The sequence below is a fragment of the Ranitomeya imitator genome, chromosome 7 (genome assembly GCF_032444005.1).
Source record: "Ranitomeya imitator isolate aRanImi1 chromosome 7, aRanImi1.pri, whole genome shotgun sequence".
NCBI lineage: Eukaryota > Metazoa > Chordata > Amphibia > Anura > Dendrobatidae > Ranitomeya > Ranitomeya imitator.
This window is the reverse complement of record NC_091288.1, coordinates 153,724,965-153,797,053: the sequence shown is the minus strand read 5'-3', so window position 1 is coordinate 153,797,053 and position 72,089 is coordinate 153,724,965. Positions and strand designations below refer to the sequence as shown.

Sequence of the window (72,089 nt, the reverse complement as noted above, 5' to 3'; positions counted from 1 at the left end):
CACTTCCAGAGGTCTTCCACTTTTCCCTCATTTCGTAATAATTGTTTTCCATCTTCACCACCGTATTCATGGCTACTGTGGCTTTAATTTATGTTATCTCATTCCATATTTTTGTATGGATTCCTTTTGATATGTACACACTGATTAAATGGACTGTGTTCATCCCATCACTTTTGTCTTGGTATATTATTATTATTATCTGCTGCTTGGTGGCACAATTTCTGTGTTTATATTAAAAGCTGATCATAATAGTAATTTCACTTACACCTTTTTTCCTATTACTTTCTTTAGTATTATCACAATTTACTTAGACTATATGGTCCTCAGTTCTCACGTTTTTGGTTTTTTTTTTACACTCACCTTCATATCACTTCTTTCTACTCTATCTTCCACCTTTTGATGGTGCTCCATTCTGACCCATTACCTCCCTGTAGCCTCTTGTTGCTGGGTTACCAGAATGCTTGCATTGGCAAAATCACGTAATTTTTATCCAATCATGTGGTATGTGTACCACATGACTGGACTCCTTTGAAGCTATGAGACGAAGTTCTGCTGTTTCTATTGCGGTGTCCCGAGTGTTGTTACCTTGTCTTCTTTAGCCCGGCCCCCTCCATGGTCACATGACCGCTATTTAGGCAGTGATGTTGCGGATGACACGCCCTGTATTGATGACTTCCTGATACTGGACTCCCTCCTCTATGACCACAAGACCATCACCTAGACCAGTATTCCCCAACTCCATTCCTCAAGAGCCACCAACAGGTTGTGTTTTCAGGATTTCCTTAGTATGGCCCAGGTGATGGAATTGTTGCTTGTCCAGATGATGGAATTCTCACTTGGGCAATCCTGAAAACATGACCCATTGGTGGCTCTTGAGGACCGAACTTGGGGAAGACTGACCTAGACAATGGCGTCAACACTGACTTGCGGCGAGCATGTGTCTCCTGGATTATACACCTCTTTTCTATTATTGGCCATTGGCACTATAAAAAGTACCTTAACAGCATCTAACCACCCCTGGATGAAGCATTTCATTGCGAAACGTGCGTCGGTGTGGTGGACGCCTGGACTTCCGCTCACTTTACCGGTAATGAATGTTATACCTTTTTTGTAATATGCAGGGCTTACCTACTAGCTATACTTTACTATGAGCACTTTTTACCATTTAATGTGCAATATATGATTAAACGTTTTGTGGCTGTAAGACTTTGACTATATTCAGATGCTCTGCACTTTACCTGGTTTATTTACATGCACCATGAACAGCCCCGTGCTTAGCATGTCTTTATACAGTCTGCTTTGGTAATTGTCTCGCTAATAGTAAAAACATATTACTATCTTATAGTTCTTTAAACCCACGTGGGATATATACAGTGGGGCAAAAAAGTATTTAGTCAGTCAGCAATAGTGCAAGTTCCACCACTTAAAAAGATGAGAGGCGTCTGTAATTTACATCATAGGTAGACCTCAACTATGGGAGACAAACTGAGAAAAAAAAATCCAGAAAATCACATTGTCTGTTTTTTTAACATTTTATTTGCATATTATGGTGGAAAATAAGTATTTGGTCAGAAACAAAATTTCATCTCAATACTTTGTAATATATCCTTTGTTGGCAATGACAGAGGTCAAACGTTTTCTGTAAGTCTTCACAAGGTTGCCACACACTGTTGTTGGTATGTTGGCCCATTCCTCCATGCAGATCTCCTCTAGAGCAGTGATGTTTTTGGCTTTTCGCTTGGCAACACGGACTTTCAACTCCCTCCAAAGGTTTTCTATAGGGTTGAGATCTGGAGACTGGCTAGGCCACTCCAGGACCTTGAAATGCTTCTTACGAAGCCACTCCTTCGTTGCCCTGGCGGTGTGCTTTGGATCATTGTCATTTTGAAAGACCCAGCCACGTTTCATATTCAATGCCCTTGCTGATGGAAGGAGGTTTGCACTCAAAATCTCACGATACATGGCCCCATTCATTCTTTCATGTACCCGGATCAGTCGTCCTGGCCCCTTTGCAGAGAAACAGCCCCAAAGCATGATGTTTCCACCACCATGCTTTACAGTAGGTATGGTGTTTGATGGATGCAACTCAGTATTCTTTTTCCTCCAAACACGACAAGTTGTGTTTCTACCAAACAGTTCCAGTTTGGTTTCATCAGACCATAGGACATTCTCCCAAAACTCCTCTGGATCATCCAAATGCTCTCTAGCAAACTTCAGACGGGCCCGGACATTTACTGGCTTAAGCAGTGGGACATGTCTGGCACTGCAGGATCTGAGTCCATGGTGGCATAGTGTGTTACTTATGGTAAGCCTTGTTACATTGGTCCCAGCTCTCTGCAGTTCATTCACTAGGTCCCCCCGCGTGGTTCTGGGATTTTTGCTCACCGTTCTTGTGATCATTCTGACCCCACGGGGTGGGATTTTGCGTGGAGCCCCAGATCGAGGGAGATTATCAGTGGTCTTGTATGTCTTCCATTTTCTAATTATTGCTCCCACTGTTGATTTCTTCACTCCAAGCTGGTTGGCTATTGCAGATTCAGTCTTCCCAGCCTGGTGCAGGCCTACAATTTTGTTTCTGGTGTCCTTTGACAGCTTTTTGGTCTTCACCATAGTGGAGTTTGGAGTCAGACTGTTTGAGGGTGTGCACAGGTGTCTTTTTATACTGATAACAAGTTTAAACAGGTGCCATTACTACAGGTAATGAGTGGAGGAAAGAGGAGACTCTTAAAGAAGAAGTTACAGGTCTGTGAGAGCCAGAAATCTTGATTGTTTGTTTCTGACCAAATACTTATTTTCCACCATAAAATGCAAAAAAAATGATAAAAAAACAGACAATGTGATTTTCTGGATTTTTTTTTCTCAGTTTGTTCCCCATAGTTGAGGTCTACCTATGATGTAAATTACAGACGCCTCTCATCTTTTTAAGTGGTGGAACTTGCACTATTGCTGACTGACTAAATACTTTTTTGCCCCACTGTATGTTACTTGGACTATTCTATGTATACTAGATGGTGGCCCGATTCTAACGCATCGGGTATTCTACAATATGCATGTCGATGTAGTATATTGCCCAGTCACGTAGTATATTGCCCAGCGACGTAGTATATTGGCCAGTCAAGTAGTATATTGCCCAGCTACGTAGTATATTGCCAAGCCACATAGTATATTGCCCAGTTACGTAGTATATTGCCCAGCCACATAGCATATTGCCCAGTTACGTAGTATATTGCCCAACTACGTAGTATATTGCCCAGCCACATAGTATATTGCCCAGTTACGTAGTATATTGCCCAGTTACGTAATATATTGCCCAGCCACGTAGTATATTGCCCAGCCACGTAGTATATTGCACAGCCACGTAGTATGTAGTATATTGGTCAGCCACGTAGTATATTGCCCAGTAATGTAGTATAATTGCCAGTGACATAAAATAAAAAATAAACATATACTCACCTTAGTCCTGGCTCCTGTGTACGGTGCACGCGGCAGCTTCCGATGCCAGGGTTGGTATGACTATGAGCGCAGGACCTGTGATGACGTCGCGGTCACATGACCGTGACGTCATGGCAGGTCCTTCTCGTGCAGGCTCTGTGATGATGTCGCGGTCACATGACCGTGACGTCATGGCAGGTCCTTCTCCCATAGCATCCTTAGCACCGGAACCTGCCGGTGGACAGGACGCGACGTCAGAGGGTGAGAATAACGTTTATTTTATTATTATTTGTAAGATTAGATCGTTTTACTATTGATGCTGCATAGGCAGCATCAATAGTAAAAACTTGATCACACAGGGTTAATAGCTGCGTTACCGGAGTGCGTTACACTGCGCTTCGGTAATGCTGGCATTAACCCTGTGTGAGGGCTGACTGGATGACTGGAGGAGAGTATGGAGCGGGCACTGACTGCAGGGAGGAAAGAGCGGCCATATTGCTGCCGGACTGTGTCCGTCGCTGATTGGTCATGGTAATGGTCGTGGGCGTTTTGCCATGACCAATCAGCGACTTGGATTTCATGACAGACAGAGGCCACGACCAATGAATATCCGTGACAGGAAGACAGGCGGAAGTGACCCTTAGACAATTATATAGTAGGATGTCAATGTTTATTGCCTGAATACACTGGAAGATCTTGCATCGCTTTACTCTGTTAGTTATAACTTTATTTTTCTGCGGATGGAGCTGTGTGGCAGCTTGTTTTTTGAAGGACAGGATGATGCTTTCAGTGGTACCATTTTTATCTACATTTGTCTTTTTGATCACGTTTTATTACACTTTTTGTTCGGTGATATGATAAAGCATTGTTTTTTGCCATTTTTTTTAATTTTTTTACGGTGTTCACTGAAGGGGTTAACTAATGGGACAGTTTTATACAGCAGGTCATTACTGATGCAGCGATACTAAATATGTGTACTTTTATTGTTTATTTTCAGAAATAAATGTATTTATTGGAAACCATATTTGTTTGGTTTGTACACTGCATGCAGAATTTTTAGGCAAGTTGTTTTTTGGATCACATGATACTTTTTATACATGTCCTACTCCAAGCTGTTCAGCCTTGAGAGCCAACTACCAATTAAGTAAATCAGGTGATGTGCATCTCTGCAATGAGGAGGGGTGCTGTCTAATGATGTCAAAACCCTATATAAGGTGTGCTTAATTATTAGGCAACTTCCTTTCCTTTGGCAAAATGGGTCAGAAGAGAGATTTGACGGGCTCTGAAAAGTCCAAAATTGTGAGATGTCTTGCAGAGGGATGCAGCAGTCTTGAAATTGCCAAACTTTTGAAGCGTGATCACCGAACAATCAAGCGTTTCATTGCAAATAGCCAACAGGGTCGCAAGAAGCGTGTTGGGCAAAAAAGGTACAAAATAACTGCCCATGAATTGAGGAAAATCAAGCGTGAAGCTGCCAAGATGCCATTTGCCACCAGTTGTGCCATATTTCAGAGCTGCAACGTTACTGGAGTAACAAAAAGCCCAAGGTGTGCGATACTCAGGGACATGGCCAAGGTTATGAAGGCTGAAAAACGACCACCTTTCAACAAGAAACATAAGATAAAATGTCAAGCCTGGCCAAGAAATATCTTAAGACTGACTTTTCGAAGGTTTTATGGACTGATTAAATGAGAGTGACTCTTGATGGGCCAGAGGCTGGATCAGTAAAGGGCAGAGAGCTCCACTCCAACTCAGAGGCCAGCAAGGTGGAGGTGGGGTACTGGCATGGGCTGGTATCATCAAAGATGAACTTGTGGGACCTTTTTGGGTTGAGGATAGAGTGAAGCTCAACTCCCAGACCCACTGCCAGTTTCTGGAAAACTTCTTCAAGCAGCGGTACAGGAAGAAGTCGGTATCGTTAAATAAAAACCATGATTTTCATGCAAGACAATGCTCCATCAGATGCCTCCAACTACTCCACAGCGTGGCTGGCCAGTAAAGGTCTCAAAGAAGAAAAAATAATGACATGGCCCCCTTGTTCACCTGATCTGAACCCCATATAAAATCTGTGGTTCCTCATAAAATGTGAGATCTACAGGGAGGGAAAACAGTACACCTCTCGGAACAGTGTCTGGGAGGCTGTGGTGGCTGCTGCACGCAATGTTGGTCGTAAACAGATCAAGCAACTGACAGAATCTACGGATGGAAGGCTGTTGAGTGTCATTATAAAGAAAGGTGGCTATATTGGTCACAAATTTTTTGGGGTTTTGTTTTTGTATGTCAGAAATGTTTATTTCTAATTTTTGTGCTGAGATTTTGGTTTACCTGGTGAAAATAAATAAGTGAGATGGAAATATATTTGGTTTTTATTAATTGCCTAATAATTCTGCACAGTAATAGTTACCCGCACATAGATATCCTCCTAAGATAGCCAAATCTAAAATAAAACCCACTCCAACTTCCAAAAATATTAAGCTTTGATATTTACGAGTCTTTTGGGTTGATTGAGAACATAGTTGTTGATCAATAATAAAAATAATCCTCTAAAATACAACTTGCCTAATAATTCTGCACACTGTGTATTTGGGGATTTGTTTAAAAAATATATCTTTACACAATGTGGGTGTGGTTACAGGCTACCTAAAGGAGGTGTGTTAGCACATGGTAGTGAGTGTTTGGGAGTCTGCAAGTCTGAGCAGACTTCCATGTGTCCTGGCTGGACACTGCAGAGGGACCCTGTGTATGAGTGACCTGTGGAAGCCTGTGTTGCTTCCTGGAAAGCACATGCTAGCGTGGGAGGTCCTGGGAGTAGGACTGGATCCCTGAGCAGCGCAGCGGAACTTGGGGAAGCTACAGTCCTCGGTGGGTCTGGACTGACTGAGATATGCCGCAAAGGCAAGTTGGTGATCCCCGTTTGGCAGCTTCTCCAGAAGAGTGGAACTTGGGGAAGCTACAGTCCTCGGTGGGTCTGGACTGACTGAGATATGCCGCAAAGGCAAGTTGGTGATCCCCGTTTGGCAGCTTCTCCAGAAGAGTGAGGACTGACAAGGAGTCAGCTGGTGGAGCAAGAGCTCCCGTAAGGTACCTTCATAGACTGTTGGTCCTTATTGTGTTATGAACTGTGTGGTAACCCACGGCAACTGGTCAGGAGGACCATCGTGTTTAGTTGCTGCAACCTGTGTTCTATGAACTGTGTGGTAACCCACGGCAACTGGTCAGAGGAGGACCAGCGTGATTAGTTGCTGCAACCTGTGTGATATGAACTGTGTGGTAACCCACAGCAACTGGTCAGGAGGACCAGCGTGTTTAGTTGCCACAGACTAAGGTTCTGAGATAATGTGTTAACGAATGGACTACATGTAAGACAGTGATATGCAACTTGGCTTACAATGCGGTTTATGCTGTACAAAATAAACCGTATGGACTGTTTTGTTTAAAAAAATCGTGCCCGAGTACGTCAATCCCGTGCCAAGCGAGTAATCCCCTACCCGTTAGTAAGAGCAATCTTACTATATATATATATATATATATATATATATATATATATATATATATATATATATATATATATATATATATATATATATATATAGTTAGGTCCATATATATTTGGAAAGAGACAAAATTTTTCTAATTTTGGTTATAGACATTACCACAATGAATTTTAAACAAAACAATTCAGATGCAGTTGAAGTTCAGACTTTGAGCTTTCATTTGAGGGTATCCACATTAAAACTGGATGAAGGATTTAGGAGTTTCAGCTCCTTAACATGTGCCACCCTGTTTTTAAAGGGAACAAAAGTAATTGGACAATTGACTCTAAGGCTATTTCATGGACAGGTGTGGGCAATCCCTTCGTTATGTCATTCTCAATTAAGCAGATAAAAGGCCTGGAGTTGATTTGATGTGTGGTGCTTGCATTTGGAAGGTTTTGCTGTGAAGTAAACATGCGGTCAAAGGAGCTCTCCATGCAGGTGAAACAAGCCATCCTTAAGCTGCGAAAACAGAAAAAACCCATCTGAGAAATTGCTACAATATTAGGAGTGGCAAAATCTACAGTTTGGTACATCTTGAGAAAGAAAGAAAGCACTGGTGAACTCATCAATGCAAAAAGACCTGGGCGCCGACGGAAGACAACAGTGGTGGATGATCGCAGAATAATCTCCATGGTGAAGAGAAACCCCTTCACAACAGCCAACCAAGTGAACAACACTCTCCAGGAGGTCGGCGTATCAATATCCAAATCTACCATAAAGAGAAGACTGCATGAAAGTATATACAGAGGGTTCACTGCACGGTGCAAGCCACTCATAAGCATCAAGAATAAAAAGGCTAGACTGGACTTTGCTAAAAAACTCTAAAAAAGCCAGCACAATTCTGGAAGAACATTCTTTGGACAGATGAAACCAAGATCAACCTCTACCAGAATGATGGAAAGAGAAAATTATGGCGAAGACGTGGTACAGCTCATGATCCAAAGCATACCACATCATCTGTAAAACACGGCGGAGGCATTGTGATGGCTTGAGCATGCATGGCTGCCAGTGGCACTGGGTCACTAGTGTTTATTGATGATGTGACACAGGACAGAAGCAGCCGAATGAATTCTGAGGTATTCAGAGACATACTGTGTGCTCAGATCCAGCCAAATGCAGACAAACTGATTGGTCGTCGTTTCATACTACAGATGGACAATGACCCAAAACATAAAGCCAAAGCAACCCAGGAGTTTATTAAAGCAATGAAGTGGAATATTCTTGAATGGCCTAGTCAGTCACCTGATCTCAACCATATTGAGCATGCATTTAACTTTTTAAATACAAAACTTCAGACAGAAAGGCCCACAAACAAACAGCAACTGAAAACCACCGTAGTGAAGGCCTGGCAGAGCATCAAAAAGGAGGAAACACAGCGTCTGGTGATGTCCATGAGTTCAAGACTTCAGGCCGTCATTGCCAACAAAGGGTTTTCAACCAAGTACTATAAATGAACATTTGATTTAAAATTATTGAATCTGTCCAATTACTTTTGGTCTCTTTAAAAACAGGGTGGCACATGTTAAGGAGCTGAAACCCCTAAACCGTTCATCCAATTTTAATGTGGATAACCTCAAATGAAAGCTGAAAGTCTGAACTTTAACTGCATCTGAATTGTTTTGTTTAAAAATCATTGTGGTAATATCTATAACCAAAATTAGAAAAATGTTGTCTCTGTCCAAATATATATGGACCTAACTGTATATATATACATACATGTACACACATATATATGTGTATATAACTTTAGGGTGAACCCCAGTGATAACAGAAAGATTGAGTGGTAACCACTCACATAGATAGCAGAATGCCAACCACCAGAGTCATAGACCGCCTACCAAGAAATTAGTGGCACGGATATACGTTATGTAGAATATTACTTTATTTAATTGAAAATGGTAACAACATAATAATTTTCATGTGCACATGTTGGAAAGTAAAAACAATAATATAATAGGTGACATTATATATATATATATATATATATACAAAATGATCACCCTATATAAAAACCGAAATTGGCAAGGGGTGTACCATATAAGGGAGAATGAATCTCAGGGCTCCTAAAAAACTTTATATACATAAAGTACTGAGTAACACAAGTGAAAAAATATAATAAGAGTGGAAAGGTATAAAATATGGGGTTAAAATATATTACCCAAAAGATAAGCCATAGGCTATTTGCTAGTGCAAAATGTGCAATGTGCAATATGCAAAAAGAACCAAAAAGTGCTATGTGCTAATGAAACAAAGTACCGTAGTAGAGGGTTAAATAGGAGGAATGCCTTAATGGTGCCACCGATCCAAACTATGCGCACCCCGACGCGTGTTTTCGGATTTCCAAATCCTTCGGATTTCCACAGGCGTACAAAATTGTGGTGGAACAAGGCGTTTTTAGAAAACTATATTAAAAAAAAAGCTTGTTCCACATGGGTTGCGTATCCAGATATTCCCTTCCTTCCCGGCCTCAGATGATCACTTTACATGTAGTTGGGAGGATGTGTGTAATAAAGCATCCATGCAATTTATGGAGCTTCTTTTTGACTATGATAAAAAAGCCTTGGTCTCAATTGACAACAAAATTGATGAATTATATACTAAATTCAAAAAAGTGGCTAGTGTTGATGTACTTTCAGTGTTCAACACATCTATGGATAAAAGCTCTACTGAGTGGGAGGCTCAGATCAAGACCACACAGGCTAAAAAACTAACCCGCGATATGACGGATTTCCAGAAAAATACTGCTTATAGATGGAGACGTATGGGATATCCATCAAGGAAACGCAGATCCTTCTCTGTTTCTTCAGCATCATCCTCTGGGGTGGTATCTGATACCTCACAACACTCCATGCAAACCCGTTTTGGTAATACGGGAAAGAGGAAGTGGAAACGTAAAATATCCCAGAATAAACGGGGTGCTAACTACTCTACAAACAAGGAAACTCCCAAGGTAATAAATCTGTCTGAACACTCCTTTAATGCTGATGAGATTTCTCTTCTCACTAAGGGTTTTACGTTTTCACCTAGCATACAGTTTGATCCATTTTTGGCCTTGAAAGACCTACATTTTTTTGCACGGTCCCTCCTTTTTAAAAAATGGCACTATAATGAAGATATTCAACGGGCATTTCCTTTATCTGAGGAACAATTAGCTCTTCAAACGCTAGAAGAACTGGCACGGGAACATGTGAACCCTTCGCTGGGTAAGGTACCCCCCTCATTGTACCCTAAGTCCCAAAAATTCCCCCCCTTGTCGCTGTGCTCTAATGTAGACATTTTTGTGAAACTTGTGTCTAATGATTTCAATTCGATCCCTAACACTATTAAGCGTAACAATTTATCATTGGCAGAACAAAAGAGTTTAAAAAAACTCAAACAATTTAAAGATGTGGATTTTAAGCCTGCTGACAAGGGGGGAATATTGTTATTTGGCCTAATAAACTTTATTTGGCTGAAGCTTACCGTCAACTGCGTGATACCTCGTGCTATAAAAGGTTAACGTATAACCCTAAAGGTACCGTCACACTAAGCGACGCTGCAGCAATACCGACAACGATATCGATCGCTGCAGCGTCGCTGGAGAGCTGTCGCACAGACAGCTCTCCAGCGACCAACGATCCTGAAGTCCCCGGGTAACCAGGGAAAACATCGGGTTACTAAGCGCAGGGCCGCGCTTAGTAACCCGATGTTTACCCAGGTTACCAGCGTAAAAGTAAAAAAAAACAAACAGTACATACTTACCTACCGCTGTCACCGCTCTACTTTCCGGCCGCTGTGCTCACAGCGAGACCAGAGAAGCAGAGCACCGAGGACAGACAGCGGTAGGTAAGTATGTACTGTTTTTGTTTTTTTTTTTTACTTTTACGCTGGTAACCAGGGTAAACATCGGGTTACTAAGCGCGGCCCTGCGCTTAGTTACCCGATGTTTACCCTGGTTACCAGTGAAGACATCGCTGGATCGGTGTCACACACGCCGATCCAGCGATGTCAGCGGGAGATCCAGCGACGAAATAAAGTTCTGGACTTTCTTCAGCGACCAACGATCTCCCAGCAGGGGCCTGATCGTTGGTCGCTGTCACACATAACGATTTCCTTAACGATATCGTTGCTACGTCACAAAAAGCAACGATATCGTTAACGAAATCGTTATGTGTGACGGTACCTTAACTTGTCCTTTAGAGAGGAATTATCTAAGATCTTACAACAAGCACTATCTAATGGAATCACTACCACTCAAGTTCGGGATATCCTGTTGGGCAAGGATCACTGTGTTCCTACGCTGTACTTATTACCCAAAGTGCACAAGAATTTGGTTACACCTCCAGGTAGGCCTATTGTCTCTGGGGTGGGGGGACTTACGGAAAACATTGGCAAACATATTGACTCCTTTCTCAGGCCCCTAGTAGAGACGATCCCTTCATATCTCAAAGATACATCAGATTTTCTCAAAAAGATTGATTCTGTGCACATTGAAGAGGACTCTCTGCTGGTAACCTGTGATGTGGAGTCGCTCTACACTGGCATCCGACACCAGGATGGCTTAAGAGCTGTTTCACAGTTTCTGTCTATGACCTCTCTCTCCCCTAGTGACACCACCTTCATTACTGTTTTGCTTGAATTTCTTTTGACTCATAATTTTTTCTGTTTAACGGATCCTTTTTCCTACAGCTCCAGGGGACAGCAATGGGGGCGGCCTGTGCGCCTTCATATGCAAATCTGTTCCTGGGGCTGTGGGAGAGGGATCTGTTCTCGTCGGATCGGGGTTCGTCGATGGAGCGGGTCCTTTTTTGGGCCCGCTACATCGACGACATTTTCCTGATCTGGCAGGGTACCCCATCTGAGTTACAGTTATTTTTTCACGAGTTGAATACTAACAATTTGAATATACGTCTGACATACAAATTTGATTTCCATCATATAGATCTTTTGGATGTCCTAGTGGAGAGGGAGGCGGACGGCCTTTTGGGTGCCAGTGTTTTCCGTAAGGATACAGCAGTGAACTCTTTACTTCACGCTTCATCGTCTCATCCACCCCATATGATCAATGCGGTCCCGATCGGACAGTTTCTTCGTTTAAAAAGAATTTGCACATCAGTTGAAACCTTTGAAGCACAAGCTGAGGACCCTAGACAGCGCTTTTTATCTCGTGGATACAGTAAAAGGAGTGTGAAAAAGGCATATAACAGGGCCAGGAATACCAGTCGACACCAACTTCTGTTTTCCAACCCACGAGCTAAAACAAATCAGCAGGTAAGGATGATTACTCAATATCATTCTCGGTGGAAGGAAATGTCGCAGATTTTGGCCAGACATTGGCCCATACTCCTTGCTGATCCGGTGCTCAAGCAGTACTTACCCTCTTATCCCTCAGTAGTGGCCCATAGATCTCTGAATTTGGGTGACCATTTGGTACGTAGTTACTTTACACCTTGCAGCCCACCACCCATCTTTCCAACTATATCGGGTCACCAACGTCCTCGTTGGGGCTGTAAACCATGTGGGAAATGTATTGCTTGTCCTAACGTTCTTAGTGCTACCCATTTTGTGTCCTCAGACGGTCGCGAATTCACAATTACGCATTCCATTAACTGTTCTACAACTATGGTGGTGTATCATGGCACATGCCCTTGTGGCAAAATTTATGTCGGTCTTACAACGCGTGCCCTCAAGATACGTGTACGTGAACACGTCCGTGACATTTTGGCTGCCAAAAAGGAGGATAACGTTGAATGTTTAAAAACAGTCCCCCGACATTTTAAACGTTGTCACAGCTGTGACCCCTCTGGCTTTAAGATCATTGGCATAGACCATTTAATAACCACATTACGTGGTGGTAATCTTAGTCGTCATCTCGCACAGAAAGAGGCGCGATGGATTTGGAGACTTAAAACTTTGCAACCCCAAGGCCTGAATGAAACTCTTAGTTTCTCCTCTTTTCTCTGAATCATCAGTCCCTGCTTTTTAATTGGCATGTTTTACTTGTTTTTAATTTTTTGTGTTGTTTATTTTCTTTTAGCTTGTCTGGATGCCGTTATCTAACAGCTTCTAATGAAAGTATTTTTGTGACCTTTTCAGCAATATGAACATTTTCGACATTTTCTGCTCCGCATACCCATCTGATGCCGTTATGGGAGTCCTTTTTGTTTATGTCATACTTTTGCACATTTTTTGCACAACATTAATGTAATTGGCTTTTAATATTTAATATGTATATGTGATGTATTGTATATGGATATTTATGTATTTGCGTCTGATTGTTGTATATTGTGCATTTGTATTTTTATACAATATATATATATTATTGCTATATATTTGTTCTGTGTCACTTGCACTTTTGTGCATTAATCCATATTTGTCCCTCTTGTCTCATTGTTTGGCACTGTTGCACTTTTGTACTCATGCTTTATACTTGTACTGTACTCATTTCGCAAGTGTATCACTTTATATACATCATTGTGTATATTTGGCTATTGCCACTGTGCACTTGGTGCGTTTATATATTTGTTCTTGTCCTGTTGCATTAGCACTTTGTATCTACCTCTCTATGCGGTTTCCATTTTCCCTGGTTCTCCCATCTTTGGCGTGTTTTGTTGTTGCCAGGCAGCGGTGGGGGCGTCTCTTTGAGTTGTACGCTGGGATCCTTTCTATCCGTCTCGCGCCTTACCAGTGGGCGTGACATGGATGATCCTCACGTCCCTCTCCTCTGACGTCTCTAGCCGTTTCCTTGGCAACGTCCGGACCCACTACGCAGGCGCCGTTTCATTATTCATTTGGTAGCGGTTATATGATTGGTCTGTTCTGTTGCTCGCGCTCTGAGTGTGCCATTGTGTGTGCATGCGCGTTTAATATTCACTTACACGGCATTCCAGTAGGGGCTTTTTGATTGGTCCACATTCTTCTTAAATATTTCTTACATTTGGAGTACGCCACACCCCCGGAAGAAGGCATCGCACCGAAACGCGCGTAGGAGCTTGTCGGCAGTGTGTTTTCCTAGCAGGTACTATTACGTTCTTATTTTTACATGGGCTCACTCCTCCTGTCTCTCATATGAAGCACAGCTTTACCTTGCATGCCTAGTTGGTACTTGGCACTTGCCTCTTTCTATTTACTTTTATACACATGCTATTGGGTCTAGCTCATTTATATTGGATTTGTATGGGAGTTAGTGTTACCCATTATGTACTGTGTATTACTGCCTGCTGGTCTCCACACTGTCTGTTTGGTGACCATTTGTCATCTCCTGGACTCCCTTGCTGTTACTTATATGCTATTTTTAGTGTGCATTTAATAAAGATTGTTTTCTTTTACTGGTTCGTTGTAGTGCTATCTTTTCTAGGTTCTCTATTTACTTTCGGTTGCACTGAACCTTCTGTATGTCTGAGCACCCGTGGTACTATACATAAGGGGTGCGTATATGGTCTGGTGTTTTTGGTTTTGTTTTTAGCTTTATGTAATAGTACACTCCTGGGTCAGCTCCTTCCCTGGAGTCCATACTTTATGCTTTCAATCGGTAGCACCAAACTGCTTCATCCCACTTTTAATCTTTTTTTTTTAATCCCAAGTCTTTGTAGCTATTCCACTAAGCATCACACAAAATGCAACTTTATTTTGGCCGGGACTGCATAGAGAAAGGCCAGGAACAGATGTCTGACTCAAACAGAAATAGTTTTGGAAACCTACTGTCGATGTAGAACAACCGGACATCCATCCGTGTCCGGGGTGAGCCGAGAAGAATCCAAGACACTGAAACTACCCTACCTATTCTCAGGCTATCACTTGGAATCTACAGGTTTTCTCATCCAAGGACAAAGGAGTTGTCCACTACTAGAACCTTCTTGATCTCGGTCACTGTCCCCACCTTCATACGAGCTGAACATGAAGAAGAAGTCAGATCAACTGCAGCCCTGAGTCCTCTTCATGTTCAATCTGTACGAAGGCGGAGGCAGTGACGCCGTCGTTTGTGCGTCAGGCTCACGTGTCATAACCACACGAGAGCCCCGGGACCGCGAGTGCAGACACCGACAGAACTGGAGGGGAGTATAAGCTTTATTATTTATTGGGGCCAAACATGTACATCAAGAAGGGGTTGTTCTAGTAGTGGACAACCCCTGTAAAGACACTGGGAAAAGGTGGGAGAGACGAGGTCTTTTAATTCCTTTAAGTGTGTACTGGTAGGAGAATGTCCCTGTCTGCTGGTGCCGTCAAAAGTGACGGTAAAAATAGGCGAAAAAGATACCATAACTGCACGTCTACTACTTGTTTCCAGAGACTCAAGCTAAAATAATGTGATAACTATTTATTAGGCCACAGAGACTCAAAAAAAGAGGCAGCACTCCATTTCTTCAGTGAAAATGTGAAAGATTTAATCAACCCACTTTGCTGGGCGACGTTTGAGCTCCATCTGAGCCTTTATAAAGCCTTGATAAAGGCTCAGATGGAGCTGAAACGTCGCCTAGCAAAGTGGGTTGCCTTGCGCAGGCGTGTACTATGGAGGACAGAGAATGAACTTCAATCCAATATTGCAGCCAGCATGCAGCCAGCGGGTAAGGAAAGGGTGAATCAAACACCCGAAAACCCCGCCTCCATGGCTGAAGATTGTTCCCTCCAAATTCAGGTGACAGAGTCCCTTTAAAAAACGTAGACCTAAAATAACATTTTACTTTAGTGCGTAAGAGAACAATTTATATTCATATAGAAGCAGCCACCATTCTGTAAAGGTAAAAATGTTTATTAAGGCTTCCCTTTGTGATCAGGTCTCCGGGCTTCGTTACGGAGCCAGGCTAGATCTATTACGCCTTCTAGCGGAATAGTACATTTGGTCTTGAAAAAGGAATAAGTGTCCAAATTATGCATCCTTAAACTTCCTTTCCTTTTTAGCTCTTGCTGCCATGATAGAAAAAAATATTTTTGGAGCAAGCGCCCTCAGGTATACAGCCAATGTTGGCACCAGACCAGCTACAAGGACATCTTTACTTCTTTCCCCAACAGCTCGAAAAACAATGCGTGCTACCTCTTCTGGTGTTCTTCCTTCTGCTGTATTCTTGTCCATCACTACCGAAAAATAGAAATAATTCAACAAGTAGAAAGAACATATAGGTTTATAATAAAATGAAAGAAGCACTGTGGAAAATTCTCACTGTCGTGTGCCAGTGGCCACAAATGCTGACAACGGAACCACACTAAGTATTCCCAGCAGATGATGGCTGATTTAATCAACCATCATGTGCCTATAACAGTTGAGGATGGAATGGAGCTCCACCTAAGGCGGTTAACCTGTTAAATCCTGCTATTAATTTCCGACAGCTGCTTTTACCATGTGCCGGCAGGGAGTGCATCATTGTTCACTTCCATCGGCGTGCCCATGATCGCGGGGCACTGATGAGTTGTCATTACAGCCGTGGGTTGATTTCATATTAAGACCCTCCTGTGAAAGCCAGTCCATGGCTGGCGTTCATAGGAAATTGTGATTGTAGCTATACGTACCAGGGCTGATGCACTGCAATTTAGAGAACAAGTGATCAGATGAATGCAGCTTTTAGTCCCAAGGGGACTATTAAATGTTTTTTTTTGTTATTTTTAAAAATTAACAAAAAAAACAAAAACACAAGTTAAAAACACCCCCCTTTTGAACCATAAAAGAAAAAAAAAACATGCAAAATATAAAATAAATTAGTCCAATAGGTAAACGACATAAAGAGGGAAAAAAATCAAAATGCCATATTTTTTTTTGGTCGCCACAACATAGCAATAAAATGAAATAACAGGTGATCAAAACATCACATCTTCACAAAATGTAAATCAGTAAAATGTCAGCTCAGGGCACAAAAAAATAAGCCCTATTACTGCCTCATATTCTGAAAAATTAAAATGTTATGGGTCCCAGAATATGTCGACAAAAGCAAAAAACACTTTCTTCTTTACAAATTTCAGATTTTTTTTTTCACCACTTAAAAAAGTTATGGCTCTTGGAAGAAGGGGAAGAAAAAAATCAAAACAGAAAAATGGCCATGTCATGAAGGGGTTTAAAATCCAAATGGGACCATAAGCAGAGCCGAGAGTAGTTCAGGATTGCCCTGGCCGGCTTCTCCCCACACAGCTCTAGTTGACTGACTGGTGTCCCCCTGTGTACATAGGGAGAAACCCGTACACCACCAGACGTAATCCCTTTAAAACAGCCTTGTTACAAGCCTAATTTAAGGTTCAGTGGTCAAAATGAAAGCGGCAAAATTTCAAGATCTTTTTCTTCAATACAGATGGCAATAAAAAAAAAAAGAAAATTAGGTAATTTGACGGATTGCATATTCCCTTTACAGACAAGCAGATTTTGCTTAAAAATGACCACTTACCTCCATATCTGGACCCATCGTCAGTCACAGCATTGAGCGACAAGTTGGTTTGAATATACCCAGGGCTTACAACAGTGACTGCAATGTCATGTGGCACCATCTCCGCTCTCAGGCAATCACAGAAAGCCTGCGTGGCATGTTTAGATGCCGAATCTGCGGAGAAAAAGTGCATTTTACTCAGACATTGGTTGCACCAGCATCAGTGCAGTGGTGTCTACTGGCGTACAATGACCCATAGCATATAAATATCTCTGTCCCCCTCCCCTGCACAACCGATCTACCACATAGTTGCATGTAAATGTTTTGGCGCCCCTTGTCAAAAATTACTGTTATTGTGAACAGTTAAGCAAGCTGAAGTTGAAAAAAATCTCTAAAAGGGCTATAGTTAAAGATGACACATTTCCTTTGTATTTTAAGCAAAAAAAAATGGACGGTAAATAAAAAGGAATATGGTTCAATGCAAAAGTCTGGGCATCCTCTATGGTTAGTACATTTTAGCAGCCACTGTTGAAAGTATCACAGCTTGTAAACGCTTTTTGCATCCAGCAAAGAGTTTTTCAATTCTTATTTGAGGCATTTTCATCCATTCTTCCAGTTCTGTGAGATTCCCAGATCATCTTGCATGCTAAATATGTCAATTTTGAAGTCTAGCCACAGATTTTCAATGATGTTCAGGTCAGGGGACAGTGAGGGCCATTGTTTCTCTGTGACATTTTTTCTCCACACATACCTTTGATCATTGTGGCCAAAGAGTTCTATTTTAACCTCATCGGTCCACAGGACTTGTTTCTAAAATGCATTAGGCTTGTTTAGATGTTCTTTTGCATACTTCTGATGCTGAGTTTTATTGTGAGGATGCAAGAGAGGCTTTCTTCTGATGACTCTTCCATGAAGGCCATATTTGTGCATGAGTCTCTGAACAGTAGAACAATGTACCACAACTTCAGAGTCTGATAAAAATTTCTAAAGGTCTATTGCAGTCAAGCAGGGATTCTGACTACCCTCTCTAACAATATTACAAGCAGCCCTCACTAAAATTTTGCTTGGTCTTCCAGACCTTATCTTGACCTCCACTGTTCCTGTTAAAGGGAACCTGTCACCCCCTCAGACGTTTGTAACTAAAAGAGCCACCTTGTGTTGCACTAATGTTGCATTCTGACAAGGTGGCTCTTTTAGTTATGCTCCCTGCACATGCTGAAATAAACGCTTATAAAATGTGCCCACTCATACCATGAAATCGTCCCGGGGGCGGGTCTTTCCCCCCTAATCAGACGCAGCACAGCCGTCACACAGGGCCTGGGCGCACCGGGTGCTGCCTCCTCTTGCTTCATTAACGTCCCCGGCGCCTGTGCTGTATTTTTTTCCGGGCATGCGCAGTTGCGCTGCCCTTCAAACTTACAGCGCAGGCGCCGGGGACGTTAATGAAGCAAGAGGAGGCGGCACCCGGTGCACCTAGGCCCTGTGTGACGGCTGTGCTGCGTCTGATTAGGGGGGGGGAAAGACCTGCCCCCGGGACGATTTCACGGTATGAGGAGTCACATTTTATAAGCGTTTATTTCAGCGTGTGCAGGGAGCATAACTAAAAGAGCCACCTTGTCAGAATGCAGCATTAGTGCAACACAAGGTGGCTCTTTTAGTTACAAACACCTGAGGGGGGGTGACAGGTTCTCCTTAAGTGCCATTTCATAATTCCATTTTGAAATGAGGAAAGGACAACTTGAAAAAGCTTTGCCATCTTATATAGCCTTCTCCTGCTTTGTGGGCCTCCACCATTTTCAGAGTGTTACGCAGCGGCTTAAAAGAACCCATGGCTGGGTTCTTATAAAGGAGGCTGGATTTTTATATAGCTGGGAAATGAACATCACCTGACCTCTCCTAACGATGATAGTGAACAAGCCATAACCCTAACAGGATAATTAAGGTCTGAAACCTTGGTCAAAGTTATCTGAGAACACAAATCTCCAAGGGTTCCTAAACTTTTGTATTGGCCCATTTTCTTTTTTGTAATTTTTTTTATAAATGATATAGAATATATATTTTATATATACACACATACATTTTTCCCCTAAAATACCAAAGAAATATGTAATCTTTAACTTTAGGCCTTTTAGAGATCATTTCACATCTTCAACTTGCTTAACTGTTCACGATAACAGTAATTTTGACCAGAAGTGCCCAAACTTTTACATGCTACTGTAAGTGGGCATGGTAAAGTGATGACAAACTGTTTCTAAAATTGATGGTCACATTAAGATCTTTAGCTTTCCTACTTTCCCATAAAGTAAAATATCCACCTTCTTTACTTCTAGATGCTCAGTATGTAGATTTTTTTGCCTTCGTACTTACATGCTGATCTGAAAGGAATGCTAATTTTCCCCTGAACACTACTGATTGCAACAATATGTCCTCTCTTGTTCTTGATCATTGATGGCAGAAGAGCTTTATGTAAAAAATAAAAAATTTGTAAAACAACAAATAAAAGCATAAAAAAATTACAGTTACACAGTATGCAGCTATTTTGGGGACACAGGAATACATATAACTTGTTTAAAAAAGTTACACAGTGCTGTATAAGTGACAAGTTAACTTTATTCTACAGGTCAGTACAATTATGCGAAAAGTAAATTGTAAGTATTTTTTTTTTAATTTTTAGCCTCTATTATGTAGCCATAATGTCAGAGGCATTTTTATTTTTTATTGTTTTTCGAGGGGAGAAAAATCACAGCATAGAAACTCAATTGTGAGGTGTCATCATGCCTCAATCATGCCTTGATTTATAGTAATGAGATGCGGTGTTAAGTTTCTCCTTTGGAGAGGATCACGTTGTCCTACAGAGACTTATAAGGCCATATAATGCTCCCCTCAAAACTTAAATATACAAGTAATGTCTTCAAAGAGATAGATGTCAGGGACTCTTGTGTTAACTATTGGATGTAGCAATTCTAAAAGTCAATATTGGCCCTTTTGCCATGTGACGTAGGAAAAGCCTCATCAGAAACTCCATTTGCAGACACGTGTGTCAGGGTGCATGGCCTATAAGTTTCCTTACATCAACTTGACATTCTTCACCAGAAGAAACTTTACCCCATAGACCACATCAGAAGCCCCTCACCCAGCTATCCAGTTCTGCACTGATGAGGCGCAAACATCCCAAACACATGTCTGCAAATGGGGTTCGGCATCTTGTACGAATTCATGTTGCGAAGTCCAACACTGACTTTTAGGAGTTCCTATTATCTTCATTAATGAAAATGCTATTTGCATGCAAATGAGACACGTTTGTGATCCCCTACACCCAATTCCTACATAAAGATACATACACACTAGGGTACTTTTTGGGAAAGAATAACTAGCACAGTCATCAGTCACAGATTTTTTCAGATATTAGTAGACTGTTCCTTTCACCCCAGTATTGGAATTAAATATGTTCTATTAGTAACTTTGTACATGTATCTACTGATCTCAGAGTCTCCTTGTTGTGATTTTTTTTTTTTTATATCTCTTTGTACCCATCTATAATTTATTTTTTCATATAGAGAGAGAACAATAAAATACATATGCGTGGATCACATACATATTTGGGTGATCCATGTCCTTTATTATTAATGGAGCTCGCATTTTGGTCGTTTCCAAGTAATGAGCTGACATTTTCATTAGCACATTTTGGGATTACATTGATTTGTTTTTATTCAATTCTTTTGGGAGGTGGATCTTTATTGCTCATATAATACATTTCAATATGAAGACAGGCATTTTGTGAAACCCTGCCCTGAATCTAAGCAGTTAGTATTGGGATCAGTGTTCTTGCCGATTCCAGCAGTTTCTGTGCCATCTGGTCTCCTGCGGGTTGTACTCATGTGATCAGTATGATGTATATATCCATCATGGAGCAATAATGAATCAGGCCCAATGATGCGTATATACTGTACATCATGGAGCATAAACTGGTTGGGAGGCGCATACAGGGTTCTATGAATTTTTCAGACTAGGCATGGTTAGTTCTATTATCCGAGGGTGCCAATTTTAAGAAAGTATAAACATCTACTGTAGCAGTCCTTTACATAGAGAAATTTCCTTATGTCTATTTACAAAAAATTACAGCGCTGAAAAAATACAAATATAATACTAATTACATTGTGTGGGTCAAATCAGCTCACTCACCTTTAGTCAAAGCAACTGGTCCAAAATAGTTTGTGTCCATGATCATTCTGTCCACACTAACCTTGGTGTTCAGAATAGTGCCACGATAACTGATCCCTGCATTGTTAATTAGGATGTCCACCTTCCCCACAAGCTGAAGAATCTCTTTTGCTGCATTTGCAACAGCCTCTACGTCCGAGAGGTCAAATATTACTATATGTGGCTTATGGAACTGTAGTAGAAAGAATAATGATTTACAATTGTTAGCTAGGCAACAGTACAGTATTACTTCCAATATTAACTTGCATGCACATTGTATAATGAGGTTCTGCGCATGGTCGCCTGGCAGCTCTGAAGAGGGCTTCAATTGACAGGGTTGTGCTGGCTACTCCGAATATCAGGTCCCAGGGAAGCCCGAGCCTTCAAACGTTAATCCACTGTAGCAAATCCATATAGGCTAGGGTTAAATTGTATCTCTGCAGGGTTTGATTAGTACAACTTGGCTAGCTCTGCATATAAAACAGGATAGGTGTTCACCTAAGTCAGTCTGCTGGGAAAGTTGAGCAGACTGGATGTGTCTAGAAGTTGAAGAGAGAAACAAGTCAGAATCTCTTTGAGAAGAGTCTGCACAGGCCATATGCACCAAACTGTAAGTATCAGTAGTTGTTATGGATGCCAGCAGTTTTGTTTGACCGAACTGGAGTAACCTCAATTGTGTCTGAAGTTGTCAGTCTATACTGTTTAGTTAGCGCTGAACGTTTTTAAAGTACATTGACTGTGTGAATGCTATCTAAGACAATGCATACCAGAGCGAGTGAATCTCTAAACCCTATACTGGCATGTGGACTTACAGCAGGTAGCTGGGTTAAGGCTAGGTTCACATTGCGTTAACAGCAGCCCGATCAACACATGCGTTAACGGGCTGCTGTTAACGCAAGTGCCGAATTTCGCTAGCGCTAGCGCAGATAGAGCTAGCAGATGCTCTATCTGCGCTAGCAGTGACGGACCCGGAAACGCTGCAGCCCGCGTCCCAGGGTCCGTCACTCAATGACGGCACATCGCTAGCGTACGCTCATTGTGGGTGTGTGCTAGCGATGCGTCTGACATAGGGATTAATGGCGGCATTAACGGATTGCGTTACCCTGCGTTATGCGGCGGTGTAACGCAGTCCGTCTAACGGACTGCCAAAACGAAATGTGAACCCAGCCTAAGTCCTGAAGTAGCTGCTTGCTGGGGGAGCAGGTTCGAAGGAATTTTAAAGGTCACCAATTCAGAATCAAGAGGGAAGACCAGGGGAAAAAAAAACATAAATCAGAAAAATCATCAGTAAACAGGCTGAGGTGGGAACAAGATTAAAACAGGCTAAGCAAATCATAAATCAGAAAAATCATCAGTAAACAGGCTAAGGTGGGAACAAGACTAAAACAGGCTAAGCAGAAGCTGAACAACAACAAAGGTGAACCAGAGCTAGTTCATTACAACTTGTAGTGGGAGACCGAGACCCACGAGTTTAAATAGAGAGCAGCCCTGCCCAGGGCACAAATCTAAACAAGTCAGAATATAATCCCCAAGTGTCCAGGCTGAGTGATACCACTAGTTAGAGGAGTAAAACAAGGTAACCGTGTAGTTGCCCTTTATCTTTCAACGACAGATGCGGAAAATGAGCAGAAAGGGATTGGCATGGATTTTGCACGTTGGTTCTTACTGAGATTATTAGATGTTGCATGACGTAAAACAGACTACCTAATAGTTCAGATGTATTAGTATTTAATTACCTTTTTAAGACAAACACTGAGCTAGAGTAAAGAAAAGCTAGGTAAACTTGACCAACTGACAATATAGATTTAATGTTGGGGTATACTGTCCAACTATTTCTCCATAATCTGTGCATATGCAGAAAATGTAAAAAGTTCAGATAAGATAAACCAATCCCACCGTGTTCTGGTCTATTTCAATCCCCCAAACTGCAGACCCTCATGCAAGCCTTTCTGTGATATGGTAAACATGACTGTGACCCATAAGAGCTAACTATTTTTAAGTACAGATAAAGTACCAGTCAAAAGTTAGCACACATCTATTCATACAAGGATTTTGCTTGTTCTTATTGGAATGCGAATATTGTAGCTTCAGACTGAAGGCAGCAAAACCACAAAGGAACACATAAGAAACAAAGAGTAAAAAAACGGGCATGAAACAAACTAGAATATATTATGAACCTTAGATTTCTCAAAGTATTTCTTTTGTTCTGATGACAGCTTTACATCTTCGTGGCACTCTCTCAAGTAGACTCATTAGGTAGGCACAAGGAGTGGCTTTCCAACAGTTTTGAGGGAGTTCCCAGAGGCGCTGGGCACTTGTTGGCTGCTTTTCCTTCACTGTGTGGTCCAACTCATCCCAAATTTTCTCAATGGGTTGAGGTCCAGAGGTGAAAGCCATGTCAAATGATGCAGCACTCCATCCTCCTCCTTCTTGGTCACACAAATCTTACATAACTTAGAGATGTGTTTAGTTCACTGTCCTATTGCAACGCAAGTAATTGTCCCATTAAGTGCAAACCAGATGCACTTGCAGAATGCTATGGTAACCATGACAGGCTAATGTGCCTTTAATTAAGAATAAATCAACAACAATGTCAACCAGCAGAGTATCCCACACACCCTCACCATGCTTCACGGTGGCCACCAAACATGTATAAAACACATTTTTTCTGTATCCCACAAAGACATGGCAGTTGGCACCAAAAATCTCTAATTTTGACTCCTCAGACTACAGTACAGATTTCTACTGATCTAATGTCCAGCCCTTGCGTTTTACCCAAATAATTTTCCATTTTCTTATTTGCAGTCATCAGTAGTGGCTTTTTTGCAGCAATTTGACCACGGGACTATTTCTCACAGTCTCGGAACAGTTAATGTTGATATATGTCTGTTACTTTAGATCATTGTATCTTTTATGAGGGCTGTTATCTGGGGTGCTGTCAATTTCAGATGCTGGTAACTCTCATGAACTTATCCTCTGCAGTAGAAGTCATTGTTTGTCTTCTTTTACTGGGTTTTTTCAGAGCAATTGATGGTTTTGATGACTGCACTTGAGGATACATTCAACGTTCTAGCAATTTTCCAGAATGATCAGGTCTTAAAAGTAATAATGGACTGTAATTTCTCTCTACATTGCTGATTTGTTCTTGCTATATTCTGGCTCCCAGCAGTTGTGGCTTAGGGCTCAGTACTGTATGATACTACGTACCAAGACTGCCTCTATATAACACACCTGATAGCCGCAAACACTTTCTGAAGGCAGTCGATTCCACAAATGAACTCTTGACAAGCCACATATGTTCGACGGAAGATATTCCAGGGGACCTGATGACGCTGTTTGAGAGAATGCTGGTATAAAACTATCAGAGTTAAAGAGAAATACACTGAGGAATCTAAGATATAAAATATATTCTGATTTGTTTCACACATTTCTTTACGACTTGTTTCTTTTATCCATTTTGTCTCGTTTTTGCTGCCTTCATTCTGAATCTACAATGTTCAGATTCCAAAAAGTACAAAAGAAAACCACTGTATGAACAGAAGTTCCCACCCTGCTAACAGTCGTTACATTTCTACAGTTTCCGGAATAAAAAGTAAAGCATCATACCTCAGTTACCACCCTAAGACGTTTTTTGCCTTAAAAACATCAAGTCATCATTTTTTTAAATTATTATATATAAGATCTATGACATCACAGTGTTATAAGGCTTTTTTGGTATGACAGGCTTTACTCCTTATATTCGCTTTCTATACATAAACTCTTAAGAAGCGGCTATTTTTTGTTTTCCTATTTTAGCTGCTAGCCTTTCGAAAGCTACAACTTTTTTATTTTTTCTGTCACCATAGCCATACAAGGGCTTCTTTTTTTGCTTGATAAGTTGTATTTTCATTACTGAGGGACGAGAAAACGTTTATTGGTACCATATCAGGATACATAAAATTTTTGAATCCCTTTTTATTCTATCTTACTTTCGAAAGCAAAGTAACTCATATGATGAGAGGTTAGAAAAGGTGGGATGGTTTAGCTTAGAAAAAAAGAATTCTCATAGGGGATCTTATTTACATGTATAAATATATGCGTGGTCAGTACAGAGGTCGGGTACATGACTTATTCCTCCCAAAGACCAGACAAAGGGCCAGAGGGCACACATTACGGGTGAAAGAAAGGCGATTATGGCAGCTAAATAGGAAAGGGTTCTTTACAGTTAGAGCAGTCAGAATGTGGGATACCGACCACAAGAGGTAGTAATGGCAGACACTATAACAGCTGTTAAAGGGCTGGACGATTTCCTCAGTACACAACATTGCGGGTTGTAGTTAATTTAGTGACAAAATGCACAATTGGTGGAGAGAGGATGAACTTGATGGACCTAGGTGTTTTTTCTACCTATGAAACTATGACTGAAAAGCGGATTTTCTGGTATTTCCATTTTTAGTTACGGCTTCACTGAATGGGATAAATAATAAGATATTTTCAAAGTTCAGCTCATGCAGATGTAGGGATATTTGATAATTCTTTAAAGTGCATTTACATACTGGGAAAAGGGGGGATTAATTTCTATTTTTTCAAATCATTTTTTAACCACTTCCAAGATCTCAGTGAACATGTATGTCATGGTGAAGTGATACTTACTGGAGCACATGTACAGTCTCGGGATGGAGCAGGCGTAGCACCTATGCTCGTGCCATCCACAACGGGAGTCGGCTGTTATATACAGCCTGGCTCCGACTGCTACTATAAAGATTGCAGAAATATGTGACAGTGGCTGCTTAACTCTTAATAAGTAACCCATGGTCACTACTGACATCACATTATAGACTTTTCCAGAGAGAAAACGCTCCCTCTCTGTGCCATCGGCACCCAAGCAGCATGATCATGAGGCGTCAATGGGCCCTTTGGGCAGTCAGAAGCTTAATAATGGCCTCAATGTCTGCCGTATACAGTGGATTATAAATGACCTGCTGGGAACAAGGTCCAATAGTGGTGTGTTCAGTGTATTATCAATGCGATCAAAAGATCACATGCTCAAGTCCCCTTGTTGGGCTAGTAAGTATGGTGAAAAAAGAAAAGAGGGTTTTAAGTTTAAAAATCATTTAATAATAACGAATGGTTTATATGAATACTAAAAAGATATGTAAGCCACCTAAAAAACAAAAAATATTTACAACACGTACTATGAGGCTGTGTGCACATGTTCCGGATTTTTCGCTATAAAAAACGCGATAAAAACGCGAAAAAAAAGCATCCATTAATAGAATTCAATCAATAATTTTTGTTCACATGTTGCGTTTTTTTCTGCAAAAAAAACGCATCGCAGTAAAAACGCAGCATGTTCATTAATTTTGCGGATTTTTTTGCGGATTTCCCGCTATTTAATGCATTGGGAAGCTCCAGAAAAAAACGCGAAAAATCCACATGAAAAACATGAAAAAAACGCATGCGGATTTCCTGCAGAGAAAGTCCAGTTTTGTTCAGGAAATTTCTGCAAAGAATCCTGACGTGTGCACATAGCCTTAAACTAAACACATTTATCTTGTTCAGTGAGCATCACAAAAAAACAAAATTTGAAAACAATGCCAGAATTACATCTTTGTTTATCCCACCTTACAAAAAAAAAACATTAGTAAAAAGTTGCATGCACGCCAAAATGGTACAATATAAAATGTACAGCTCGTTACATGAAAAAAAATCAAGTCCTTATGCAGGCCCGAGAACAAAAAAATAAAAAGTTAGAGCTCTCTGAATATGATAAATTTCCCACTCCAATTCTTTTTCTCATTGGCCATGAGTGGCGTGACACAAGGAATGTGACACTTGTAGCCCATGTCCTGGATATGTCTGTGTGTGGTGGCTCTTGAAGCAATGACTCCAGCAGCAGTCCACTCCTTGTGAATTTCCCCAAAATTTTTGAAAGGCCTTTTCTTAAGAATCCTGTCAAGGCTGGGGTTATCCCGGTTGCCTGTGCATCTTTTTCTAGCACACTTTATCCTTCCACTCAACTTTCCATTAATATGCTTGGATACAGCACTCTGTGAAAAGCCAGCTTCTTTAGCAATGACCTTTTGTGGCTTTACCCCCCTTGTGGAGTGTGCCAGTGACTGCCTTCTGGACATCTGTTAACCCCTTTCTGACATATGACGTACTATCCCGTCGAGGTGGGGTGGGCCCGTATGACCACCGACGGGATAGTACGTCATATGCGATCGGCCGTGCTCACGGGGGGAGTGCAGATGTGTGCCAGCTGACATCTGTTACTATGTGCCAGGAGCGCTAACGGACCGCCCCTGGCACATTAACCCCCCCGAACACCGCGATCAAACATGATCGCAGTATTTCGGTGGTATAGGGAAGCATCACACAGGGAGGGGGCTCCCTGCGTGCTTCCCTGAGACCCTCGGAGCAACGCGATGTGATCGCGTTGCTCCGAGGGTCTCCTACCTCCTTCTCCCTGCAGGCCCTGGATCCAAAATGGCCGCGGGGCTACATCCGGGTCCTGGAGGGAGGTGGCTTACTAGCACCTGCTCAGAGCAAGCGCTGGTAAGCCTGCAGCCCTGCATGTCAGATCGCTGATCTGACACAGTGCTGTGCAAAGTGTCAGATCAGCGATCTGACACTATAACATGATGCCCCCCTGGAGCAATGTTATAGTGTAAAAAAAAAATATTCAGATGTGTAAAAAGAAAGAAAAAAAAATTGCTAAATAAAGAAAAAAAATAAATAAAAGTACATATATTTAGTATCGCCGCATCCTTAACGACCCCACCTATAAAAGTGTCCCGCTAGTTAACCCCTTCAGTGAACGCGCTAAAAAAAAAAAAAAAAAAAGCAAAAAACACCACTTTATTATCATAAAGTGATCAAAAATACAAATATAATACTCACTTGCGCGAGACTCGGATGAGTGTCACACGGCAATACCCGGCGTTGCTGCCGGCACTCAGATTGGAGCGTGCGGTCGCATAGGAATACATGCAGCCGCACGCTCCTCTCCTCTGTACCAGGTGCAGTGCCGAGTATTGCCGTGTGAGACTCATCCGAGTCTCGCGCAAGTGAGTATGAGCCCTTAAGAGAATATCAGGTGCAATCCCTGAATGAACTGAAGAGGTCAGGTGAACAGGGTGTTAAAGAGAGCCTACTGGTAAGCGCTCAATCACTGTCATTGTGCCACAAATTCACATTAATATTTTTAGATGATTTCCAATTAAAACTTTTACTACTTCTTTATAAATAAGAAAGGATAAAAAGAAAATCTTTACTTAGGCACACAAACCTGAACGGATCCTTTGCGTATCCGACACAGTTCATTGATCAGATCCTTCAGCCCTTCTTCATTGCGGCCACAGAGCACAAGCTGGGCGCCAGCTTTATAAAACACTTTTGCACACTCTAAAAAATGACCAAAAAATAAATCAAACTTGAAAAAAAAAAAAAAATAGCACGAGATTGAAAATATTTGAATATGATACATGTTCTCCCCCTAGGAAATCATGAACTGTGACCATTAACCAGCAAACAACCTGGTCAAAAGAAATATTGTACAGCTGGCCTTACTGGGGGGGCCTCAGTATGAAGTATCAAAGGATGCACGCAGGACTCGAATGTCCTATGTATGATACAACGCGACAATACTAGTGAGTTTTCCTGCATCACATTACCTGCTTGAGATTTCCATGAACGTCCTACCTTTGCCCAATCCAGAAGTAGCACCAGTTATGACAACGACAGCATCTTGGATGTAGGCACTACTACGTAGTCTCCGCAAGAGTCTGACCAGACCGTAGATTCCAATACTGCCAAACAGGAAAGGAATGATGACCCATGATGTCAGGTCCATCAGCTTACGAGGTGGCCCCAAAAAGCCCTTCCTGATAGAAAGAAAAAAAAAAAACGTAATCCATTCAGTGACGGACACACATTTTGGGCAGATATTTTCCTGGTTTCTGAAATACAATCATCAGCATTTAAGAAGTTTTTATACTTTTATTGACTAATACATTAAGTTTATGCAAAGACATAATATTTACAGTGTTGAGTTTGACCCTTATTTTTCTAGACTTCTGCCCTTCATCCTGGCATTCTGGATATCAGCTTCTAGGCCAAGTCCTGACTGATAACAACCCATGCTTGTCTAAGCAGTGCTTGGAGTTTACCAAAATGTTTGTGTTTTTCTTTACACACCCGCTTTTTGAGGATTGACCACAGGTTCCCAATGAACTTTAGACCTAGGGAGTTTCCTGGCCATGGACGTAAAACTGCTAATGTTTTGATGGCCACTTAGTTATCACTGTACAACAATCATGCTGAAAAAGAAATAAATAATAATTTGGATGAAGGGGACCTCAGAGAATTTAACTTTACAGGAAGTACATGGATTGGACTACAAAGCCTGGGGTAAAGTTATTTAGTCTGATGAAGTCCCCCTTAAAGAAGCACTCCTCCTCCCATCAAAGTTTTTGCCCTCTTAACATATTGCAGGCATCATATTATATAGCAAAGTGTACTTACAATTGCTCCTTCAAATTTTGTCCCGCTACCCAGCTAATTCTTCTCTTTACCATTAGGTCTATGATAGAAACAGGAAGTCTCTTTTCCCTGCATGAGTCAGCATTAGATCTACACTACTACCTCACTGAAATGTCTCTGGCAGCCCATCGTCACACCCTCTCCAACTCCTGAAACATCTTCTCTGCTTCTCCACTCTGCCAGGGACTTTGAAGTAAGGTAGTATTGTAATTCTAATGATGACGCATTCAGGAAAAAAAGAGGAGAATTCCTGTTTCTACATAGAACTTAGAAAGATTCAGCTAGTCTGTTCTTCATCACAAGATGTCAAAGACCTAATGGAAAAGAGAAGAATTAACTGGGTAGAAAGGTAAAATGAGGAATTTTAAAGAACAAAGGAATAAAGAATGGGATTTAAAAATTTTCTAAGAGCAAGTTCTCCCAATGATCCAGAATTATGTTGGTCAAATTTGTGAGTCTCATATACCGTGACTAATGATCTTCAGTGAACCGCGTCGGTTTACACTGTATAGGATCTCTTTTTTTTTGGTGTCCAGTTACTCATGTTTTACAGTTTGGACTATTACAAGTTTGTTTGTTTTTTTTAACTTGCCTACGTTTTGAAGTTTACTTTCCAAAGAATAGCGGGTATTACCGGAACTGAAGCTTCCCCCATCTATAGCAATTAGATCTTCTACCGGACACTCTGGGCTCACTGCTGAAAAGGGTGGTGCTCCACATAGGAAATTCACAATCCATATAGCATACAAAACAGAGAAAAGAAATGTGGCACTCACCCGATTTCTTCAGCTAGAAACGTGTCCTTTATTTAACACTTAAGTGAAAAATAACATTCTTCGGCTTTGACAGGAGTAGGTGAGGGAGCGGGGAGTGAAGAGACTGGACAACGGCCGTTTCGCGCACTAGCGCTTCCACGGGTCCATGTGAGACCCATGGAAGCGCTAGTGTGTGAAACGGCCATCGTCCAGTCCAGTCTCTTCACTCCCCGCTCCCTCACCTACTCCTGTCAAAGCCGAAGAATGTTATTTTTCACTTAAGTGTTAAATAAAGGACACGTTTCTAGCTGAAGAAATCGGGTGAGTGCCACATTTCTTTTCTCTGTTTTGTATGTTTTGAAGTTTATCACGCTGGAGAAACTCTGCTCTGCTTAATTTGTCTTTCACATCTTAGACTAGGATAACTCTGGGCATTGCTCCTTCTCCAACAAGGTGCATGTTACTAAGGTGAGCTGACTGTAGTCTCTTTTGTGCACACTTTTGTAATTAGGTTTATTAAACAACACCATACACGTCTCCCTATCCTCCTAATCCCCAAATGTGTTTTTTTTTACTTCACTTCCTGTGACGTCTTATTTGAGAGAAGTCTCAAACATGAGGTCACAGGAGTCAGGGGCTGCTCTCACTTCCCGCAGCATCTATCACCACTTCTGGAACAGGACGTCACCAGGAGGCAGGACCACAGTCTGTAGAGCCCTTCTACCACAGGAAAGATTACAGTGTCTGTAGAAGGTGCAAGGCAAAGAGTGTTGCAGCCCTACAATTAGTTGTTCGATGTAAACATCTGCTTTCTCCGCTCAGGAGATTGAAATAGCCCTAGTAGAATGAGCCGTCAAGTCTCCTGAAACAGCCCTATTTGTGTGACACCGATCTAGCGATCTAGCGATGCGATCCAGCGATGCGTTCGCTTGTAACCAGGGTAAACATCGGGTAACTAAGCGCAGGACCGCGGTTAGTTACCCGATGTTTACCCTGGTTACAAGCGTTAAACTAAAAAAAAACAAACAGCACATACTTACATCTGGTGTCCGTCAGGTCCCTTGCCGTCTCTGCTTCCCGCACTGTGACTGCCGGCCGTAAAGTGAAAGTGAAAGCACAGCGGCTGTGCTTTCACTTTCACTTTACGGCCGGCAGTCACTGAGTGCGGGAAGCAGACTGCAAGGGACCTGACGGACACCAGATGTAAGTATGTGCTGTTTTTTTTTTTTTAGTTTAACGCTTGTAACCAGGGTAAACATCGGGTAACTAAGCGCGGTCCTGCGCTTAGTTACCCGATGTTTACCCTGGTTACCCAGGGACCTCGGCATAGTTGGTCGCTGGAGAGCTGTCTGTGTGACAGCTCCCCAGCGACCACACTACGATTTACCTACGATCACGGCCAGGTCATATCGCTGAAACTGTGAAAGAAAATAAAAAGGCAGCCGACATCTTTACCTGGTTGTTGCAGCTGAGATATACGCTCAGACTTCCCTTAACAAGTGTGGAATTGTTCTTCCTTTTTCATCTCGGGATAAGCACAGAAAGAAGGGAGAAAAGTCCTTGACTATGGAACTTGTAAGCTACCTTGGGAAGATAGAGTAAAATCGGCCTATATTCTAAGATTTGTGTAAACAGACAATTAACAGACAAAGATTGAATATCACTAACTCTCCATGACAAAGTCAGGGCCACCATGATAATAGTCTATGGTGTAAGGACCTTAAAAGGCATCGAATCCACGGATTCAAACAAAGGCTTTGTTAGAGTCGTAAACACCAGATTCAGATCGCAGAGTGCCATCTTCGGATTGGAAATGGGCCTAGAGTTAAAGCACACTTTAATGAACCGAGAAATCCACCGGTTATTGACCAGACCATAGTTGTATAAAACACCGAGAGCCCATACCTGGACCTAAGAGTACAAGTCGATATTACTTATTTTAGCCCCTTCTGGAGGACTTCAAAAATGGTTTTAAAGAGATAATCACTGTTGAAGACTAAGTTTTCCAACCAACTTCAAAGCAGATTTGTTTGACAGACTCTGCCATTGCAAAATACGGGTGTGTATCTGTGACCAGGCTACCACTGGAATGCAGGAGGTTAGAGTTACTGACAGAGATATTGCCTTCCTTGAAATTGTGGCCAGATTGCATATTCATTTTGACACTTAGCAGGACACCTTCTCTTGCTTCTAGGTGAAGACATGCACTTTTTAGGTTCTAATCTTGGTTTATTTTTTTAAAAAAATTGAGTAACCAACCTAACCTTGCCAAGGTAGTCCTTAACTCGTCCAACTGCATTCTGCAACGCTCAAGAGATATGACCACTGTGGAGACCAGACTGAACCAAAGAATCCATCTTGTCTTCCTCCTGAGAAATCTGCTTCTAAACAGCAAACTTGACATTTCCTTTTATGGAAGTAATCACGCGCGCATTCCTTCTTGTTATCATAGTCCTTCACCCACATACCAGATATTGTAACATTTCACTAATATAGACTTGTTTTGTAAGAGATTGTGAAATATGTGCGCATGTCTGTAAATGCCTAACTTTTTACTATATAAAGAAGGGACAGCACCCAGTGAGGCAGGCGTGCTCCGGGGCTACCCCTGTTTATGACCACACAACCTTTGTGCTGCGTGTCATTTACTTGGATCCCTACATCCAGGAAGCCAGGGACGGAAAAGGACTCAACATTTCTTGGCGCCCGAAACAGGGACCCGAGGCGAGAGTATCTGCTCGAGATTCACCTGCGGATACGGACAACGGAGATCTGGGATAATGGACGGCAAATGAACTGAAAAACCTGGCCAGGTAAGAGACATTATTAGTTCTCTTTTATCTGCCCTGTATTATCCGAAAGATCTCTACGAGCCGTGTCACGCTGGGTTAGTCTAGTAGTGAGTAGATACCTATAAAACTCGGGTTACCATATTGTATAGATTTATGAGTCCTGTCCCTGGCAGTGTGTGAACAGTGTGAAGGTTGTGGCATGTTATGAAAGAAGGATAAAAGTACGTAAAACAATAAGCCGAAATTGTTAGGACAAGTCTTATTAGTGAAGTCAGCCTAACTGGGTCATGTGGTTGCGTCCTTTCGGGGAGACCTCCGCCCATGCTTGACTCTCTTTAAGAACTTGTTTCTTCATTTCTGGATAAGAGTTTGATAGAATGAGCCCAGGACACGGGTCCATGAGCCTGGGACAAGTATGATAACAGAGACGGAAAGTTTGGTGATCTGTTTGGTGTTGCTGATCCTGTTTGCGTGCATTGTAGGAATCAAGTTTATTCTGCACATTAGAAAGAACGGAGCAGATCAGCCCTTCAATATTTTAGCTCCCTAGGAAGAAGGCAACGAGACATCACTCCAGAGAGGTGGTTGTCCAAACGTCACCTAGGATAAGTGTAGCTATTATTGAAAAGAAAAATGGGAAATAAACAGACAAAAACCGTCTTAGGACAAGTAGAAGCAAAAGATATCATACAGGAAAGATGTGGAAGGACAGTCAGAAGGCAGATCAGAAGGGTAAGAAAAAAATTGGGAATTTCAGAAGCACTTATGTTTAGCACTGAATGGGAAAGACTGAGTAAAGAACGAGGTGGAATTATCAGGGATAATGGGTGGGAAGAAATCATACACTGTATGATAAAGGTCTCAAAAACAGCTAAAGAGGAGAATTGGAAGTATGATCCAGACACTTCCAAATGGAGTATGGGTACGAGAAAATGTTGTGCTACGACTCATTCAGTTCCTCCTCCTTATCTAGATCCGAATGTTCAACCATTTGTACCTTCAGGAGGTACAGAGGAAGGGAAACCCATACCAAATTTATATCCTGGGTTAAGCGGGGTGGAAGGATGGGTATGCCAAAATTGTGGCCAGCAGAATCCGGATTGGAGAACTGAGTGTTCCGCCTGTGGGGCCCCTAAAGGCCATCAGTTATTAGCACCTGTTAGGATAATAACAAAGGGAGTGAGAGAAGCTGATCCCGAGAATCCTAATCAAAGAATTACTAGGCAAATTGAAACACAGCAGTATTTTCCATGGACACCAGCTGAGGGTATGTCTCTTCTTATGAATGCACCAGATCCAACTCGATACCCAAATAGATTTGCTAGTTATATAGAGCAAATAATTCGCACACATAATGGTTCATGGATGGATGGAATGGAATTATGTAGGCTAAAAATGCCATCGGGAATGTTTCAGGAGCTGATTGTAGCAACACAGGCTCAAAGACCAGGAGAAAATGTAAGAGCACCTTTTGTGATAGAGTCAGGAAACCGGTTTGTAGAGGCTCTAAATCAGTTCATGCAAGGAAAACAGAGGGAGAGAGGATCCACAGGCATAGTTATGCAGAAAGCAGGTCAATCCATAGATGAGTATTCCCGGGAGCTGGAAGATAGCTTTAGGGATGAGGGATTAAATATTGCTGATCCAGGAGTCCTCCGGCTCTATACTAAACAATTGATTGAGGGACTTGAACCAGGCATTAAGGAAAGATTCAAGTCAGCTACGCCAGATTGGAGAACTCTAGAACAACCACAGATAGTGAAACAAAGATGTATGGCCATTGCTATGGATTTAAGAGAAAAGAAAAAACCTGTCAGAATAGCGCAAGCAAACACAACAGGTGGAAGGGCAAGACATAATTTTCCCTGTCATTACTGCAAGAAACCAGGACATTTCCAGAGAGAATGTAGAAAGAAGCAGGCAGACATAAAATCAGGAAAATTTGTACCAAAGAATAAGCCCTCAGACACCCAACAGACATCCATAGTGGATGGTCCCATACCAGACTCAGATTGACTCAATGTGTTACAAACTTCCCTACCAGCTAGAAGACCTATAATACAGGTGAATGTGGGGGGAAGAGAGATTTCATTTTTGATAGATACAGGTGCAACTTCCTCAATTTTGAATCAAGATTTTCTTCCGAACCCAGAAGATGTTTCACAGCAAACAACTTTGGCTGAGGGTTATGATGGGGTAATTCGAACACTGCAATATACTGTGCCCCTAGAGGTCTCACTAGGACCTAAATGTTTTGCATCCAGATTTTTGTATGCCAGAGGTGCCCCAACATGTTTGTTGGGAACTGATGTCCTAAAGAAATTAGAAGCTAACATCAATTTTAGGGAAGATGGCACAGTCATGCTGACTATCCCTGATGATGCGGAAACATTAGAACAATATGTCAGAATTCAGGCTTTTGAGGATTATACTGAAGAAAAAGAGTACACCACAGATCTAGACCTCTCAATGGTCCCAGAAACACTGTGGGCACAGGGTGATACTGATGTGGGATTATTGCATATCTCTCCTGTAAAACTATCTGTGCAACCAGGAACTGTTCTCCCACAGCTCAGACAATACCCTGTGAGTGCCCAGCAGGAACTAGCGATTACAAAACAGATAGAGGGATATAGAGAGAAAGGGGTTTTGGTAGAGATACAATCACCTGCTAACACTCCTCTGTATCCAGTCAAGAAGAGAACTCTTGATAAGGGTTCTATGCCCAAATATCGTATGGTACATGATCTAAGAGAAATAAACAAAGTTCTAGATCCAATCACCCCAGTTGTACCCAATCCTCATACGTTACTATCACAGATACCAGCCAGTTCTCAAGTGTTTACTGTAATAGATCTTTCAAATGCATTTTTCTCGGTTCCTTTACACCAAGACAGTTGGCATTTGTTTGCATTTACATTTAAGGGCAAACAGTTGGCGTGGACACGCCTTCCACAGGGAATGATACACTCCCCTACTCTTTATTCAAATGCCCTACAAACAGTCCTCCAGAGGTTTGAACCCGAACCACAGGTAGTAATTTTGCAGTATGTGGATGACCTACTACTTTGCTGCCCAGATCTAGAAACTGCAGAAAGGTCCACTGTGAGTTTACTATGTTTTCTAGAAAAAGAAGGGTGTAAAGTGAATAGACAAAAGCTACAAGTTTGTCAGACCAAAGTGGTCTTTCTAGGTCATTGCATTTCTCAAGGTAAAAAGCATCTTACACCTCAAAGAACTGAAGCAATAAGACAGATGAATGAGCCTAGAAATCATAAACAGCTACGAGCATTTTTAGGAATAGTGTCTCATTGTAGACAATGGATTATACATGCCAGTCAACTAATGCAACCACTGTATGACTGTGTAAAAAGTGAACCTTACATGTTGACAAAAGAAGGTCAGATTTCGTTCCAACAATTAAAAAATGCCCTTGTTTCAGCTCCAGCGTTAGGGCTACCAGACTACACCAAACCATTTCAGCTTATGGCTGCAGAAGTTGATTCCCATGCTACAGGAGTTCTTACCCAGAAGCATGCAGGGAAACAAAGACCAATTGCATATCTTTCAGCAAGGTTAGATCCCGTAGCTAGAGCAGCGCCAACCTGTGTACGTGTAGTTGTTGCTGTCTCACTATTGTTGGACAAAGCATCAGAAATTGTCCTAGAGCATCCACTCACAGTTCAAACTACACATGATGTTTATGGGATATTAAACCAGGTCCAACCAAAACACATCTCCATGGCCAGACATTTGCGGCTTCAGTGTTCTTTGCTGCTACCCTCCACTATCACATTTGCAAGGCTTCAGACTCTCAATTTAGCTACACTGCTACCTCTCGAGTCTGAAGGGGGGAATAAGGACACTGATCCATACGCAAATTTTTTCCCTACAGACACACATGATTGTACAGAGCTCATTTTACAAGAAACGGTAGGCTTACCCAATGTATCCGAAACACCACTTCAAAATCCAGATTTAGAGCTGTTTATAGATGGTAGTAGGTTTGCAGATGACACAGGTAACTTCCATACAGGGTATGCAGTTGTGTCAGAATCTGAAACTCTCAAAGCAGAACCGCTTCCACCGAAACAATCTGCACAAGAAGCAGAACTAACAGCATTGATTGAAGCTCTAAAAATAGCTGAGAATCAGACAGCGAATATATACACTGATTCTAGGTATGCACATGGTATTGTGTTTGATTTTGGAGTAATCTGGAGAGCTAGAGGTTACATGACAGCGTCAGGACAACCTGTAAAACATGCTTCTCTGATCAAACAGATCTTAGAGGCTGCACAAGAAACAAAAGAAGTAGCAGTAATCAAGGTAGCTGCACATGTGAGACTCGACACTAGGGAATCTAGGGGAAATGATAGGGCTGATAAAGCAGCCAAAGCAGCAGCAGTCAAACCCTTACAACAGGTCCATACTGTAAATCCCATGGAAAATACTGAAGATAGACTGAGACAAGCACAGGAAGATGCAGGAGAAGAGGAGAGGGACAGGTGGAAAAAGGAAGGGGCAGAAGAACAAGCGGGAATTTGGAAGAAAGATGGACTAATATGTCTACCTAGAGCCTGGTACCCGATTGTAGTTGGTGGATTGCACCACCCTACGCATGTGTCTGCAAATGCAATGACACTACTGGCAAAGCAAGTCTGGTTGGCTCCAGGTTTTGGCAACTACGCAAGAGACTATTGTGCTGCATGCGCTATATGCCTGACACATAATCCCGGACAGACAGCAAAGACCCCTATGAAGCACCACGTCCGACCTCTCTACCCGTTTCAACGGTTACAGATAGACTTTATCCAGCTGCCAAAGAGTAATGGGTATGAGTATGTGTTGGTGTGTGTGGACATGTTCTCGGGGTGGCCAGAGGCCTATCCAGTTCGGAAGGCTTCAGCTAAAAACACTGCTGTAAAGCTAGTTGCCGAACTGGTGCCCCGTTATGGTCTCCCTGAAGTGATCGAGTCAGATAGGGGTACTCATTTCACTGGAGAAATATTTCAAAATGTACTGAAAATGTTGGGTGTTGAAAGTCAGTTATACACTCCGTATCATCCTCAAAGTTCTGGTAAGGTGGAACGCATGAATGGAACTTTAAAATTAAAAATACAGAAAGCCATGGCTGAAACAGGAAAGCCTTGGACAGAATGCCTTCCACTGGCCCTTTACTCAATACGCAATACCCCAAGGGGTAAGACTAAACTGTCTCCATATGAAATTTTGTTTGGCAGGACTGCCAATTTAGGATGTTATTTTCCACAGCAACTTGTGTTAAATATTGAGTCATTGACTTCTTATGTGCAAAATCTTCAGAAACAATTAACTAAGGTGCATGCACAAGTTTTTGCTTCCCTTCCAGATCCTGACAACACTGAAGGAAGTCACAAGTTGGAACCAGGTGATCAAGTCTATGTAAAAAGACACACCAGAAAGGCTCTTGAACCAAGATTTGACGGACCCTTCCAAGTCCTGTTGACAACACCTACATCAGTCAAGCTTGAAGGAAAGGCATCATGGATACATTATACTGCCGTATAAAGAAGAGAATGCACAGACTTCATGCAAGAATTTATGATAGATTATAAAAGAATATGTCAAAGGGGGGAATTGTGGAGACCAGACTGAACCAAAGAATCCATCTTGTCTTCCTCCTGAGAAATCTGCTTCTAAACAGCAAACTTGACATTTCCTTTTATGGAAGTAATCACGCGCGCATTCCTTCTTGTTATCATAGTCCTTCACCCACATACCAGATATTGTAACATTTCACTAATATAGACTTGTTTTGTAAGAGATTGTGAAATATGTGCGCATGTCTGTAAATGCCTAACTTTTTACTATATAAAGAAGGGACAGCACCCAGTGAGGCAGGCGTGCTCCGGGGCTACCCCTGTTTATGACCACACAACCTTTGTGCTGCGTGTCATTTACTTGGATCCCTACATCCAGGAAGCCAGGGACGGAAAAGGACTCAACACCACAATCAGGAAATCGTCATGGTAAGATATCACCAAAGTTTCTTTCTTTCAAAGACGAGTTGTCATTTCTGTTATAATCTCCATAAAGCCTCGAGGGCCCAAAGGGAAGGACATAAAAACTGAAAGCCTGGTTTCTCCTTTTATGTTGAGAGCTACTCTCAAGAATTTTTGGTGTTTCATGTGAATTACCGTAAAAAGTGATAGTACACGTTCTTTAAATCCTAAACCAACATATAGCAATCTGGAATCAGACGTATTATAGTCGATCTTATGGAGTCCTGTGGACTTGTCCATCCTGTTGGCACAAACCACCTTTCCTGGAGCGGATACTGGCTATTGCTGAGAAAGGTCTTCACAGACTCCTCAGTAAACTTTAGAACAGTGGCCCTGTGTGTACACGAGGAATAAAACAATTTCTGGCCATTAAATAACTTATACCCTGCATTTCTATCAGTTTCCCCTTCTTAGGGGCGCATTCTTACAAAGGACTGGACTGACCCTGAGTATTTTAGGATATAAGGTATGGTGCATTCTCTCTATTATCTATATTAATTTGCACCTTGTGGTAGGACACCTGCTGGATTTTGTCTATAGCTGTGTGTGCCGCTCCAGTGGAGCCTGTTATTGGTAGCTGCACACATTGTGACCACATTCATTTTGAGGCATGGTGTGTCTTTCTTTATTTTAGTATATTATTTTTTCACACTGCACGTTGGCGTCTTTTACATAGAGCAATTGTGGTGTAATTCCTGCTGTCACAGCACGTATTCCCTGATTAAAGCCCAGTGTCGTTTTCTAATTGTTGCACATGTGATTGCACTTTCCTCTGTAGCAGATCGCTAAGTTAACATCTCTATATGCTTTGTAGCCAGATGACGTAGTTGTGGCTTTATGCACTGTCATTGCATACACGGTTGTTTGCTTATTTGCACTTTATGGTTTATATAACCACGTGTTATTTTAATGATTTTTAAATATTGCATATTTTGCACATTGTTCTCCGTGCACTTATATACTTGATATTTTTATATATATTTTTTCGGTTCTTTCACATAGCACCATATACAAGACAGTTGCTTCTCATATACCACTTCTGGAATTTTCTTTTCACACCATTCTCCTCAACTTTCATTGTGGCTTTTTTGATATATATATATATATATATATTTTTTTTTTTTTTTTTTTCGGTCATCTTATGTGTGAATTTTGAGATAAAATTATCTTATTATGTGGCTATTTTCTGTGGTTGTTCCTACCTTTATATAAACAAATATTATGCCTCTTGGTCAGTCCGTTACAATATTCCATTTTTATTTAACATTGCTTTTTATATATATATTTTTTATTGATAAATAATCCCCTTTGTCTTTTTTGTGCGCACAATTATGTTTTGATTTAAATATATTTAATTGCCAATCAAGTATAATAAAGGCATTTTATATCTATTCTCTGCCTGGCGTTTTACCTGGTACTAGTCTTTATTTTGGTTGTGGGTACCCCAGTTTCCCCTTCTGCAGGCTCCATTTCTACATTTCAGTTCTCTCTGACCTAGTGAGTGGAGACTAGCCGTTATGATGTCTCTCACACGCAGTACACACAAACATAAGGGATTCATTCTTTATATACAGTATAATGGGGGCCATTCATTAAGACTTGCCGTAGAGCACACTAGTCTTAAAGCGCTCGCTGGCGCACACTGACAGGATTCATTGAGCGATGTGCGCTGCTTAATGAATCAGGTGGGTCTGATAACCAGTGTGCTGTCACCAGAACTAGATATTTCTGGAGTAAGCTATGCCAGTTTAGTGGGGTAACTTATGATGAATTTGATGAGCAGGGTGACCTCCCGCTGTGTCCCACCCGTGCTACGATGACATTGGCATCGCTAGTTGTTACTGGTGAAAAAACAGCAAAAGTTGTAACATTTTTGCTCAACAGCTGAGTAGAGCAAAGAGATATCGCAACTTATTAAACTCAGTTTATACCAGATTTTGGTGCACACATCCTAATGAATCACCAAAAATATATTCAGAAGCAACAGCAGCCTGTATTTTTGATTTATGCAAACTTCAAAATCTACTTATGTAAAAATAAATAAATTATTTTACTACATCATTTTCCCCCCCCCAATAAATAGACATATACTTGCCAGAGGAGAAAGACCAAGAGGTCACCCTATGGACATATTTTCTGATGTACATGTTAAATATAGGGCAAAAATCTGGAGTGAACAGAACCCTAGTCTATTTTTTCCACTGCAGCACGACTTATACTTAAAAGGAATCAGTCAGTAGGATCACCCTTCCTAAGCCTTCTATATGGGCATGTAGGCCATAGTAAGCTGAATAACATGACACCTTGATATCAGCAATCCGATCTTTTATTCCAGAGGAATCCATTTTCTCTCACATATGGAAATGAGCTGTTCGGATCTACGGGCCGGACACTGATCTGCATCAGAATCTGCCTCCAGAGATTATTCAAAATAAAAGGGGGCGTTACCTCTCTCATTTACATATAAGAAAAACATGGATTTCTCTGGAATAAGACATCGGATCTCAGATATCAAGGTATCGGTGTATTCAGCTTCCTGTGACCTACATGCCCATATAGACGGCTTAAGGTACCTTCACACTCAGCGACGCTGCAGCGATACCGACAACGATGTCGATCGCTGCAGCGTCGCTGTTTGGTCGCTGGAGAGCTGTCACACAGACAGCTCTCCAGCGACCAACGATGCCGGTAACCAGGGTAAACATCGGGTTACTAAGCGCAGGGCCGCGCTTAGTAACCCGATGTTTACCCTGGATACCATCCTAAAAGTAAAAAAAAAAACAAACACTACATACTTACCTTCCGCTGTCTGTCCCCGGCGCTGTGCTTTCCTGCACTGACTGTGAGCACAGCGGCCCGAAAGCAGAGCGGTGACGTCACCGCTGTGCTTTCCGGCTGGCCGGCGCTCACAGTCAGTGCAGAGAAGCACAGCACCGGGGACAGACAGCGGAAGGTAAGTATGTAGTGTTTGTTTTTTTTTTACTTTTAGGATGGTATCCAGGGTAAACATCGGGTTACTAAGCGCGGCCTTGCGCTTAGTAACCCGATGTTTACCCTGGTTACCAGTGAAGACATCGCTGAATCGGCGTCACACACGCCGATTCAGCGATGTCTGCAGGGAGTCCAGCGACGAAATAAAGTCCTGGACTTTCTGCAGCAACCAACGACATCACAGCAGGATTCTGATCACTGCTGTGTGTCAAACTGAACGATATCGCTAGCCAGGACGCTGCAACGTCACGGATCGCTAGCGATATCATTCAGTGTGACGGTACCTTTAGGAAGGACAATCCTACTGACAGATTCCCTTTAACAATGCAAACTCGTACTGAAGTTGCTTTTGCCTTTCTCTACTATTTTAAACAGAAAAAAGAAAGAAAATCCCTAAATAAATGACTTGTCTGCTTGCTAGTAATACACAATGTAATAACTGGACTGGTAAAGTCTATTTTTACTCCTATTCCACTACCTCATCCAGCTTCATTTCTTTTTAATCCAAGCACAGGTCAAAGTCAAGTTTTGGAAACAGAGGAGGACATTTCACATTCACAAGTCGGCTCCGCTCTGACAGTCACATAGCACTGAGCTGATCGACACAGAATTATTTTTAGTTAGGAATAAAAACAATAATACTTCTATAGCGCCAACATATTCTTCAGCTCTTTACAAATCAGAAGAAAAATGTACAATATCGGATATTACCGACTAAGGCTACGTTCACATTTGCGCTGTGCGCTGCTGCGTCGGCGACGCAACGCACAACGCAAATAAAAACGCACGCAAAAACGCTGCGTTTTGCGACGCATGCGTCGTTTTTTGCCGAAATTTGGACGCAAGAAAAATGCAACTTGTTGCGTTTTCTGCGCCCGACGCTTGCGGCAAAAAAAAACGCATGCGTCGCACAACGCAGCACAACGCATGTCCATGCGTTCCCCATGTTAAATATAGGGGCGCATGACGCATACGTCGCCGCTGCGTCGCCCGACGCAAACACGCAAAACGCTAATGTGAACGTAGCCTTACACATAACTCAACAATTCAACCAAGAGGAGTGAGGGCCCTGCTGGCACCCACATAAAAAGGGTCATAAAGGAAACAAAATAAGTTCAGTTCTGGAAAGACTGACTAGCAAACAGTGGAGTGCATGATGTTAGAGATGGCAGACAGACAATCACTGGCATTTTGTAGCCGTGTGGGGGATGATGTTAGGATAAAATGTGTGTTATGGGGAGTCACCAACATAAAGATGGCCAAAAGCCAGGTCTGAACTATGAGGAACCCAACAGTAAGGGGGCGAGAACTAAAAGTGGGCAAACAATGCCCCACCAGTCTATGCACTGACAAATCAAACCCGGCTATTATATACACTGGCAAACAAACTTATTTTGTCAATTTGTTGTCTAGCTAAAACCATCTCTGCAACACAGACATCAAGACAGATAACAGGTAGCGGACGCAGGTCTTCATCTTTCTACTCCTGCTCTACAGTCTGTCAAACTGCATGCAAGCATAACAAAAGCATGCAAAACCATTGGATAATATCAAGAGCAACGCATGCTGGAAAGGGGAAGCTAGCAGAATGTAAATTAAATGGTACAGTTGGGAGTTAGTAGACAGTAGGGACTAAATTAGATAGTCCAACGTTTCAACTTGGCATGACAAGGCAACATTTATCTAGGAGCACCTATAGAGCTACAAATATCTTAGGACACATCCAAATTGAAATTTGATTGGAGGTATTAGAAAGCCATTACCCACCAGCTGGGTAACAGGTCTCATGCCAAGCACCGCAGCTTCCTACATACTCTGGTGGTTCCAATAAAAATATATGTCAATCAATGATACAGGCAAGCCACCTACTAAATATGATTCTCGTGTCTGCAGACTTCGGAGAAATCTTGCGCTCCGACCACAGGCTGTAACTTACAAGTGATTGCATAGCACATACAGGTGCTTCTCACAAAATTACAATATCATCAAAAAGTTAATTTATTTCAGTTCTTCAATACAAAAAGTGAAACTCATATTCTATAGAGTAATTACAAAAGTCATTATCTCAGTAAGTTAGAATACTTTATAACACCAGCTTGAAATAAATTAAGTTTTTGATGATATTCTAATTTTGTGAGAAGCACTTGTATATTCCTGAGAAGTCGCTTGAATGCTTCAAGCCCGCAGCTCTGCAGAAAAGCTTATCTAAAAGGTACAGTCAGTGGATAAAAACCACTGGGGTCCACACTACGTCCTACAGCACCAAACATCTACCACAGCTATCCACCGGCAGCCATCTACCACAGCTATCCACCAGCAGCCATCTACCACAGCTATCCACCAGCAGACATCTACCATAGTTATCCACCAGCAGACATCTACCATAGCTATCCACCAGCAGACATCTACCATAGTTATCCACAAGCAGACATCTACCATAGCTATCCACCAGCAGACATCTACCACAGCTATCCACCAGCAGACATCTACCACAGCTATCCACCAGCAGACATCTACCATAGCTTTCCACTATAAATCAACGACACAGCAAAGGGACGACTGGCACTTGTTCTTGAATGTCCTACAAATCCCCAGAGAAGAAGCAAAGTCTACTCCTCGCCAGGCCGTTTACAGACAAACAATTCTGCTAGATGGACTGTCTAGAACAGGTCAGTTCCATAATAAAATGGCTAATTAGAAAATAGTGAAATATCTAGACGTACGGGCTCAGCTGCTCAGTCCAGCACTCCCGAAGCTTGTGCTCACATAATGTCACAGACACAGAAGGTTCATGTGACACTACAAGAATAGATGCTGGGGAAGCCAAGTCCTTGAAGTCAGGACACTATGCCGAGCCTCTACTGCTCTGTAAAGTCCCAGGTCTAACAGTCACTGCCCTGCACAAAATGTGATCATGGTCAGAAATGATGGTAAACATAACTTAAGGGAGTCTGTCACCCTAAAAATGTATTTTAAATGGGCAATAGTGTTGTAGGCGACGTACCCTACATAGAGGTAAGACTCAAATACCCAGCGGGACAAAAGTATATGGCTCCATTACCTAATTTAAAGATGTAATAAAGATAAAAACTTTGAGTTAATAATATTGATAATAAAGTGATGATGCCAACAAAAGTGCCCCTAAACACAATAAGATACCCTCCACAATGAATTCCTACACAAGCAATGCATGATGACCATACTGTGTCCTCCCTAGCAAAGTATGGTGACCCCCACATAGAATCATGCCCCAAATGTGATCCCCACCTAGTTCTCCATATAGTATAATGGGTCCCACATTAAAAAAATTACTCACCTCTCCTCATTCCCCCACCGCTCGGCACAGCGAATGCAAAATATTGACGTCATAGCATTGCTTTGCTTTTTTAAAGGGAGCGAATTACTCCCTTTAATGACAGAGAAACAAAAATGATCAGTCACTTCCCTGCCCAATAAAAAGCTCTCAAAAAGAGGTTTGCACACAAAAAATATTACCAATAAAAGGTACAATTTGCCCCTCAAAAAGGTAACCTGTCACTTTAAAGAGGGTACAAGGGACTTTAATATATATATAGGACTTAGTTATTTTGATTGACAGCTGGATCCCCGGCTGTCAATCAGAATGACCTCAGAAGTCCCAACCCGTCGACAGAGTAGACCTGAAAAAGAAGCCTCCGCTCTGTAGACGTGACGTCATCAGAGGCTTCCGAATCCCCGTCAGGAGCGTCTGTGTTGGGGAAGAACGGTGTCGGGCATGACAGGCAGGCGAGCTGCGATGGCCCCCCTGAGAGTGCTTACATACATTTTTTGTAAAGTCCCGGATATCCCCTTTAAGGGATCGTTCACAAGTTGTGTTTATGTCGTGTTTTTGATATGAAAAAAACCCACACGGTTTTACAGCAGCGGCAAAATGAATGAGATATCTGAAATCTCGTACAAGTGCTGCACACTTATCCTTGCAGATTTTAATCAGTCTCAGATCTGCAGAATGGCAATTCTTTCAGTGTCTTTGCAGAATTTTTCCTGCGTTCAAATGAATGACAAACAAAACAAAAATACAACTTAAAACATTTTTCCTGCCCCAAAATATTCCAGTATTAGCAGCAAAGAAATGTGCTGCAAATACTGAATGTGTACATACCCTAGTTTTTGTGATGTATTTTTCTCCCCATTCATTCAAAAACGCCATGTATGATCAAGCCATTAGTGAAAGAAACTGAAGTGGTTTTGTCATTCCACCCCATGAAAATCTTTTTTACCCTTCAGCTTTCAAAACTTTATATGGAAAATTTAAGGGGATGTCCATTAAGTTATACTGATTACCTATTTTTTAGGGGACTGACACCCAGCACCCCCACCGATTAGCTGTTGTCTGTGGCCGGATGTTAAGGCCCCTTCACATTAAAGGTACCGTCACACTAAGCGACGCTGCAGCGATACCGACAACGATCCGGATCGCTGCAGCGTCGCTGTTTGGTCGCTGGAGAGCTGTCACACAGACCGCTCTCCAGCGACCAATGATGCCGGTAACCAGGGTAAACATCGGGTAACTAAGCGCAGGGCCGCGCTTAGTAACCCGATGTTTACCCTGGTTACCATCCTAAAAGTAAAAAAAACAAACAGTACATACTTACCTACAGCCGTCTGTCCTCCAGCGCTGTGCTCTGCACTCCTCCTGTACTGGCTGTGTGAGCACAGCGGCCGGAAAGCAGAGCGGTGACGTCACCGCTCTGCTTTCCGGCTGACCGACGCTCACAGCCAGTACAGGAGGAGTGCAGAGCACAGCGCTGGAGGACAGACGGCTGTAGGTAAGTATGTACTGTTTGTTTTTTTTACTTTTAGGATGGTAACCAGGGTAAACATCGGGTTACTAAGCGCGGCCCTGCGCTTAGTTACCCGATGTTTACCCTGGTTACCAGTGAAGACATCGCTGAATCGGTGTCACACACGCCGATTCAGCGATGTCTGCGGGGAGTCCAGCGACCAAATAAAGTTCTGGACTTTCTTCCCCGACCAGCGACAGCACAGCAGGGGCCTGATCGCTGCTGCCTGTCACACTGGACGATATCGCTAGCGAGGACGCTGCAACGTCACGGATCGCTAGCGATATCGTCTAGTGTGACGGTACCTTAAGCGACGCTGCAGCGATATCGACAACGATCCGGATCGCTGCAGCGTCGCTGTTTGGTCGCTGGAGAGCTGTCACACAGACAGCTCTCCAGCGACCAACGATGCCGGTAACCAGGGTAAACATCGGGTAACTAAGCGCAGGGCCGCGCTTAGTAACCCGATGTTTACCCTGGATACCATGCTAAAAGTAAAAAAAAACAAACACTAGATACTTACCTACCGCTGTCTGTCCTCCAGCGCTGCGCTCTGCTTCTCTGCTCTCCTCCTGTACTGTCTGTGAGCCGGAAAGCAGAGCGGTGACATCACCGCTCTGCTTTCCGGCTCACAGACAGTACAGGAGGAGTGCAGAGCACAGCGCTGGAGGACAGACAGCGGTAGGTAAGTATCTAGTGTTTGTTTTTTTTTACTTTTAGCATGGTAACCAGGGTAAACATCGGGTTACTAAGCGCGGCCCTGCGCTTAGTTACCCGATGTTTACCCTGGTTACCAGTGAAGACATCGCTGGATCGGTGTCACACACGCCGATCCAGCGATGTCTCCAGGGAGTCCAGCGACGAAATAAAGTTCTGGACTTTGTTCAGCGACCAACGATCTCCCAGCAGGGGCCTGATCGTTGGTCGCTGTCACACAGAACGATTTCATTAACGATATCGTTGCTACGTCACAAATAGCAACGATATCGTTAACAATATCGTTATGTGTGAAGGTACCTTTAGGCTTGGATGCAGCTTTGTACACTGATTACTGGCTGCTTCTTGGTAATCAAGATCAGCCATTTTCTTCATTAGAAGGTAATCAGCAGTACCTGGCCGCAGCCTTTAAGCCATTTATAGGGCTGTGCTGTTCAACTCTGCATACTTTTACATCTGTCCTCAGCAGGTGTTAACAGCAGATTGGTGGGGATCCCATCAATCTTACATTGATGACCCATCCACAACATAGGTCATCAATATAAAAGTATTAAACAACCCCTTTAAATTACTTTTTTTTTTTTAAAAAGTCCAAGTCTGGCCATGTTTCGTCAAAACCTACATCAAGTTTGTTAAAAGCACGTTGTATGAAAATATGTTGCAGTCTCATGAGACCAAGTTTGAACTATTTGACCATAATGCCAAAAAGTCTGTTTAGTACAAAGGCAACACGGTTTATAACCAAAATACACCAAAGGTTACTTACCGGTAGCCGTTTTTCCGGAACCCATGACAGCATACCTGAGAGAGGGGATCCGCCCAGTCAGGACAGGAACCAAACTGAAAATAACAGGGCGGTACCTCTCCCTCTCTTCAGTTGGTTTACAGAGCATGAGTTAGTTTTGCCATGTGTACTATCACCACATTATATCAACTAAAAGACCCAAAATATAGTGCACACCAAAGGAGTGATAAGGGGGGGAATATACGGGTGCTGTCATGGGTTCCGGAAAAACCGGCTACCGGTAAGTAACCTTGGTGTTTTCCCTTCCCACATGACAGCATACCTGAGAGACTTTTGTAGAATGAAACACCTTAGGGTGGGACCACCGCTTGCAGCACCCTTTTACCAAAGGTTAGGTCAGCAGAGGAGGACAGATCTAGCCAGTAGTGTTTGAAAAAGGTCGAAGGTGAGGACCAGGTAGCAGCCTTACAAATCTGATCCATTGATACCTATGCCCAGGAGGTAGCCACGGCTCTGGTGGAGCGAGCCTTGATGCCTTCAGGAACTGGAGCACCACTCGCAGAGTAGGATAAACTAATGGCCTCCCTGATCCATCTGGCAATGGTACTTTTAGCTACCCCGTACCCTGGAAGGCTACAAATAGGGACTGATCTTTCCTCCACTGACTAGTCACGGACATGTATTGTAGCATGGACCTCCTCAGTTCTAAGGTATGGAACTTTTGCTCCCCTAGGTTCCTAGGATTATTGCAGAATGATGGTAAGGTGATCTCCTGACTCCTATAGAACTTAAGGACTACCTTGGGACGATAGGCCGGATCTGGTCTTAGAACTACTCTGTCTTCAAAAATGTAAGTATAAGGAGGGCATATAGACAGGGCATGTAAGTCGCCCACCCTATGGGCCGATGTTAAGGCTACCAGCAATACTGTTTTAGGTGTGAGTAACTTTGGTGATAACTCCTGCAATGGCTCAAAGGGGTTTTTGGTTAAAGCCTCCAAGACTAGATTCAGGTTCCAGGGAGGGATCTTAGGGATAATGACCGACCTAGACCTACTACAAGACTTTATGAACCTGGACACACACTTATTGGATGCTAGGTTGCAGTTATATAGGGCCCCCAAGGCTGAAACTTGAACCTTGAGGATGCTAGTTGCTAACCCGAGTTGCAACCCCATCTGTAGAAATTCTAGGATAGGTCCTATCAGAGCTACATCCCCTAAAAGGTTCCCCGAGGAAGTCTAGGAACTTTTTCCATGTTCTACAGCAGATTCTGGATGTGATGGGTTTTCTACTCTTCAACAGGGTAGAGACTAACCCTGGTGAGAATCCCTGGCGACTCAGTAGTGCCCTCTCAAATTCCAGGATGCCAGATGGAAGCCCTTCACTTGAGAGTGGCTCACTGATCCCTGGGTAAGCAGGTCCGGAACCTCTGGCAAGATCCATGGATCTGTAACTCACATCTGCCTTAGAAGGGAGAACCATGGCCTCATCGGCCAAAACGGAGCTATGAGAACTACTCTCGCTTGATCGGAATCATTGCCATCGAGGAAAACACGTAAGACAGGGAGAACTTCCAGGGTATTTGTAGGGCATCTACTGCAAATGGATGATCCCTTGGATTTAGGGAGCAGAACTTCCTGACTTTCCTGTTGTATGAGGTGGCAAACAGGTCTATCTCTGGTTTGCTCCAAGCCTGCACTATTTGTTGGAAAACCTGAGAGTTTAAGGACCATTCCCCCTGTCTCAAGTCTCTGCGACTCAGGAAGTCTGCTTATATAGTTTATCTGCCCCTTATATGAAGTGCCGTGAGAGAGAACAGGTGTTGTTCTGCTATCTGGAATAGTAGATCTGATGCTTCCATGAGTCCCCGGGACCTCGTCACCTTCTGGTGGTTGATATAAGCTACCACTGCTCGATTGTCCATCATGACTCGAATATGGCGGCCCCAAATCAAGGGGAGAAAATGTCTTAGGCCTTTTCCACTGCCCACAGTTCTTTCACATTCAAACCGTGATTCCTTTCTAGTGAGGACCAGGTTCCTTGTACTAAGTGGAATCTCAGGTGTGCTCCCCAACCTGTACCACTTGCGTCGGTTGTGATAATGTCCTCAACTGGTTTTTGCCACAGGACTCCCAATGTCAGATGCTCCTTTACAGTCCACAAGATTAGGGAATCTCTTACGGCCAAGGAAAGATATAGTTTTCCTTCTAAATGTACTTTCAATGATTTCGGTGCCAACAGAACTTCCCACTGCAGCTGTCTTAGGTGAAACTGTGCCCACCCTACAGCTGGTATACATGATGTTAACGAGCCTAGTAGGGACACTGTGTTCCTTAGTGTCATTGCTGGCTGTTGTATTGCTGTACAAGCCAGGCCCCTTATCTTGATTATCTAGCTCTCTGGCAGGAGGCAGAGCTGTCGCTTGGAGTCCAGTATTAACTCTAGGAAGGACTGCACTTTTTCTAGCGCTAATCTTGACTTGGGGGTATTTACTATCCATCCTAACTCTATTAGAGTTGACGTCACTTCTCTTACTTGATGTGTGTAGTGGGCCTCCGACCTCCCTACCACAAGGAAGTCATCCAGGTATGGAACGCTCACTATGTCCCGGGATTGAAGGTATGACATTACTTCGGCCATCACTTTGGTGAAGACCCAGGGAGCTATAGACAGGCTGAATGGAAGGGTTGTATACTGATAATGTTTGACCTGACCTTGGACATAGAGCGCTACCCTCAGGTACTTCCGATACTCTCGATGGATTGGGATATGATAATAGGCATCTTTTAAGTCCATCACTGCCATGAAGCAGTGCTGGAACAGGAGACTTATAGCCATGTTGATTGACTCCATCTTGAAGGAGCAATTCTCTACTCACTGATTGAGCTTCTTCAGGTTGCTTGGGTTCTCCACGAACCATCTGGTTTTTTAATCAAAAAGAGGGGGGAGTAAAATCCCCTTCCTTCCTCCTGAGTCGGGACTTCCTGTAGAACTTGTTTCTGTACTAGTCCCAAAACCTCTGTCTCCAGAGCCAGTTGTTCCTCCTGGGACTTTTTTTGGGGTGTCATTGTAAAATTTTGCCTTGGTGGATGGATGAATTTTATCTTTAAACCGTCTTTGATTATATTTAATACCCATGTACTGGGGGAGATGTTTACCCAGGCAGAGAGGAAGAGAGAGAGCGCCTTCCCCCTACCTCTGATCTGATGTCATTGGGGAGATTTTTTTTGATGAAGTAGAGGACCCTTTGAACATGTAACCAGACCTTCTTTTTTCTTTAAAGTCCCAATTTCTCCTATCTCCTGGGGGACGAACTCTATTAAATCTTTTCCTCCAAAGAAAGGCTTTTTAGACTCTCCAGGAAAAAGGGGAAAGCCTTTTTTTTTTTATCCCCTGCTTGCTCCAAAATTTCTTCCAATTTTTTTTTACCAAAAAGGAATTGACCATCACACGGGATGGAACAAAGTCTATGTTTGGATGGTAAATCCCCTGGACACCCTTTAAGCCACAGGGCTCATCTTGCTGCATTGGACAAACCCACCGCTCTGGCTGTTAATCTTGCAGAATCCGCTGAGGAATCTGCTAAGAAAGCTGCTGCTCCATGCACTAAGGTCATATTTGCTAGGATATCGTTTCTTGGCACTTTATCCCTCAGCTGATCTTCTATCTGCTTTAGCCAGATCATGAGAGCACGAGCAGTACATGTAATAGCTATTGCTGGTTTTAATCCCCCTGCCGTCGCTTCCCAGATGTGTCTTAAAAAACCATCTGCCTCTTTATCAAGCGACCCGACTCTAGTACGCCCGAATCCTCTAATGGTAGGGATAATTTTTTTGAAGACCTATCCACGGCACCATCAATTATAGGGATTTTTTCCCAAGCTTCGGAGTCTTTCTCCTCAAATGGGTACCTCCTCTTTGATGAAGGAGGTAAAGTACCCGACCTTTCTGGCTTTTTCCATTCCCTATCAGTTAATGCCATTATCTTCGCATTGACAGGGAACGTGCATTTCCTTTTTTCCTCCGAACATGACATCCTCTAATGACTTAGGTGTTTTTCCTCCTTAACACTAGGACTACTGGACTCGTGACCCCGCCTAGAACTACTGACCTGCAGACCTGACTGCTTTGACCAGTCTCTCTACATCCTCAGTTGGGAAACATGGTCGGCCCCCTATATCACTGTCCGAGGAGGATTCTGAGGACTGGGGAGAGGAGGATGAGGCAGAGGGAGATAGAGATCTTTCCTGACCTTCCTGCCATAGAAAGGCCTCTGAATCAGTAGGCACCTTGCGTCTTCTTTTCCCAGATTTTTTTAAGGGCTGTTTTTAAGGAGCCTTTTACTTCTGCCTGTATTATAGCCCTAAGGCTAGTGGCGAAGTCAGGGGTCTCTTCCCGTTTGGTCTTATTGATACAGTCAGCACAGAGGTCTTTCTGCCACTGAACTGCCAGCGGTTTTCGCACAGGGCAAATTCTTTGTTCTTTGTTTTACAGCTAGACTGCCTGGATCCCTAGTGATAAAGCAGAAAAAATGGACCCCATTACCAGAAGGGTGACATTCACGTAGATCACTCACCACCACTGTCAGTCAAGGGTACCAGTTTCAGAAGCTGATCAGATGTGCGTACAACGTTCCTTCTGGACGTCGAGGAGTCTTGCCGGTCAGGACGACTGTGCCGCTCCTACCACTCGAGCGGCTACTCTTCCTGGTATGCTGGTGGCTCAGCAAGGCATCTGGTGAGAGCTCTTGCAGCAACAGCAGCCTTTACAGCAGCAGCAGCTCCACTTCCATGATGAAGCTCTGGGCATGAGTGCGTCTTCTGTGGTCATCTCTCTTTATGAAGGCTTCACTGCACTCCTCCTCCGGTGCCCATCGATTGTCCCTCCCACCACCACACTGCCGGGATAGTTTTAGCTGGCAGTTGTTTTCTCCATGGGTACCGCCATCTTGGATCTGGCGCCCGCCCCAATGTCACGCCCATTCTCAGCGTGCCTCGTGCGTGACGTCAGACGCGCGCGACACGTAAGCAGCCGCCCCTCTTAGACGCCGGCAAAGGAGGGAGGGCGGTGCGGCAGCCACGGAAGAGCCCTGGACTCCTGACCGTGCTGCACCCACGCCCACTTGGACGCTGAGGCCCCCAGGACCTGCGGACGGCACCTCCATCACCCGAAGACCAGCACACAGGCCCTGCCTGTTCTTCCACGCCGGGACGGGAGTGGGTAAGTAGACTTGTGACCGCCGTCTTTCAGCACGAGAGTCCCTGTCAGGACAGGAAACCCAACTGAAGCGAGGGAGAGGTACCTCCCTTTTATTTTCAGTAGGGCTCCTGTCCTGACTGGGCGGATTCCCTCTCTCAGGTGTGCTGTCATGGGGGAAGGGAAAAACACCATACCAACAGTAAAGCATGGTAGAGGCAGTATTATGCTTTTGGGCAGTTTATCAGCAGCTGGGGGACTTGTTCTAAATATTTATGTTTAGACCTATGTCTTCATCTGACTTGTGAGTGGGGAGCTCTCCTGATGCACAGGCACAACATGATCACATAAGCACGAGACCATGTGCAGCTGAAATACGCCTAAAAAAGTGCTAACACTCGAAAGAATGAATACATGGATTTTTATGTAAAAAGAAGTTGCTGTTTCTTATGTTCGATCTTTTGAGTGTCCTTAACGGCTTCAGGTTTCCAAAGACACCACAAGTGGTTAAAAATGCGATCCAACCATTCTTAAGGCATTTTTTTTTTAGCTTAGAACACACTCATTTATTACAATACAAGTTGGTGGGAAGGCTCAAAAACTTTCCTGGAAAATCCCCTGTGATCTTTTTGAACATTTTTTCTTAAAAAAAAACCCAAGCAGTTGGTTACTAGAGCTTAGCATACCTCTGTCATGATGGGAAGGCCCCCCCACCAGTGATTGATGGGCGGCCATGTATACATGTAGATCCATGGCAGATGTCAGTCCTTATGAGTGGGTGAGATGAGTAGGGGGCGTTCTCCTTATGAACACAAGTTAGGAGCCAAGGGTATTTTCTGGATTAGTGAAACAGTGCAATCATTTTTTGTGCTAATCACGCAGTGGATCCATCTCATTACCAAGCTGCAGTTAAAGGAACGCTGTATGAAGAGTCAACCTGTGCTGACAGAGCCTGTCCGGGCATACTGTCCTACCGATCTGAGGCTACGTGTGCCATCAGTATACGAATGGAACACACAGTGGGAGGATGGCGGCCCCTCTAGGCCAGATGTCAAACTGGATTGAGGAGTCTCAGACAACCCTTTTATGGGCAGTATTATTGTGACAGCTCTGCGGAAACTACCGATAAGGCCATGTTCACAATTGCATTTTGACATTCAGTTTGTCTGTTCCATTTTAGGAAGAAACAAAATGAATGCAATAATGGCCCTAGCTGCAGGAGAGCCCCAACGAGTGTCCATGGACGTTTGGGTTATTTATGGGTTTCCAGAACAGAGGCCGCAATACGTGCCCCGATCTCCACCTGCGTGTGCTCGCATACGCCTTTATGTACTGCTCCATTAGGCTGGAGTAACACATAACGTACACAAAAAAAAAAAAATCTGTCCATTTTTCACGGCCAAAAGTCACACAAATGTTCTCTGAACTGTGATCCGTACGTAATCCGTTTGCAATGCGAGGATGCGATTTTCTCGCATCTAAGCATCCGTGTGACATCCATATGGCGAGATTTTCTCACCGGCTTGCAAAATGGACATATAATGGATCCTGGACCAGAAAATCATGAATAAATAATGTGGAAGCCTATTTATTGGCTCCCTAAGTTCCACCCTACAAGCATAAAAAATTGCGTGGTCTCCCGTGCAATTTTCTTCGCCAGAGTGGGAAAGCCAGGGTCGATATTTGTAGACTGGGAAGGGGTTAATACCTATGGATCTTCCCAGGCTATGAACATCAGCCCGCAGCTGTATATTTAGCCTTCACTGGCTATTCTAATAGGGGGACCCCTCAAAAAATGACGTGAGGTCCCCCTATAATTAATAGCCGGAAAGGCTACGCAGACAGCTGCGGGATGATATTCATAGCCTAGGAAGGGGCCATTAATATAAAAATACCAGCACCAAGCCGCCCCAGAAAAGACGCATCTGTAAGATGCGCCAATTCTGGCACTTAACCTCTCTCTTCCCATTGCCCTGTAGCGGTGGCATATGGGGTAATAAGGGGTTTAATGTCACCTTGCTATTGTAAGGCGATATTAAGCCCAGTTAATAATTTAGAGGTGTCAATAAGACACCTATCCATTATTAATCCAATAGTATGAAAGGGTTAAAAAAAATACACACACATTAAGAATAAAGTATTTTAATGAAATAATTAAACACACAGGTTTTCCATCTTTATTACACTCCCATTCCAAGCAAAGCCCTCGTTCTGTAAAAAAAAAAAAAGCAACAATATCCCATACCTGTCCACTGTACAGTCAAGTCCCACGCTGCAATCTATCTCAAGAGGTTAAATAATTTACAACCTAATGCAACCGCCTCGGCTGTAAACCACAGGGATATGAATAGCTGCGTACGCAGCCTGCCCGCCTGATTAGACATGAACTCTCTAGCGTGGGAAAGTTTCTGAACTTTTTCCCACGCTGCAGAGTTCACCTCAGGTCAGGCTGTGAGTCTGCGCATCCTCAGTGACAGCGGTAGTCGGCCCCGCCTGACCTGAGGTGAACTTGACAACGTGGGAAAAAGTTCAGAAACTTTCCCACGCTAATGAGTTCATGTCCGTTCAGGCGGGGAGGCTGCGCAGGCAGCTTTTCATTCATTTCTTCGTAGTTTACAGCCCAGCCGATAGCATTAGCACCCCTCCCAGTTGTAAACCCCTTGAGATGGATTGCAGCATGGGACTTGACTGAAGGGCGGACAGGTATGGGATAGTGCTGTTTTTTTATTTTTTATTTTTTATAGGAGAACGAGGGCTTCACTTGTAGTGGGAGTGTAATAAAGATGTAAAACCTGTGTTTAACTATTTCATTAAAAGATTTTATTGTTAATGTGTGTATTTTTTTAACCCTTTCATGCTATTGGATTAATAATGGATAGGTGTCTTATTGACACCTCTAACTTATTAACTGGGCTAAATATCACCTTACAATAGCAAGGTGACATTATTACCCCATATGCCACCGCTACAGGGCAATGGGAAGAGAGAGATTAAGTGCCAAAATTGGCGCATTTTACAGATGCGACTTTTCTGGGGTGGCTAGGTGCTGGTATTTTTATATTAATGGCCCCTTCCTAGGCTATGAATATCATCCCGCAGCTGTCTGCATAGCCTCTCTGGCTATTAATTATAGGGGGACCCCACCTCATTTTTTTTGGGGGGGGGTCCCCCTATTAGAATAGCCAGTGAAGGCTAAATATACAGCTGCGGGCTGATATTCAAAGCCTGGGAAGATCCATGGGTATTAACCCCTTCCCAGGCTACAAATATCGACCCCGGTCGTTGGCTTTCCCACTCTGGCGAAGAAAATTGTGTGGGAGCCCAAGCAATATTTTTTGCTTGTAGGATGGAACTTGTAGAGCCAATAAATAGGCTTCCACATTATTTATTCCTAATTTTCTGGTCTGGGATCCATTATATGTCCATTTTGCAAGCCGGCGAGAAAATCTCGCCATACGTATGCCACATGTATGCTTAGATGCGAGAAAATCACATTCTCGCACTGCACACGAATTACATACGGATCACTGTTGGGGAACATTTCTGCGATTCTCATCTGTGAAAAACGGACCGATTTTTTTATAAATTGTGTGTGACTCCAGCCTTACATGCAGACACGGACTGAGATCCGCCCTTCTCTGATATATACGGACCTGTATATACGTATACATTCCTACACGCACCCATCCACACCAGTGTGCAGTAACGCAGGGCTGTATGTGCATGTGCACTGCCCTGACTCATACAGGAGCGCACTCTCCTGTGATGCGGTCTCTCTCCTGTGATGCGATCTCTCCTGTGATGCGATCTCTCCTGTGATGCGGTCTCTCTCCTGTGATGCGGTCTCTCTCCTGTGATGCGGTCTCTCCTGTGATGCGATCTCTCCTGTGATGCGATCTCTCCTGTGATGCGGTCTCTCCTGTGATGCGATCTCTCCTGTGATGCGATCTCTCTCCTGTGATGCGGTCTCTCCTGTGATGCGATCTCTCCTGTGATGCGATCTCTCTCCTGTGATGCGGTCTCTCTCCTGTGATGCGGTCTCTCCTGTGATGCGGACTCTCCTGTGATGCGATCTCTCCTGTGATGCGATCTCTCCTGTGATGCGGTCTCTCCTGTGATGCGGTCTCTCTCCTGTGATGCGGTCTCTCCTGTGATGCGGTCTCTCCTGTGATGCGGTCTCTCCTGTGATGCGGTCTCTCCTGTGATGCGGTCTCTCCTGTGATGCGGTCTCTCCTGTGATGCGGTCTCTCCTGTGATGCGGACTCTCCTGTGATGCGGTCTCTCCTGTGATGCGGACTCTCCTGTGATGCGGTCTCTCCTGTGATGCGGTCTCTCCTGTGATGCGGTCTCTCCTGTGATGCGGTCTCTCCTGTGATGCGGTCTCTCTCCTGTGATGCGGTCTCTCCTGTGATGCGGACTCTCCTGTGATGCGGTCTCTCCTGTGATGCGGTCTCTCCTGTGATGCGGTCTCTCCTGTGATGCGGACTCTCCTGTGATGCGGTCTCTCCTGTGATGCGGTCTCTCTCCTGTGATGCGGTCTCTCCTGTGATGCGGTCTCTCCTGTGATGCGGTCTCTCCTGTGATGCGGTCTCTCCTGTGATGCGGTCTCTCCTGTGATGCGGTCTCTCCTGTGATGCGGTCTCTCCTGTGATGCGGTCTCTCCTGTGATGCGGTCTCTCCTGTGATGCGGTCTCTCCTGTGATGCGGACTCTCCTGTGATGCGGTCTCTCCTGTGATGCGGTCTCTCCTGTGATGCGGTCTCTCCTGTGATGCGGTCTCTCCTGTGATGCGGTCTCTCCTGTGATGCGGTCTCTCCTGTGATGCGGTCTCTCCTGTGATGCGGTCTCTCCTGTGATGCGGTCTCTCCTGTGATGCGATCTCTCCTGTGATGCGGTCTCTCCTGTGATGCGGTCTCTCCTGTGATGCGGTCTCTCCTGTGATGCGGTCTCTCCTGTGATGCGGTCTCTCCTGTGATGCGGTCTCTCCTGTGATGCGGTCTCTCCTGTGATGCGGTCTCTCCTGTGATGCGGTCTCTCCTGTGATGCGGTCTCTCTCCTGTGATGCGGTCTCTCCTGTGATGCGGTCTCTCCTGTGATGCGGTCTCTCCTGTGATGCGGTCTCTCCTGTGATGCGGTCTCTCCTGTGATGCGGTCTCTCCTGTGATGCGATCTCTCCTGTGATGCGGTCTCTCCTGTGATGCGGTCTCTCCTGTGATGCGGTCTCTCCTGTGATGCGGTCTCTCCTGTGATGCGGTCTCTCCTGTGATGCGATCTCTCCTGTGATGCGGTCTCTCCTGTGATGCGGTCTCTCCTGTGATGCGGTCTCTCCTGTGATGCGGTCTCTCCTGTGATGCGGTCTCTCTCCTGTGATGCGGTCTCTCCTGTGATGCGGTCTCTCCTGTGATGCGGTCTCTCCTGTGATGCGGTCTCTCCTGTGATGCGGTCTCTCCTGTGATGCGGTCTCTCCTGTGATGCGGTCTCTCCTGTGATGCGGTCTCTCCTGTGATGCGGTCTCTCCTGTGATGCGGTTTCTCCTGTGATGCGGTCTCTCCTGTGATGCGGTCCCCGCGCTCCCGGATCCCTCCGCCCCATAGCGCAGGCAGAACTCACCTGGACACAGAGAGAACCATTCACGCCGGCTCCGGAGCTGCAGGCACGGCCGGTCCAACATCCAGCAGTCAGGAAGGTGACAGCCACCGCGAGATCTGCAACTGCGACCTGCCTGGTGACCTCATTCCCAGTCATGTGATCAGAATGGGCGGGGCAGTTGTAATCACATGATCTTGTCTTGCTGCTGTGAATCGCGTGCTGTGTGTGGTGGGAGCGCGCTGTGGTGGGAGTGGGGGGCCGCTGCGGTGTCGGAGGCTGAGCTGGTGGAGTGGACGGTGTGGTGCTATAGTGGAGATCCTGCAGTGATAGAGGATGGGTGCTGTGTGGAGAGCGCTATAGTGGACAAGATGCTGTGTGTGTGGCTGTGGTGGTGAGCAGCATGGTGGACAGGATGCTGTGGTGGAGAGCATCATGGTGGACAGGGTGCTGAGTGGGTGCTGTGGTTGAGAGCACCATATGGTGGACGGTGCTGTGTTTGTACAGTAGGTGCTGTGGTGGAGAGCAGCATGGTGGACAGGGTGCTGTGTGGGTACAGTGGGCGTTGTGGTTGAGAGCACCACATGGTGGACGGTGCTGTGTGGGTACAGTGGGTGTTGTGGTGGAGAGCACCATGGTGGAGCGGATGCTGTGGTGGAGAGCATCATGGTGGACAGGGTGCTGTGGTTGAGAGCACCACATGGTGGATGGTGCTGTGTGGGTACAGTAGGTGTTGTGGTGGAGAGCACCATGGTGGAGCGGATGCTGTGGGTACAGTAAGTACTGTGGTGGAGAGCACCATGGTGGACAGGGTGCTGTGTGGGTACAGTGGGCATTGTGGAAAGGATCATGGTGGACAGGGTGCTGTGTGGGTACAGTGGGTGTTGTGGTGGAGAGCACCATGGTGGACACGATGCTGTATGGGTACAGTGGGTGCTGGGGCTGTGGTGGAGAGCATCATGGTGGAGAGGATGCTGTGTGGGTACAGTAGGTGCTATGGTGGAGAGGATGCTGTGGTGGAGAGCATCATGGTGGAGAGGATGCTGTGTGGGTACAGTAGGTGCTATGGTGGAGAGGATGCTGTGGTGGAGAGCATCATGGTGGACAGGATGCTGTGTGGGTACAGTGGGAGCTGTGGTGGAGAGCACCATGGTGGAGAGGATGCTGTGGGTACAGTGGGCGCTGTGGTGGAGGAGGTCAATGGTGGTGGAGATTACGCTATAATGATAGAGAGCCCACTGTGCTGGTGGTGATCACATTATAGTGATGGAGAGCCCGCTGGCTGTGGTGGAGAAGGGCGTAATGTGCAAGGCTGTGATGTGTATTATACACAAAACTTCTCCTCTATGGCACCTCTGGTGTATAATAGGCCCCAACATGTCAGAACGTCACGTAAGGACTAGTGCCGAGACCTCATACAAAGTCACGCCATGGTGGGTTTTAGTAAGTGGCAGAGGCTCCAAAGAAGGCCGGCCAAAGAAGAAAACTGCAGCCCTGAATAAGAAATTGGACCAATAAGGAACCAACTTGAGCATCATGAAGTGAATACCAGCTGAATTGTGGACTGGACTTGCTGCCGGACCATGGCATTGTGAAGCTAATTGCTCATTTCTACTGGCCAGATATCATGTCTATTAATTAAAAATTAGTTATTTAAGACTTTAACGACTACTTATATACCTTTTCACGGCAGTCATTAAGAAACCAGTAAAAAGCGAAGCTGTGGTGTAGTGACACGGGGATAGTGTCACTGGGGTTTAGCTCTGCCTCGTTCTGAGTTCGGGTTTGCTGTTTGGCTCCTGTGCATCCTGTTGGCGGTGTTGGCTGTAGATCTGCCTTTGGCGTGTGAACCTGACTCTGGTAGCCCTTGATTTTTGTTCTGCTGTGATCCCTGACTTGCCCCGTGTCTGTTGACTCCATCTGTCTACCCTTTTCCCAGCGTTTCCCTGTTTTTCGGTTTGATGTTTTGGTTTGTATTCGGACTTGTTTCTGCCCTCTGACTTTGTCTTATCCGCTCCCGACCGTTGCTGAACCTCCTGGCTTGTTCCTGACCACATTTACTGCTGATCCCTTTAGTACTTCTGCCTCTGTTTTCTCGCCACTTGGTGGCGCCGGTGCTGCTGCTCTGTGGTGCTTCTCTGTGTACGCAGCCTCACTTCCCTCTCAAGCTCCCTCTGGTGGAGGTTGTGCTATACTGCACTGCAGCAGCATGACATTATAGCTGACCAATACATTTAATACATTTATTTCTGCATTTTTTTTCTCTGCTCTGTTTGCTATGGATCCGCTCCATACCTTGGTGGATCAAATGGACAGTTTGACAGTGATGATACATGACCTGTTTGTGGAACAGAGGGCCTTGGCCTCGTCTCATAACTACCTGCAAAGGGAGCTTTCTGGCACAGTAAAATTGTTGCAGACTGACTGTAAGCACCCTAACACTGTTGATATCTCATTGCACTCTCCTGAACTTACAGTCAAGTTCCCAGATACCTTCTCCGGGGAGAGGGAGAGATTCCATACTTTTAAGGACAGTTGCAAGCTATTTTTTTGTCTTACACCCCGATCTTCTGGAGATGAATTAGCGGGTGGGGATAATCAGTTCTTTACTGCGGGAGGTGTTATGGCTGGCAATCAGGCAACACAGCGTGCAGTAATCAGCGCACATACAGAGATCTGGCAATAACCAAAAACAATAGGATGAGCTCTGAGACGTGGAATCTCTGTAGACTGCAGTACCTGATCTATCCTCACACAACTATAAGCAGCAGTGGATTGCGCCTATCACTACCTATGCAACTCGGCACTGCCTGAGGAGCTGACTAGCCTGAAGATAGAAATACAAGCCTGACTTACCTCAGAGAAATACCCCAAAGGAATAGGCAGCCCCCCACATATAATGACTGTTAGCAAAATGAAAAGACAAACGTAGGAATGAAATAGATTCAGCAAAGTGAGGCCCGATATTCTAGACAGAGCGAGGATAGCAAAGAGAACTATGCAGTCCACAAAAAACCCTAAAACGAAAACCACGCAAAGGGGCAAAAAGACCCACCGTGCCGAACTAACAGCACGGCGGTGCACCCCTTTGCTTCTCAGAGCTTCCAGCAAAAGTTAATAGCAAGCTGGACAGAAAAAACAGAAAACAAACTAGAAGCACTTATCTAGCAGAGCAGCAGGCCCAAGGAAAGATGCAGTAGCTCAGATCCAACACTGGAACATTGACAAGGAGCAAGGAAGACAGACTCAGGTGGAGCTAAATAGCAAGGCAGCCAACGAGCTCACCAAAACACCTGAGGGAGGAAGCCCAGAGACTGCAATACCACTTGTGACCACAGAAGTGAACTCAGCCACAGAATTCACAACAGTACCCCCCCCTTGAGGAGGGGTCACCGAACCCTCACCAGAACCCCCAGGCCGACCAGGATGAGCCACATGAAAGGCACGAACAAGATCTGGAGCATGGACATCAGAGGCAAAAACCCAGGAATTATCTTCCTGAGCATAACCCTTCCATTTGACCAGATACTGGAGTTTCCGTCTAGAGACACGAGAATCCAAAATCTTCTCCACAATATACTCCAATTCCCCCTCCACCAAAACAGGGGCAGGAGGCTCCACAGATGGAACCATAGGTGCCACGTATCTCCTCAACAACGACCTATGGAATACATTATGTATGGAAAAGGAGTCTGGGAGGGTCAGACGAAAAGACACCGGATTGAGAATCTCAGAAATCCTATACGGACCAATAAAACGAGGTTTAAATTTAGGAGAGGAAACCTTCATAGGAATATGACGAGAAGATAACCAAACCAGATCCCCAACACGAAGTCGGGGTCCCACACGGCGTCTGCGATTAGCGAAAAGCTGAGCCTTCTCCTGGGACAAGGTCAAATTGTCCACTACCTGAGTCCAGATCTGCTGCAACCTGTCCACCACAGAATCCACACCAGGACAGTCCGAAGACTCAACCTGTCCTGAAGAGAAACGAGGATGGAACCCAGAATTGCAGAAAAATGGAGAGACCAAGGTAGCCGAGCTGGCCCGATTATTAAGGGCGAACTCAGCCAACGGCAAAAATGACACCCAATCATCCTGGTCAGCGGAAACAAAACATCTCAGATATGTTTCCAAGGTCTGATTGGTTCGTTCGGTCTGGCCATTAGTCTGAGGATGGAAGGCCGAGGAGAAAGATAGGTCAATGCCCATCCTACCACAAAAGGCTCGCCAGAACCTCGAGACAAACTGGGAACCTCTGTCAGAAACAATATTCTCAGGAATGCCATGTAAACGAACCACATGCTGGAAGAACAAAGGCACCAAATCAGAGGAGGAAGGCAATTTAACCAAGGGCACCAGATGGACCATTTTAGAAAAGCGATCACAGACCACCCAAATGACCGACATTTTTTGAGAAACGGGAAGGTCAGAAATGAAATCCATCGAAATATGTGTCCAAGGCCTCCTCGGGACCGGCAAGGGCAAAAGCAACCCACTGGCACGTGAACAGCAGGGCTTAGCCCTAGCACAAATTCCACAGGACTGCACAAAAGCACGCACATCCCGTGACAGAGATGGCCACCAGAAGGATCTAGCAACCAACTCCCTGGTACCAAAGATTCCTGGATGACCGGCCAGCACCGAACAATGAAGTTCAGAGATAACTTTACTAGTCCACCTATCAGGGACGAACAGTTTCTCGGCCGGACAACGATCAGGTTTATTAGCCTGAAATTTCTGCAACAGTCTCCGCAAATCAGGGGAGATGGCAGACACAATGACTCCTTCCTTGAGGATACTCGCCGGCTCAGATAACCCCGGAGAGTCGGGCACAAAACTCCTAGACAGAGCATCCGCCTTCACATTTTTAGAGCCCGGAAGGTACGAAATCACAAAATCAAAACGAGCAAAAAATAACGACCAACGGGCCTGTCTAGGATTCAAGCGCTTGGCAGACTCAAGATAAGTAAGGTTCTTATGATCAGTCAAAACCACCACGCGATGCTTAGCACCCTCAAGCCAATGACGCCACTCCTCGAATGCCCACTTCATGGCCAGCAACTCTCGGTTGCCCACATCATAATTACGCTCAGCAGCAGAAAATTTCCTGGAAAAGAAAGCACATGGTTTGAACACTGAGCAACCAGAACCTCTCTGTGACAAAACCGCCCCTGCACCAATCTCAGAAGCATCAACCTCGACCTGGAACGGAAGAGAAACATCAGGTTGACACAACACAGGGGCACAGCAAAAACGACACTTCAACTCCTGAAAAGCTTCCACGGCAGCAGAAGACCAATTAACCAAATCAGCACCCTTCTTGGTCAAATCGGTCAATGGTCTAGCAATGCTAGAAAAATTACAGATGAAGCGACGATAAAAATTAGCAAAGCCCAGGAATTTCTGCAGACTTTTTAGAGATGTCGGCTGAGTCCAATCCTGGATGGCCTGAACCTTAACCGGATCCATCTCGATAGTAGAAGGGGAAAAGATGAACCCCAAAAATGAAACTTTCTGCACACCGAAGAGACACTTTGATCCCTTCACAAACAAGGAATTAGCACGCAGTACCTGGAAAACCATTCTGACTTGCTTCACATGAGACTCCCAATCATCTGAGAAGATCAAAATGTCATCCAAGTAAACAATCAAGAATTTATCCAGATACTCACGGAAAATGTCATGCATAAAAGACTGAAAAACAGATGGAGCATTGGCAAGTCCGAACGGCATCACCAGATACTCAAAATGACCCTCGGGCGTATTAAATGCCGTTTTCCATTCATCTCCCTGCCTGATTCTCACCAGATTATACGCACCACGAAGATCAATCTTAGTAAACCAACTAGCCCCCTTAATCCGAGCAAACAAGTCAGAAATCAATGGCAAGGGATACTGAAACTTAACTGTGATCTTATTAAGAAGGCGGTAATCAATACACGGTCTTAGCGAACCATCCTTCTTGGCTACAAAAAAGAACCCTGCTCCCAATGGTGACGACGATGGGCGAATATGTCCCTTCTCCAGGGACTCCTTCACATAACTGCGCATAGCGGTGTGTTCAGGTACGGACAAATTAAATAAACGACCCTTAGGGAATTTACTACCAGGAATCAAATCGATAGCACAATCACAATTCCTATGCGGAGGTAGGGCATCAGACTTGGACTCTTCAAATACATCCTGAAAGTCCGACAAGAACTCTGGGATGTCAGAAGGAATGGATGACGAAATAGACAAAAATGGAACATCACCATGTACTCCCTGACAACCCCAGCTGGTTACCGACATAGAGTTCCAATCCAATACTGGATTATGGGTTTGTAGCCATGGCAACCCCAACACGACCACATCATGCAAATTATGCAGTACCAGAAAGCGAATAACTTCCTGATGTGCAGGAGCCATGCACATGGTCAGCTGGGCCCAGTACTGAGGCTTATTCTTGGCCAAAGGTGTAGCATCAATTCCTCTCAACGGAATAGGACACCGCAAAGGCTCCAAGAAAAATCCACAAGGTTTAGCATAATCCAAATCCATCAGATTCAGGGCAGCGCCTGAATCCACAAACGCCATGACAGAATACGATGACAAAGAGCACATTAAGGTAATGGACAAAAGGAATTTGGACTGTACAGTACCAATAACGGCAGAGCTATCAAACCGCCTAGTGCGTTTAGGACAATTAGAAATAGCATGAGTAGAATCACCACAATAGAAACACAGTCTGTTCAGACGTCTGTGTTCTTGCCGTTCTACTTTAGTCATAGTCCTGTCGCACTGCATAGGCTCAGGTTTACTCTCAGACAATACCGCCAGATGGTGCACAGATTTACGCTCGCGCAAGCGACGACCGATCTGAATGGCCAAGGACATAGACTCATTCAAACCAGCAGGCATAGGAAATCCCACCATTACATCCTTAAGAGCTTCAGAGAGACCCTTTCTGAACAAAGCCGCTAGTGCAGATTCATTCCACAGAGTGAGTACTGACCACTTCCTAAATTTCTGACAATATACTTCTACATCATCCTGACCCTGGCATAAAGCCAGCAGATTTTTCTCAGCCTGATCCACTGAATTAGGCTCATCGTAAAGCAATCCCAGCGCCTGGAAAAATGCATCAACATTACTCAATGCAGAATCTCCTGGTGCAAGAGAAAACGCCCAGTCCTGTGGGTCGCAGCGCAAAAAAGAAATAATAATCAAAACCTGTTGAATAGGATTACCAGAAGAATGAGGTTTCAAGGCCAAAAATAGCTTACAATTATTTCTGAAGCTCAGGAACTTAGTTCTGTCACCAAAAAACAAATCAGGAATCGGAATTCTTGGTTCTAGCATCGATTTCTGATCAATAGTATCTTGAATCTTTTGTACATTTACAACGAGATTATCCATTGAGGAGCACAGAGCCTGAATATCCATGTCCACAGCTGTGTCCTGAAGCACTCTAATGTCTAGGGGAAAAAAAAGACTGAAGACAGAGCTAAGAAAAAAAAATGATGTCAGGATTTCTTTTTTCCCTCTATTGGGAATCATTGGTGTGGCTCCTTGTACTGTTATGGCTGGCAATCAGGCAACACAGCGTGCAGTAATCAGCGCACATACAGAGATCTGGCAATAACCAAAAACAATAGGATGAGCTCTGAGACGTGGAATCTCTGTAGACTGCAGTACCTGATCTATCCTCACACAACTATAAGCAGCAGTGGATTGCGCCTATCACTACCTATGCAACTCGGCACTGCCTGAGGAGCTGACTAGCCTGAAGATAGAAATACAAGCCTGACTTACCTCAGAGAAATACCCCAAAGGAATAGGCAGCCCCCCACATATAATGACTGTTAGCAAGATGAAAAGACAAACGTAGGAATGAAATAGATTCAGCAAAGTGAGGCCCGATATTCTAGACAGAGCGAGGATAGCAAAGAGAACTATGCAGTCCACAAAAAACCCTAAAACGAAAACCACGCAAAGGGGCAAAAAGACCCACCGTGCCGAACTAACAGCACGGCGGTGCACCCCTTTGCTTCTCGGAGCTTCCAGCAAAAGTTAATAGCAAGCTGGACAGAAAAAACAGAAAACAAACTAGAAGCACTTATCTAGCAGAGCAGCAGGCCCAAGGAAAGATGCAGTAGCTCAGATCCAACACTGGAACATTGACAAGGAGCAAGGAAGACAGACTCAGGTGGAGCTAAATAGCAAGGCAGCCAACGAGCTCACCAATCTACAAAAAACTCCGGCACACTAAGAGTCCAAAAAGAATTTAACTATTTCATATATTTTTTATTATTATTCAAAATGGGATTTCCAAAAGTAAAGAAGATCGTTCTGTACACTTGAATAGGACATATATAATTTTTCCAACGTTTCGGCTAACAAGCCTTTCTCAAGAGATGTCCGTCTGAAACACACATATATACAAAAGAATCAATCAATACAGAAACAATAATATTACCAAAGAAACAGGAAGATAACCCCATTTACACATCCTATGGGGTATAGCATAATCTTATATATATAAGATCAAAAACAGCACGGCGGTGCACCCCTTTGCTTCTCAGAGCTTCCAGCAAAAGTTAATAGCAAGCTGGACAGAAAAAACAGAAAACAAACTAGAAGCACTTATCTAGCAGAGCAGCAGGCCCAAGGAAAGATGCAGTAGCTCAGATCCAACACTGGAACATTGACAAGGAGCAAGGAAGACAGACTCAGGTGGAGCTAAATAGCAAGGCAGCCAACGAGCTCACCAAAACACCTGAGGGAGGAAGCCCAGAGACTGCAATACCACTTGTGACCACAGAAGTGAACTCAGCCACAGAATTCACAACAGGGAGGGACCTCAGTCGTGGGCTTTCTCTTTACCTGCTTCTGCCCCTGAACATGTGTCTGTGGACAGATTCTTTGAGGCTTTGGGACTGATTAATGATGAACCAGACCGGGTCAGGGTAGCGAGGACATGATCATGGGTCTCTCCAAGAATGAACTCACTGCTGAACAGTATTGTTCTGAGTTTAGGCAGTGGTCTGTTGAGGTCTGAGATGCCTGTTTTAGAGGACTTTCTGATCATCTCAAGGACGCGCTGGCCCTTCATATGCCTAGCAGTTCCTTGGAGGAGGCCATGACCCAGGCCATTCGTATGGACCGGAGATTACGGGAGAGAGGAATTATCCAGCGTGAGATTCCTATATTGCCTGCCAAATCTGAGGTGATGTTATTCAAGGAGACTATGGAAGTTGGTGCCACCAACTTCAAGAAGTAGGGGAAATGGCGACGTGATGAGAAATTATGGTTTTATTCTGGAGATCCGGGACATTGTAAGATGGACTGCCCCTCTTGTCCATCGAGTAACAAGCTACCGGGTCTGGGTGAGGGTCTAGGAGGTCATCCAGACTCTCAGGTACCACTTTCATTATTTCAAAAAGTTTTGTTAGAGGTGGAACTGTGTTATGCAGGTGGTTTTACATCCACTTCAGCGTTTGTGGACTGTGGATCTTCCACAGTCTGGTGTCCAAGTTAAATTTAGGGACAGTTAGGCTAGAGACTCCCATCCATATCGTTGCCATTGATAAGACACCGTTGGCTCAAAATGTCCATACGTTTGTCTCTGAGGACTTTCTTCTCAAGGTGGGTTCCTTGCACCAGGAACGAATTTCATGTTATGTTATGAATAATCTTCCTGCGGGACTGGTGTTGGGGTTCCCATAGTTGCAGAGGCATAATTCTGTTATAGACTGGGGATCTCGTGATATTGTTAAATGGGGTCCTAATTGTTCCAATGGTTGTCTTTCTGCTGTTTTTGTGTCCACCATTAGTCTGGAGGGTATTCCGGAGTACCTAAAGGACTTTGGTGATGTGTTCTCCGAAAAAGATGTTGAGGTCTTACCACCCCATCGTCCTTATGATTGTACCATTAATCTTATTCCGGGTTCTAAATTGCCCAAAGCCCGTTTGTACAATCTTTCTGGCCTGGAACGTACTGCTATGAAAAACTATCTCTGATAGTCTACGCAAAGGTCACATCCGTCTCTCTGTCTCACCTGTGGCCGCGGGTTTCTTTTTTGTCAAGAAAAAAGATGGTGGTTTACGCCCGTACCTCGTTTTCCAGGAACTAAATAAAATTACTGTTTTTATGGATGGTCAGACCGAGTATGAAGTGGAACGGATTGTGGATTACGGTCCTGAGGATCGATCTTGGGTCCCGGCGCAATCTGTCCATGCTGATCGATTGGTTCTGGCATTTCATGCACGTTATCCTGGGAAGCCTGGGGGTTCGGTAGCCCCCCTTGGGAGGAGGGTACTGTCATGATCCATTCCAGGTTTTAATCCTGTATGCCCTTTTTCCTGGCGGATCATGTCAAGGATTAACTTTGCTCTGCCTCGTTCTGGGTTCGGGTTTGCTGTTTTGCTCCTGTGCATCTTGCTGGCGGTGTTGGCTGTAGTTCTGCCTTCGGTATGTGAACCTGACTCTGGTAGCCCTTGATTTGTCCTGCTGTGATCCCTGATTTGCCCCGTGTCTGTTGACTCTCTCTGCCCTTTTCCCAGCGTTTTCCTGTTTTTCGCTTTGATTCTCTGGTTTCTGACTTGGCTTGTACTCGGACTTGTTTCTGCCTTCTGACTTTGTCTTATCCTCTCCTGACCATTGCTGAACCTCCTGGCTTGTTCCTGACCACGTTTACTGCTGATCCCTTTAGTACTTCTGCCTCTGTTTTTTTACTCTGCTTGTCTGACCACTCTCTTGCCACTTGGTGGCAGCTGTGCTTCTGCTCTGTGGTGCTTCTCTGTGTACACAGTCTCACTTCCCTCTCAAGCTCCCTCTGATGGAGGTTGCGCTATACTGCACTGCAGCAGCATGACACTATGTAATTCAATATAGATAAAATCAGTTGCCGAGTTTTGTTCATCCTGCATCTAAAAATAACCTGTATCAAAAGTGATTGTAATCATTTTTATTTCTGTAGCACCAACATATTCTGCAGCACTTTACAATTCAGAGGGCCCTTGTACAGACATCTACTTGTTAGATGTAAGTTCTGTCCGTTAACGTTTTAGGGCCAGAAACCATCCCCAGTAGCATGGAAAGTTAAGCCAAGATCACAAACGTGCGGATTTGTGGATCGAGATATAAGAGCAGCTATTCATATACAATGGTCAGATATGCAAATACAATAGTGGGAGACAAAATTTGCAGAATATGAGTCCGTTACCAATCCGATGAAAGGCCTGGCTTGCGGGGGAGGGGCAGCCTCATTGGAGGCTGGTGGTCCCCTCTGTTCTCCCCACAGGATGTGTCATCGTGATTTCCCCAGATAAAAGAGCAATAGGTCATGCTTTACACGAGCATTTAACCTCTATTGGTCACTCCCCTCCTGCCCTCTGGGCTGAACGTAAATCCTCTCCACTTGCCTCTGACAGCTAAAAACTCCAAAATCTAAGATGGGTCATAACTCCTTAATGGACGGCGCTACGGCGGGTGGTTTTGGCACCACTGAGTCCGGGCCCCTGCTACGTATTGATACCAAACACAGCTTTGCTACCTGGCTCCTACTAGCCATTCTACATATCTCCCAACCTTGGGGTGTTGGAGTAGATTAAGACCCTGGAAGGCGTTTGGCCTATTACAGAGATGTCGAAAATGTAACCGGTGTGTGGCTGGGACGCACGATAAGTCCATATTCTTATGAAATCCAAGCTTTCTGAACAAGTAGTTACATGGCATTGATTCCATATTGCAAGCAAGCCTTTTGTCCTGAGCTTAGCCTGCTCAGGGTGTGAGATCTGTCATTCACAGCCTTTTGAGAAATTACCACCTGCGAAGCTAGATGTCCTGTTAGAGCTGCACAAAGGAAGTGGGTTTTATAATCCCATGCCAAATAGGATACAAATCACAGACAATGAAATTATATCTCCAATATTCTGCACATGGGGATATAGAAAATGTAAAAAAAAATGTCGTGTAAGGTCAAGTCATCAATATATACAGTCATGACCAAAAGTGTTGGCACCCTTGAAATTGTTCCAAAAAATGAAATATTTCTCGCCGAAAATTATTGCAATTACACATGTTTATTTCCTTTTGAATGTATTGGAACAACACAAAAAAACTGCTAAAAAAGCCAATGTGGACACCATTTCACACAAAACCCTCAAAATGGGCCAGACTGAAATGTTGGCACCCTTCAAGGGAACCTGTTTAAATCGAGCAAAAAAGATATCCATACAACTGGGATCAACCACGAAGAGATATATAATGTTTATTATTAATTCCAATACAAAAGCACAACGAGGCAAGACATACTACATTAAAAACATTTAAAAACCAAGAAAATTGGCTGATGGACCATTTATCCCCCCAGGCAGATAGAAAAATATATACAAAATCACTTTATATTGAATAAATTATCCAGATAGTAGGTATAAA

At 43.9% G+C, this 72,089-nt stretch overlaps 1 protein-coding gene across 1 annotated transcript; it reads right to left on the bottom strand.

Moving 5' to 3' along the window:
* Positions 1-15,675: 15,675 nt before the first annotated feature.
* DHRS7B (dehydrogenase/reductase 7B) lies at positions 15,676-59,830 on the bottom strand. The gene is made up of 7 exons (XM_069733921.1): positions 59,690-59,830; positions 29,177-29,358; positions 28,764-28,879; positions 21,476-21,686; positions 19,661-19,753; positions 17,315-17,467; positions 15,676-16,019 (listed from the first exon to the last, which is right to left on the bottom strand). Exons 1-7 carry the CDS (start codon positions 59,707-59,709, stop codon positions 15,814-15,816), a joined length of 981 nt encoding a protein of 326 aa, XP_069590022.1. The 5' UTR covers positions 59,710-59,830; the 3' UTR covers positions 15,676-15,813.
* Between the last annotated feature and the right edge of the window lie 12,259 nt (positions 59,831-72,089).

Coding starts and splice junctions, on each gene's coding strand:
- DHRS7B (XM_069733921.1), bottom strand. CDS start 59,709: ATGGTTCTCTCTGTGTCCAG. Junction 28,880..29,176: donor TACTTCTGGATTGGGCAAAG/GTAGGACGTTCA, acceptor GTCATTTTTTAG/AGTGTGCAAAAGTGTTTTAT. Junction 21,687..28,763: donor TACGCAAAGGATCCGTTCAG/GTTTGTGTGCCT, acceptor TTTCTACTACAG/TTCCATAAGCCACATATAGT.